The following is a 72089-nucleotide window of genomic DNA, read 5'->3' as shown; positions in this document are numbered from 1 at the left end:
CAAGTATAATTCTAATTTTCTTGAGTACCCCACGTACTTCAAGTATTAATCAAGTTTTAGTATGGTATGAATTTCATGTAATTAAAGTATTCCTGTAAATATCAGGATTGTTAATGGGTTGCAAGGCCATTAACATGTGGCACGACATAGGAAGTCACCAAACCTTAGGCATTTAATTGGTATATTCTGAGACACAAAAGCACTACTCGATACTCGCCCTCACCGAGAGTGTGGCTGCCCGGCACCCGTTAGATCTAACCTTTTGTTCTGCGGTCTAGGTATATTGTTGATTAATGGTGCTTCTGTACCCTATTCGTGACACGATTTCTCGCATCATTTTTCATAGCGCATCCTACTTGGTTCTCGTTTCTCACCAAGCGCGCTTCCCGTATTCTTATGTCACCGACACTTGGTACTCGTTTCTCACCAAGTGTGTTTCTTGTATTCTTATATCGCTACACACTTGGTACTCGTTCTCACCAAGTGTGCTTTTTATATTTTCATACCATAACTCATGTATTTTTAAACTCTTGTATTTGTATTTTCAGAAAAATACGCTTGTTTGGAAAACCGGTATAAATCATAAGCTTTTCGTAAACCATTTGTGTTCTTTGTAACATGGTTTAAAAATATATAATTCTTGTATGCTTTGCAAAAAGTGCATGTCTTTCCACCCCGAAAACATTTATAAAAGTGTAAAAATGTGGGGTTATGAACTCACCTGAATATTCCTGTGCAAAGCTAGCTATATACGACTTTGCGATGTCGTTTCCAAGTCGGGACTTGCTAGCGTGCATTCTACAATATTCCTAACATGGAATATCTAATAAGTTACTAAGAAAAAACGGTAACTACGTGTTACCGAGCTCTACCGAATCGTTAACTGAACGATTTGACGTAAATTGTCACCTTAAAATAAGCGAAGAAGTTATGCTGGTTAGCTCGTTTTAAGAAGTTGTATGTTGATATAAATTAGGATTATTCGTATGAAAGTAATATATAATAAACTCGTATTATATATTGCGTCTTGTGTATATTTGCCAAAATATACGTATATGCCGTTTCGGCGTTTGAAATAAATATAAAAGTTATATTTATAAAAATTTCATCGAGTCGTTGTATGCTTAAAATAAATATAAACTATATTTATTTATTTTTTTATGAAAGCGAATCCGTGTTGTTCGATATCCGAAATAAATATATATAACACTATATTTATTTATAAAAGGATTTGTTTTGGTTGCTGTCGAAAATAAATACATAACTATATTTATTTTTATAAAAGGATTCGTCGAATTTCCGAAGTTCAAAACAACTATGTTTGTTGTTGTAAATAGTTTCCGAATCGTTGTTTTTTTTTCGTTATATAATAAAACGCGTGTTGTTTTTACGGATTTTTTCGAAAAACGGGCAGAGTTTCCTCTGTTTTTGGACGCCCCCGACATCACCAGTTGTCGTTATTAGATCAAAATTCAACAATTTTCAACAACAATCCAATCATATACTCAATATATATATAATTTTATGAGACGACAAAGTATAAACTAAACGTTATTTTATATCGGTTCGAGCTCGTTTGTCACGTGAGTAATAATATTATAAAAATAACAAAATAAACGTGATGTTAATTTTTACCAAGTCTTCGCGTCGGGATGTTGACCGAGTCGACTCGCTGAGTTGACCGAGTCAACTGAGTTGACTCGCTGAGTTGACCGGTTGACTTTGTCGACCGGGTTTAACCCGAAACCGATATGCGACCCGAACCACACGTATCCTGCACCGACCCGAACTGTACCGCAGTTGACCGCCTTTGACCACATTTGACTGCGTGTTGACCAGGTCGACTCGGTTTGACCGAGATGACCCGAACATCGAACCGAACCTGATGTGAGCTCGAAACAGACCCGTAGCACCTGAACCCGAGCCGAGCATGAAACTGAAGCAACCAAATCACATTGAACCTGAACCACCTTCACCCTACTGTCATCATCCAAAATTAATTTTAAAAGAAAATAAAAGCAACAGGAGGGGGGGGGGGTTTACCGGAATACACGTCGGACCGAGACAAGGACCGACGGTCCGAGTCTCCGAGACGCCACTGCCGCTGTGACGGCGGTACGGCCGCCACGCCGCCGCCGTCTCTCTTTCTCTCCGGCTCTTCTCTCTCTCTAGCCACCGACCACCGCCGGATCAAAACGTGGACCGCCGGTCAGATACATAGACCGTCGGTCAGAGACATAGACCGCCGGTTTCTCTCTCTCTCTCATCGCCTCTCTCTCTCTTCTCCGCAGCTCTCTCTCTCTTCGTTCCTTCCTGTTGCAGCCGCCACACGCCACCACCATCTGGTGGTGGCTGCCGATAAGCAGAAGACAGAAGGGGGGGGGGGGTGTGTCTCGCCTGTCGGAGAGAACCAAGGAGGGGGTGTGCTTTGTCGGCCGGTCGGACTAAACTCCGGTCACCGGAGTTCATACGGAGAGGGAGAGGAGATCGAGAGGTGGGGGGTTTGGCTGTATTGGTTTTTTTTTTGTTTGTGAGGAAGGTGATTCCTCTGTGTTTGTTTTAATCATATAGAGAGAGAGATGGGGTATTTTATGTGTGCGTAGGTGAAATAGAGAGGGAAGAGAGGGGAATGACAGACTTTAAGGTCTGTGTGAGACTTATGAAAATGAATTGGGTGATATACCCCTATTTATAGAGGTTTTAGGATTAAAGTTTCTTGTGTGTATTTATATTACATTCAGGTAATATATTTTACCCATTGTACAAAATCTTTTGAAGAGATTTTATGAGATTATACGGGATTTAGTAAGATTTGACAAGATTTTTGTAGATCTTGTATATTATGTGTAGGTTTAGGCTTGTGGGTTTTGGGCTTGGGCCCAGGGCCCACAAGCCCATCTCGCGCGTGAGTGGCCCGTAATTCCTACGAGACCTGATATCGCGATCCATACTCCATAAGCATAAATATTCGTGTAACATCCATATTTGTCGGTGTCATCAGTATTTTGTACGGTATCGATCCGTTGTCGTGTAATATTCAGCACCTTTTCTGTAAATCACCACACGCGCACTGTATAGCTGAACAAACGTTCCTGGGCACTCCAAGGGCCTAATTAAGTCAATCTGCGCTGTAAACACTATTTATTGTCGCGTTAATCACTTGTTAATCACGTAATTAAGGGCGTAAATTACCGGTTGTCACATTCTCCCCCTGTTAATAAAATTTCGTCCTCGAAATTTAGATTACGTCAACTCCTTAGAGCTACGTTATATGTAAGCAATTACGAATAGTACCAGAGTGAATGATCATGAAATCGAATCAAAACTTATTCGAATGATGTGAATTCAAGGACGTATCGCAAGATGCAAATGAATCCTAGGAATGATTGCATCCAATAAATGAATTTAGATTTCAACAAGCTCAAATGTAATAGTTTGCATGAAACGCTCGATCACGATCAGCCCAAGCTGCAAATTCTACCGACGCCACAAGGTGTCGTAGTGGTCAAGAATATTTCAACAGTAGTGGTGATCAAACAAGGATCACCTGTGTTTGAAGTCAAATGAAAGCGCGAAAAAAAATCGGAGCGGATTTAATCTAAATAAATAAATAATTAAATCCGTGTATGATATTAGCGCAAGCTTCAATTTAGTGAAAATGTCACCTCAAGGTGTCGAAGTCAACAAACGACTTAATGTAGTCGTAGACCAAACAAATCTACTACGACTCAGAACAATGAAATGATTGTTAAAACGAATTCGAATATGATGTTTTCAATACATCATATGGTGTCTTGAATTGAATATGTGAAATGAACAAGTTCAAATAATTGAATTTGATTTCGGCGCAAGCCGACAGTAATTGCATGTATCGACAAGAACACTTTCGGCATGGTCACAACGAAAACCATGTATGTAACTTGAAAAGAAAGGGATTTCAAGAAAATGTGTTGACTTGATTACAAAGGAACCAACAGTTACAATAATGCGGGTCATTCGAATCACAAATCAACAATTAGATTTAGCGAGACAATATTTGAACTTCAATGAAACGCTTTATTCGAAACGAAACCACATGCGTAACAACTGATGCATGCGTAACATATGAATTTTTCAAGAATTGAAGCAAATGAACATTCGCTATAATGAAGAAGTTATTGTGATGCAATGACCATTAAGAGGAGTAGAGATGCGAAAATCTACTCAGTAGATGTGAAAGTCGAAATTTCAATAAAAGAAATTTAAGGACTTTACCTGGGGTTGCATGTGACGACCAGTTGTTAGGTGACATTACCATGGAGTCAAACATAGCGTACTTGTCATTATTCGGATGGGGGGATACGGTGACTTGCGTCTTTTCCTTAGCATGACTCGTGTCGTTTGCAGGACCGCGTGCCAAACTGCCGCTTCCTGATCGATAGTCGCATGTGACGTACTTCAACCTCCGTTGACGTATAGCTTAAGTCTCACGTATACCTGTGCGCTAGCGTTTTGTTATGCGTAGGCTGCCTGCTCGGGAAGTTAAAAACATCATAGACAATATGAATAATAGTGTGTGTCCGAGTTAATATTCGCAGTTCCTACGTGATGACCTTTAATGAACTTCATGAGTTTCTGAAGGTCTTAAATGCATGTTTCCAAAACTCTCAGAGTTTTGTGTACTGTATGCGACTGCTTTGTGTACAGTGTGTAAAACACCACAATAGCGTATGTTTGAAAACAAAATTTGACTGTTTGTTTATCGGCAACGGTTGGAGACCATATTCGAGTACTATGCGTTCTGTATGCATTCAGGTTTTAATATTCTAAGTTCCCAGGGGAATATGATGTTAGAGCCTAGGTATCTCTACAGAGAATCCTATTCGCTGTAACCTATAGCTCTGATACCAATCTGTCACACCCCTTTCTGCGGCGGAAGCACGAGGTGTGATCATGAAAGGTTCTCATTGCATACGAAAGGTAAACATACTATATGCTCGAAAATAACTTCAACCATTACATTGCCAAAACATAAGTCAAGTGTTTACAACACCAGATGGCATATTGTCTTAAAGGTTACAACTTTATTTAATAATAAACAAGCGACATCCACGAGCATAAGTAAGACCACGCGCACATCCATCCTAGTTACCTGAAATACATGTGAGTTTTGGAAAAAAAACGTCAACATAATGTTGGTGTGAATTCATGCCGTTTTGTTTTGCATTTTTGTATACTTTGTATGAAAACATAGTTTGTGAATAAATCGAGTTTTCATAAATCCAGTTTCATGAATACACCACGTACTCATGTATGATTCAAATTCTTCTTGAGTACCCCACGTACTCAAGTATAATCCATGCCTTTCTTGAGTACCCCACGTACTCGAGTATTCATCAAGTTTTAGAATGGTATGTGTTTTTATGTAAATTAAGTCTTCCTGTATGTATCAGGATTGTTAATGGGTTGCAAAGCCATTAACATGTGACACGACATAGGAAGTCACCAAACCTTAGGCATTTAATTGGTATATTCTGAGACACAAAAGCACTACTCGGTACTCGCCCTCACCGAGAGTGTGGCTGCCCGGCACCCGTTAGATCTAACCTTTTGTTCTGTGGTCTAGGTATATTGTTGATTAATGGTGCTTCTGTACCCTATTCGTGACACGATTCCTCGCATCATTTTTCATAGCGCATCCTACTTGGTACTCGTTTCTCACCAAGCGCGCTTCCCGTATTCCTATATCACATCACACTTGGTACTCGTTTCTCACCAAGTGTGTTTCTTGTATTCTTATATCGCTACACACTTGGTACTCGTTCTCACCAAGTGTGCTTTTTATTATCATACCATTGGTTAAACATAAAAATATTTGTAACATGTATTTCACCCCCGAAGTTATAAAACTGAAAACAGTTAAGAGAAAAGGGGGAGCATGAACTCACAACTTTGCGTTCCTGTGCGTCGTAAACTTCACCGGTTTGCTTATTTAACGTCGTAACCTATACGTGTTTTCTTAACGTTAGTCACTAGACTCGCGTCGTACAAGTTCAGTCACTCACTTTTGTATTCGTATTGTTGTGTTAAAAATATTTCATATTTTTAACTAAGTATTTTACTTATATTATTTTCGCAGATTAATATAAGTATCTCGTGTTTTGCACTTTGCACCCGAATTATGTGTCTTGTATATTGTATGTGTATTTTCATGTTTATACTCCTCATGAGTATTTAGTGTATTTTTACGTCTTAATACGCTAGCACGTATAGCACATACTATATACACTTAGCACAGAAGTTGGTGATAAAATAATATATATTTTTCTCTCAAAAATATACATACTTATATCCATTTTTATTCTTGAAGAAATCCTCATTTCTTATCACCAAAAATTAGGGAAACCTTGGTAACACTTTTAAATACATTTTTAGGGAATAAGTTTCTTAAAAACTTATATTTTTCTAAGTGTCAAAATTTATAAAAATTTTGGCAGAGTTTCCCCTAAAAATAGAGGTTTCCCATGTTTTCAAAACATGTGTTTATTTTCTTTTAAATCGTCAACAATCATCAACAACACTTATCAACAATAATCATCCACAAATATCACTAATTTCTCCATTTCATGTACTTGGTTATTTACTAAAATTGTGTAGTAACTTACTAGCACATTTAGTAAGTCTTGTTATCTTTAAAAATAAGTTTAGTTTCTTAAAAACCTTATTTTTAAAGAATATAAAGTTTCACAACTTCTAGTCGGTTTTTATGAAAATTATTTCTTTGTTAAAACTTTTGTTACACAAGTGTCCATACACTTGTTTGTTCACAAAAATCACTTTTGTTTGTGTAAGATCCGGTTTAGAACATGTGGTTTCTTTTGACGCTTGGTCTTTTGAAAATACCACTTGTAGATTCATAGATCGGCTAGTTTTAAACACTATTTTACAAGTAAAAATACTTTTACACAAGTTCATGTTTCTCGTGTGGTAGAGTTTCACCTTTTAATCCTTGTACCGTCCGAAACAAGCTTATGTCAAGATCTATGATCTTAACAAAGTCGGGTTAAACGGTGATCCGAGCTACCACAACGTAGATCGGGCCTAAATAGCCACACATTTCAATTACTACAACTTTTACACAACTTATATGCTTTTAACCAACATTATTCATGTTTTAGTAGACTTTTATGCTTCAAAACGCAAGTTTCCGAATTTTAACCGTTACATATCGTATTAACCACCTTAGATTAGTACAAGCATGAGTTTTAAGTGTTATACCTCTAGCTCGGGGCTAGGGAAGATTCTATGCGAAAAATGAGTGGATAAAAGCAAGATAACGAGGTTCTACGCCTTCCGTTTGTGCCAAGCTTCCTAATACGACACCCTTGATGCTTGTATATACTTGGAATGTGATGAACAAGATTGGAAATGGATGGATGTGTATAGGGATGTTTGGCCGTGAGCTTTGTAGAGGGAGAGAGAGGTGTGGTAGTGTAGATGATGAATGAATCTCATGGGATCTTATAGTACTTACAATATCTTTCTCCATATCTTGGAGATTTCATGAAATCTAATAGAATCCAAGTAAAATCTATTTAAGATCTTGAGAAGATTACATAATCTTATATTTAGGCATGTGGGCCGATTTTTAAGCTAGTGGGGAGGGGGTCTAGTTGTAACTTTCAACCATTTCACATCTTCAAAGATCTTTGCCAACTCATGTAGGATCCAAGGAAGATCATGGCATATCTTGGAAAGATTTTGAGGATTTAGTAAGATCTCACAAGATCAAGAGTGGGGCCTACTAAGGTGACCGTCCACTTGTAGAGGGGGGGGGGGGGTATTGGTTGCATTTCAATTGTTAGTTACCATATCTAGTTACTTGTTAAATGTTTGATTTAGTGTGTTAAGTATGTCATATAATGTGAAGTGTGTTAGGGTGTTCGGGGACCCTAACTAGCTTAGAAAAATAAGAACAATGCTTCTAGCATTATTTTGGTGTTCCGGGTAATATCTGGTTGTTCGGCTAGACACCGATTCGTTTAGGTGTTAAATTACACTTTCTAGTGTCTTTTAAGTACCTTTCATGTACCCTTTCGATTCCCAACACCTAGGGAAATATTCTAGGTAATAAAACGACATTTCTGTATAATATTTCAGTGCCAAAATGCTGATTTATTGCTGAATTATATAAATTCTGTACTTAAAGTGCGTTTCGGGTGCCTTTTGGTGCTTATTTTTGCTTTCACAATGTCTATAAATTAAACCCTTATATGTATCCTTGGGTTTTAATGTATTCTTGTCGTAGGACCTACACCTAGGCCTCCATTCTAATGTCTGACTGCTTTCTGCAGTTCTGTTGACACATCGTGTCTTACCGGTGAGTTTACTTAGTATTTTTGACGCAACGCTCTTGTTTATGCATAAAGCAGTATTCTGTAGTATACAACGTGCATGAATTCACTTGCTTAACATCAAATCAGTCAATGCTGATACTTAAGCACATAATTGCAGTCATTAAATAATGATTAAAGTGTACGGAAATTACCGGTTTTGTGCCAGTTGTCACAGTCTCCCCCCGTTAAAAGAATTTCGTCCCGAAATTCAGGATGAACCAACCCTCGCAGGAGTCTCTTCGAATAGGTGGGGATACTTTTCCTTGAACTGGTCTTCGCGTTCCCATGTATACTCGGGTCCGTGCTTAGAGCTCCAACGTACTTTGACAAGTTTCACACTGCTCCTCCTAGTCTTGTTGACTTTCCAGTCAGTAACCTCAACGGGTTACTCTGTAAATCGGAGGGCTTCATCAATATGCACTTCATCCACCGGGATGATCACGTTTTCTTGTGTTGGACTCTTCTTCAGGTTGGATACATGAAACGTATCATGTACTCCATTAAGTTCTTCCGGTAACTCCAACTTGTACGCCACGGTACCAATTCTTCTCAAGATTCTGAATGGTCCGATGTATCGTGGATTTAGCTTTCCACGCTTTCCAAATCTGACTACGCCCTTCCATGGTGAGACTTTTAACAACACTTTGTCTCCCACCTCGAATTCTACCGATTTTCTTTTTGGATCAGCGTAGCTCTTTTGTCGATCTCGAGCCGCCTTAATGCGCTCTCGGATCTGCGCGATCTTGTCGGTTGTCTCTTGAACAAGTTCAGGACCAACCATACGTTTATCTCCGGCATCTGCCCAACATAAGGGCGATCGGCATTTGCGGCCATACAGAGCTTCGAACGGCGCGGCCTTTATGCTTGTATGATAACTGTTATTGTAGGAAAACTCAACTAATGGAGGTGAGTATCCCAGCTGCCGCCTAGATCCATGACACATGCGCGAAACATATCTTCTAACGTTTGTATAGTCCGTTCGCTCTGGCCGTCTGTTTGCGGATGGAATGCCGTGCTTAGATCTAACTGAGATCCAAAGGCTTCCTGAAATGATTGCCAGATTCTTGAGACAAAGCGTCCATCTCTGTCTGAAATGATTGAGATAGGCACTCCATGACGTGCCACAATTTCTCTTAAGTATATTTCTGCAAGCTTTCCAGTGCTATCCTTCTCACGGATTGGTAGGAAATGCGCAGACTCCGTCAACCGATCAATTATTACCCATATCATGTCGTGCCCTCTCGGGGTCCTGGGTAATTTCGTTATGAAGTCCATCGAGATTTGTTCCCACTTCCACACGGGAATCTCTGGTTGTTGTAGTAGACCGGACGGTTTTTGATATTCGGCCTTAACCTTAGCACAGGTTAGGCATTTTCCAACATAGACAGCAACATCGCTTTTGAGTCTCGGCCACCAATAGTACTCTTTCAAGTCTTGATACATCTTGTCCGGTCCTGGATGGATCGAATATCTCGATTTGTGGGCTTCATTAAGGATGACTTCTCGTATGCCACCATAGAGTGGAACCCAAATACGCTTCTTGAAGTATAAGGCTCCTTCTTCATTTGGCGCCATGTACTTCAATGCACCTCGAAGGTATTCAGCTTTACGGTTTTCTCCTTTAAGAGCTTCTCGTTGTGCATCACGAATGCGTGCAGTGAGGTTCGTTCGAATGGTCATTTCTAACGCTCGAACTCTTAGGGTCTTAACCCTTTCTTTTCGACTTAATGCGTCTGCTACAACGTTTGCCTTTCCTGGGTGGTACTTAATCTCACAGTCGTAATCATTTAGCAGCTCGACCCATCGCCGCTGGCGCATATTCAATTCCTTCTGATCAAATATGTGTTGCAGGCTTTTGTGATCTGTGAAGATTGTGCATCGAGTACCATATAGATAGTGTCGCCAGATTTTCAAAGCGAATACCACTGCGCCCAGCTCCAGGTCATGAGTGGTATAGTTTCTTTCGTGCACCTTCAGTTGCCTTGAAGCGTAAGCGATGACCTTTTGGCGTTGCATGAGCACGCATCCCAGTCCTTGTCGCGAGGCATCGCAGTATACCACGAAGTCTTCCGTGCCTTCGGGTAGTGACAATATTGGTGCATCGCATAGTTTGCTTTTGAGTAGCTGAAAAGCTTCCTCTTGTTTAACACCCCAGTCATACTTCTTGTCTTTCTGCGTAAGAGCAGTTAGCGGCTGAGCTATTTTCGAGAAATTCTCGATGAATCGCCTATAGTAGCCCGCTAAGCCCAAAAATTGCCGAACTTCAGTCGGGGTTTTGGGAGCTTCCCAATTCTTTATTGCTTCAATCTTGGAAGGGTCTACATGAATGCCCTTCTCATTCACAACGTGACCAAGAAATTGTACTTCGTGAATCCAGAATTCGCATTTTGAGAACTTTGCGTAAAGTTTCTCCTTTTTCAGTAGCTCCAAGATGGTTCTAAGGTGTTGCTCGTGCTCTTCTTTCGTCCGAGAGTAAATCAGGATATCATCGATAAATACAATCACGAATTTATCGAGATATGGTTTACATACGCGGTTCATCAGATCCATAAAGACCGCTGGTGCATTCGTCAGCCCGAATGGCATCACAAGAAACTCGTAATGCCCATAGCGCGTTCTGAATGCAGTCTTTGGTACGCTCTCCTCTTGGATTCTCAGCTGGTGGTATCCAGACCGAAGGTCGATCTTGGAATAATAGCTTGACCCTTGTAACTGGTCAAACAAGTCGTCAATCCTCGGTAGTGGGTACCGATTCTTGATCGTTAGCTTGTTCAGTTCCCTGTAATCGATACACATCCGCATGGTTCCATCCTTTTTCTTCACGAACAGAACTGGAGCTCCCCATGGCGAGAAGCTTGGCGTTATGAATCCTTTATCCAACAACTCCTGGAGTTGTGTAGATAGTTCTTGCATTTCGGATGGCGCAAGTCTATACGGTGCCTTGGCTACAGGAGCAGCTCCCGGAACCAAGTATATACGGAATTCGACTTGTCGTTGCGGAGGTAGTCCGGGTAGATCCTCAGGGAACACATCAGGAAATTCCTTCGCCACAGGAATATCTTCGAGTTTCGGTTCCTCAGCCTTCTTATCTATAACGTGTGCTAGGAAGGCAACACATCCTTTCCTTAAGCACTTCTGTGCCTGTCTTGCAACTGATGATCCGAAGAGGTGCGTCTCGCTTTTCTCCATGTACGATGAGAGTTTCATCATTCACCAAAGGGATGCGAATGATCTTCTCATGACAAATAACTTCAGCTTTGTTCTTGGACAGCCAGTCCATTCCGACTACCACATCGAAGCTACCCAATTGAATAGGTAAGAGGTCGATGCTAAAGCTTCGTTCACCAAGTTCTAGCGTGCACCCTCTAACTACTTCGCCCGATTCAACAAGTTTTCCATTGGCTAATTCTATGGAATATGGGACTTCTAATCTACTAGATTCTATTCCGAGCGTACGTTTAAATTCCACAGACATGAAACTATAGTCGGCACCAGTGTCAAATAATATGGATGCATAGTGATTGTTAACTAGAAACGTACCGGTGACCACGTTAGGGTCCTCGCGTGCGTCCCTTGCTCCAATCACAAATGCTCGAGCCTGAGCATTGTCTTTCTTTGGGCAGTCTCTCATGAAATGATCGTTGCTTCCACACTTGAAGCATCCTTGGTTTCGCCCTTTCCCGTTATCATTCCTGTTACCAGCACCGTTTCCATTTTGATTCTTTCCCTTACTCCAACAGTCTTCTGTTCGATGACCCAATCTACCGCACTTGTCGCACCTTGGAATGCGACAAGCTCCATCATGATGATACTTGTTGAATCTGAGAAATTATCAGAGCATTGGCGTGACTGGACTGGTATCTTCATTGCACAGCGGAAGCAAATAAAGCTAAGACTTCTAGAAATTGAACGCCACTAAGTACTCGACTCTTCATGGTCCTCCTATTCCAACCGTTCCATTGTTTGAAAAGTAACCTGACAAAGAAACATGCGAAAAATCAACATAAAGTTGAGCGAGTTCATAGTTTGGTTGTAAAAGATTTGAAGTAAATCTTTTTGAATAACCGGTTTTTGAAGTATTGTTGAGAAAACGAATTTTAAAAAAAAAATCATTTTCTTGTACAGATCACATATTCTTACTTATGTATAATTCACATTCCTCCTGAGTACCCCACGTACTCAAGTTAGTTCCCGTTTTCTTGAGTACCCCACGTACTCAAGTATAATTCTAATTTTCTTGAGTACCCCACGTACTTCAAGTATTAATCAAGTTTTAGTATGGTATGAATTTCATGTAATTAAAGTATTCCTGTAAATATCAGGATTGTTAATGGGTTGCAAGGCCATTAACATGTGGCACGACATAGGAAGTCACCAAACCTTAGGCATTTAATTGGTATATTCTGAGACTCGCCCGGCACCCGTTAGATCTAACCTTTTGTTCTGCGGTCTAGGTATATTGTTGATTAATGGTGCTTCTGTACCCTATTCGTGACACGATTTCTCGCATCATTTTTCATAGCGCATCCTACTTGGTTCTCGTTTCTCACCAAGCGCGCTTCCCGTATTCTTATGTCACCTACACTTGGTACTCGTTTCTCACCAAGTGTGTTTCTTGTATTCTTATATCGCTACACACTCGGTACTCGTTCTCACCAAGTGTGCTTTTTATATTTTCATACCATAACTCATGTATTTTTAAACTCTTGTATTTGTATTTTCAGAAAAATACGCTTGTTTGGAAAACCGGTATAAATCATAAGCTTTTCGTAAACCATTTGTGTTCTTTGTAACATGGTTTAAAAATATATAATTCTTGTATGCTTTGCAAAAAGTGCATGTCTTTCCACCCCGAAAACATTTATAAAAGTGTAAAAATGTGGGGTTATGAACTCACCTGAATATTCCTGTGCAAAGCTAGCTATATACGACTTTGCGATGTCGTTTCCAAGTCGGGACTTGCTAGCGTGCATTCTACAATATTCCTAACATGGAATATCTAATAAGTTACTAAGCAAAAACGGTAACTACGTGTTACCGAGCTCTACCGAATCGTTAACTGAACGATTTGACGTAAATTGTCAACTTAAAATAAGCGAAGAAGTTATACTGGTTAGCTCGTTTTAAGAAGTTGTATGTTGATATAAATTAGGATTATTCGTATGAAAGTAATATATAATAAACTCGTATTATATATTGCGTCTTGTGTATATTTGCCAAAATATACGTATATGCCGTTTCGGCGTTTGAAATAAATATAAAAGTTATATTTATAAAAATTTCATCGAGTCGTTGTATGCTTAAAATAAATATAAACTATATTTATTTATTTTTTATGAAAGCGAATCCGTGTTGTTCGATATCCGAAATAAATATATATAACACTATATTTATTTATAAAAGGGTTTGTTTTGGTTGCTGTCGAAAATAAATACATAACTATAATTATTTTTATAAAAGGATTCGTCGAATTTCCGAAGTTCAAAACAACTATGTTTGTTGTTGTAAATAGTTTCCGAATCGTTGTTTTTTTTTCGTTATATAATAAAACGCGTGTTGTTTTTACGGATTTTTTCGAAAAACGGGCAGAGTTTCCTCTGTTTTTGGACGCCCCCGACATCACCAGTTGTCGTTATTAGATCAAAATTCAACAATTTTCAACAACAATCCAATCATATACTCAATATATATATAATTTTATGAGACGACAAAGTATAAACTAAACGTTATTTTATATCGGTTCGAGCTCGTTTGTCACGTGAGTAATAATATTATAAAAATAACAAAATAAACGTGACGTTAATTTTTACCAAGTCTTCGCGTCGGGATGTTGACCGAGTCGACTCGCTGAGTTGACCGAGTCAACTGAGTTGACTCGCTGAGTTGACCGGTTGACTTTGTCGACCGGGTTTAACCCGAAACCGATATGCGACCCGAACCACACGTATCCTGAACCGACCCGAACCGTACCGCAGTTGACCGCCTTTGACCACATTTGACTGCGTGTTGACCAGGTCGACTCGGTTTGACCGAGATGACCCGAACATCGAACCGAACCTGATGTGAGCTCGAAACAGACCCGTAGCACCTGAACCCGAGCCGAGCATGAAACTGAAGCAACCAAATCACATTGAACCTGAACCACCTTCACCCTACTGTCATCATCCAAAATTAATTTTAAAAGAAAATAAAAGCAACAGGAGGGGGGGGGGGTTTTACCGGAATACATGTCGGACCGAGACAAGGACCGACGGTCCGAGTCTCCGAGACGCCACTGCCGCTGTGACGGCGGTACGGACGCCACGCCGCCGCCGTCTCTCTTTCTCTCCGGCTCTTCTCTCTCTCTAGCCACCGACCACCGCCGGATCAAAACGTGGACCGCCGGTCAGATACATAGACCGTCGGTCAGAGACATAGACCGCCGGTTTCTCTCTCTCTCTCATCGCCTCTCTCTCTCTTCTCCGCAGCTCTCTCTCTCTTCGTTCCTTCCTGTTGCAGCCGCCACACGCCACCACCATCTGGTGGTGGCTGCCGATAAGCAGAAGACAGAAGGGGGGGGGGGTGTGTCTCGCCCGTCGGAGAGAACCAAGGAGGGGGTGTGCTTTGTCGGCCGGTCGGACTAAACTCCGGTCACCGGAGTTCATACGGAGAGGGAGAGGAGATCGAGAGGTGGGGGGTTTGGCTGTATTGGTTTTTTTTTGTTTGTGAGGAAGGTGATTCCTCTGTGTTTGTTTTAATCATATAGAGAGAGAGATGGGGTATTTTATGTGTGCGTAGGTGAAATAGAGAGGGAAGAGAGGGGAATGACAGACTTTAAGGTCTGTGTGAGACTTATGAAAATGAATTGGGTGATATACCCCTATTTATAGAGGTTTTAGGATTAAAGTTTCTTGTGTGTATTTATATTACATTCAGGTAATATATTTTACCCTTTGTACAAAATCTTTTGAAGAGATTTTATGAGATTATACGGGATTTAGTAAGATTTGACAAGATTTTTGTAGATCTTGTATATTATGTGTAGGTTTAGGCTTGTGGGTTTTGGGCTTGGGCCCAGGGCCCACAAGCCCATCTCGCGCGTGAGTGGCCCGTAATTCCTACGAGACCTGATATCGCGATCCATACTCCATAAGCATAAATATTCGTGTAACATCCATATTTGTCGGTGTCATCAGTATTTTGTACGGTATCGATCCGTTGTCGTGTAATATTCAGCACCTTTTCTGTAAATCACCACACGCGCACTGTATAGCTGAACAAACGTTCCTGGGCACTCCAAGGGCCTAATTAAGTCAATCTGCGCTGTAAACACTATTTATTGTCGCGTTAATCACTTGTTAATCACGTAATTAAGGGCGTAAATTACCGGTTGTCACAGTATCGAGGATATGGCAATCCTTCCAGGAAGCTTTTGGCTCAAAGCTGAATATGAGCACAGCTTTTCACCCGCAGACCGACGGTCAAAGCGAGTGGACGATTCAGACGTTGGAGGACATGCTGAGAGCATGTGTGATGGATTTAGGCCGTAGCTGGGATAAGCATTTACCCCTGGTTGAGTTTTCATACAACAACAGCTACCACACCAGTATTGGTGCCGCGCCATTCGAAGCTTTATATGGGCGCAAGTGCAGGTCGCCGCTCTGTTGGTCTGACGCGGGTGATAGACAATTGGTAGGTCCCGATGTAGTTCAGGAAACTACAGATAAGATTGCGCAGATTCGAGATCGCCTTAGCGCGGCTCGTTACCGTCAGAAGACCTACGCAGATCTGAAAAGGAAACCTCAGGAGTTTGAGGTTGGGGATATGGTTTTGTTGAAGGTATCACCCTGGAAGGGTGTGGCACGCTTTGGGAAGCGTGGGAAGTTGAATCCGCGCTACATTGGTCCTTTCAAGGTTTTGGAAAGAATTGGGACTGTAGCATACAAGTTGGATCTACCTGCCGAACTGAATAATGTTCACGATACATTTCATGTATCTAATCTGAAGAGAAGTCCAACTCAAGTTAATGTTGCCATTCCTACCGACGAAATTCATATTGATGACACACTCCACTTCGTTGAAGAACCTGTCGAGGTCACAGATAGGAAAGTGAACAAGACCCGCCGGAGCAGTGTCAAGCTCGTCAAGGTTCGCTGGAATGCTAGACATGGTCCTGAGTTCACCTGGGAGCGTGAAGACCGAATGAAAGAGAAATACCCCCACTTATTTCCTGAGAACCCTGCTTCTACAAACAGAATTTAAAATTTCGGGACGAAATTTATTTAACAGGGGGAGAATGTGACAACCCTCACAAAACCAGGTATCCGTATGACTTAATTAACTATTAATTGTTGCCTAATTACTGTGCTTAACTGAGATTTCTGATAACTGCTACTTGATTGTTGATACTTGTACATATCTGCATCATACTTTGATTTTTCCGTCACTACATTATTTACTTACTGAACTCTAGTGACAAACATGATGCACAAAAGCACAGTAGCATTTGGACGGATAACCTATTTGAACATGCTGATATAGCCAGCATCAGGCAGACACTGCCTCTAAAGGCCTGAATGAGCCAGAAATATTTTACTACACCCATAGTGTGTGTAGGGATACAAGGGCTGTATAACTGCGTCTCTAGGAATAAGATACAGAGATTGGATGTGCCTAAAACGTACTCTAAGCACGAAACACAGCACTTTTATCAACATACTAGCTTCTAGCTAATTAATAAAGTGCCAAAATACGAGGAAATATTCCTGACACTTTACAGAATAAATTGTGTCGCTAAAAATATTAATTACGACGCTTAAAGGATTACTTAAGCACTTTAACGGATTACTATCCAACCGAACAACCGGACTATACCCGGAACATAAAAATATTGCCAGAAATATTGTTAGCCTTTTTCTGAGCCAGTTAGGGTCCCTGATTACCCTAACACCCGCTTTATAACGCGTCACGCAACTAACGGGGTTAATCTCTAAAAGTAACCAACTTAACATAACTGAACATTAACTGAACAATCGAGATCCAACCGGATACCCCCCCCCCCTTTGGGCCGGTTCCATCCTCATGGAACTAGGAGTACACTTTTTGATTATTATATTAGATTTCGTGGATATCTAGAGGACTTGTAAACCATTGGACGATAATCAAAATTTTGTCTATAAAATCAACACATAACACATTAGAGTCTTCACCACAAATCACCAACTTCACTCTCTCTCTTGCTCTCCTCTCTCTCGGCCGAAACTACCCACACACACACCTCCATTGTCGGTTCTTGATTCATCCATTCCAAGCTTATACAAGGTGTTCGGGTCACGTATAAGGAAGCTTGAAGCAAGCGGAAGTTGAAGGACCTCGTTCATTTGCTTTTATCCACGCCATTTTCGACTAGATTCTTCCCTAGCCCCGAGCTAGAGGTATAATGTTTAAAACTCACTCTCGAGCGTATCTAAAGTGGTTAATATGATTTTTAACGGTTAAAAGTTGGAATCATGCGTTTTGAATCTTTAAAGGCTACTAAAACTTGAATATTGTTGGTTAAAAGCTTATAACGCGTGTAAAAGTCGTAGTATTCGAATATGTTGATTATTGAGGCCCGATCTACGTTGTGGTGGCTCTTATCATTGTTTAACCCGACTTTGTTAAGATCACGAATCTTGACATACGCTTGTTTCTATTGGTACAAGGGTTAAAAGGTGAAACTCCACCACACGAGAAACATGAACTTGTGTAAAAGTATTTTGACTTGTAAAATAGTATTTAAAACGAGCCGATCTACGTATGTACAAGTGGTATATTCGTAGAACCAAGTGTCGAGAAAATCATGTTTTATAAAAGTTGGATGACATGTTAACAAATATGATTTTTACAAACTACAAGTGTATAAACACTTGTGAAACGAAAGATCCGACAAAATAACGATTTTTATAAAAATTGTCGGGAAGTTGTAAAGGATGATTTGTTCTAAAAACGGGGTTTTTACAAGACTAAACTATTTTATACATAGATCCACTAAATATAAGGTGATCTACATTACGACTTTCGGAAAAATTACAAGTTCATGTAACAATGCGATTTTACATACTAGTCTACAAATTTGATGTATTGAAACTAGTTTGAAGTATCGGAACTTGATTGGTTGATTAAAGAAATTTTTGAAGTGATTTTGTAAAAGAAAATGATACGCTTGAAAGCGTGGCCACCTCCAGTTACAAGGGAAACTCTGGCGAAATTTTTCTAAAATGTAACACTTAGAATTTTTTTGCAAGTGTTAAACTATTTTGAAATGTTTTCAAAATATATTTCGCCATGACTTTATTTATTAAATAATCGGAGGTGGGATTTTCACAAAAAAAAACTAAACGTGATAAATATTTATTCGATAAACATATTTTTCACCACACTGTTTATGATTATTTTGTGAAAATATATAAATATTATTTTTAGAGTAAAAATAATATTTACAAACTTTGTCGAACCCAAAATAATACCAACGCCTACACGACAAACATATAAGTTACAACGGTAATTATTATTACCACTAAATCGCCAAAACGTAACTTACGCTTTATCCGGAAATATTCATAAATGCGGATATTGTCAACGTATTATTTTGGAAAGTATTATACGAAGAGAAAATATATTATTTTTGAGAAAAATAATTATATTTTGGAATGAGAAATAAAATATATTAAGTGAGACTTAATATCATAAACGCACATGTATTAATTCCCCCATCCTTGGGAAGGAGATTTACTACCAAATATATACAAGGAACAGTTGTCTAACTGTTTCCCGAAAATTAAACTATAAAGCTAAAGCACGGCCATCCGTCTAATAGAATTAGCACATGTAGGTCGTTGCACAGCTTTCGGACATTTGGAGTGCTTGATTTAGCTACGCACTGACTGTGAGTTCATGTCCCCCTTTTCTCTTAACTGTTTTCAGTTTTCTAAACTGCGGGGGTGAAATACATGTTACTATGATTATGAATATGTTTATACATGGTATGGTTAGCGTAAGGAGGTTTGTTACTTAGATCATGTGAGTGGGTAGGCGGAAACTTGAGGCCATTAATCCTCATAGTAGGACCGAGGGACAGGAGCGGTAGATCTATCTGGGTGTAGCGAGCCCAGCCCCAGGTCCAGCTGAACGGACCTCGGGGTGACTTAGTGCCCGACGCATAAATCCGCTAGGTTTGAGTCATCCCTACTTGCACTTCACACATATCAATGGCCTTGCAAACCATTGGTGATCTCTTTTTCCTTATTTGCTACATACCAGGTTTTTGATAAAGATAAAGGTTTATTTACTCACTATCGCATGAACTCGCTCAACATTATTGTTGATTTTTCAACTTACATGTATTTCAGGAAACTAACGATCTGGCGCGGTATGGCTTGTTTTCCGCTGCATTAGGCCCGAGGTCATCCAGGGTTCGAGACTTGTGACTCTTTCCTGGACAAGTCACAGTCCCTGAACCATGTTTACTTTAAGTTTGCATTTGTAATGTTTAGACAAAGTTTATGGTTGTTGGGTGTTAACCCATTAAGACAATGTTTAATATTTTTATTATCAATGGATGATCTTGCATATTTTTAATTCATATAGCTTGTTATGATTAAGCTATGGTATTAAGAAGTCACGCCAAATTAACCACGCTTCCGCAAAGCCAGGGTGTGACAATGTGCTAGCATGCTTGACATACATAGCAAAACACAATGGAAAGCATGTACTATATATGTACTAGGTGAAAGTAGCATGTTTATGTCATAAAAGCATGAATGCACGAAAGTAACATGTATGTACATGTGTATCACCCCAAAATATTTGAAATCGGTAAAAGAGGGGAACTATGTACTCACTTGGGATTGCTAATTAGTCTTGAGAATAAGACCAATTTAAGCTCCAAGGGTCACGGAATCAACCGGCACCTAGTATAGGTAACTATGTTAATAAACAGCCCTAAATCGGGAGATAGGATAGAATGAGGTTCTATAAATCAAATGAGTAGTTGAACTCATATGGTATGATTTAATAGTCCCAACATTCTGATTGGAAAGCCTACCTAAGTGCTTTTGACCCGTTTCGACACATTATGGTAACATAAGCTACTATAAGGCGTCGTTAGCGAAAAACTATGTCCGGATGGTTAACTATGTGCTATGCCAAGTCTTACATGCCCAATAATCCCTAAATATGTTACTAAATCAGATTACATGTCAAAAATATGTTCACATAATCAAAATACGGATTTTAGCTTCAAAAGGGCATTTTGGTCATTTCCTATGGGCATACAAGCTAACTAGCAAATGACTAACCAATCCTATGTGATCATAAGGTATAACCTCAGAGGTTATTCCCTATGTAACTATGATCATTAACTAAGCTTTGTCGGATCCTAAAGATCGACCAAACGGGTCGGGTTCGGAAGTATAAGCGGTTGTTTAGACCGCTTAACTTACGACCCTAAACAAGCACAAACTAATAGTGTCGAGTTAGACATGTCAAAACATGTCTAACCTACTGATTTGGTATCAAAACAAAGTGTTTGATACCCTAAAGTAGTTCCGTTGCAAAATGCGTGCTAAAACGCATTTTGACCGAAACTTTGACTCGACACTACAACTAGCTAACGTGGTAATCAGCGGTTATAATCACGAAGGATTATAACTATCGTGATTACAATCACGTTTCAAAGTTCAATTGAACTTTGACTTGACCAATTAATGGTCAAAACCGAAAGTCAAACTGTTGGCCAAACGTTTGACTTTCTACACTACATAAGGAAAAAGCCAATAAAAGAATGAAAGAATGCTCACTAAGGGTCCTTGCTATCTTTTCTACAAGAAAACAAAGTCCCAATTGCTTGAGAGAGAGCTCCAAAGCAGATTGAAGAGAAGAGAAATGAGAATGAGCAATGAAATGAGAAGGAAGCATGGCTATTTATAGTTGTTGTGAAGTAACAAGATCATCACAAGTGTTTTGATTAGCCATTAAGCAATGAATCACAACCATACACTTGTTACAAGCAGGTTAAAAGCCTTGGTGACCACTTAACTTGCTCAACACACCATAAATTTACCATAACAGCCCCTAAAGATCAAACAGAATGCTAAAAACCAACTTCTGGTCGCTGGGCATCCCTTACGGTCCGTAAGGGACTCCTTACGGTCCGTACGGCCCCTGCAGATCAGCAATTTTTGCTTTTTGACAGCTTTGGCCCCTGCACTTGTTTGAGTTCATTTCAGGCACTTTTGACACCCGTTAAGCCATTTTCAAGGCTGCACAAGGTCAATAAAGTTTAGGGGACTCAAAATATGCTTTGAAAACTCACGGATGTCGGCTCGCTTGGTCGTACGGTTGCGTTGTTCGGCTAATTACGACGGAAATCGTAACGAGCGCGAAAACGATCCAAATTGCGAAACGAATGGAATTTTTGCATGACGATCACTAAAATAAAAATATTTTAGTGTCTACAAAAATTTTGGATGTCCAGATGTGGTCAGAACGTAAGATACGCGCGAAAATGCAAACTTACGCCGTTTTTGACACTTTTAGTCCCTGTAAGATCATATAATCATGTTTTCTCACACCGAACCTATCAAAGCTTATTTCTAAGCCATATTTAGGTTATATATGGTATGTTTAACTTATGATCAAGTTCCGGACTGGACGTTGCCCTATGAAAAGGCATACTTTTGCAAGTTGACGCAAATAGTCCCTGAGAGCGAATAAACTTGTTTTTGCCATACCAAAGTCTTTAAAACTTATTTCTAAGTTATGTAAAGGTTATTTAAGGTATGTTAAGTTTATGATGATGTTCTGGAGTGTTTGTCGCGTTAAACTGATCGTGTTAACGCATCAGTTCGCGTATAACTTTCCAGAAAGCGATATAGAGTTCAAAATCGATCAAAAATCAACACGGGCACAAAACCAAACATAAATGACAAACATTGGGATCAAAACACACTGTTTTATTAATATTGTATTGTTCAGAGTTTGTAAAATGATATCAGAAGCACAGATGTCACAAATATCGTCAAATACTGACTTTTATGTGATTTAGGCTCATAGTATGGTTTTAAACCATATTTAGCACCTAATACTTGTTACCTACTGATGTTGTAAATAAATTTTTCTACTTTAACAATAAGTACAAGTCTGGAACTCAGATTTCCAAATTTGACCCTTAAAGCATATGTGAAATGACCAAAATGCCCCTACGGTGCATAGTTTGGCCATAAAAGATAAAATTCACATATGTGTGGTATCTTATTGATATAACTTGTTAAAATAAACATTTTTACTATTTTGTTTCAGACCAGAACCTCAGATTACTATTTAATCTCTTTTATAAACTTTAAAATGACTAAAATACCCCTACGGGGCTTAAATTGATTTTAAATTCATTTTAAGCATAATGGAAGATATCCTACTGATATCACAACATATTTTAAGCATAATAATTATGGAACTTGTACATTACTCATCCAGTCACCCGTTATGCATATACGCGTTCGGTACGGTTTATGTAACTAGTTTGCATAAATTAACCGAAACGGGTCAAATCTTATCATTTTTACTTCAAAATCCAGAATGTATTCAGTTTACCCATTTTATACAAGTCCTCATACTTGTTGGGTCTAAATCACATTCGCATCCGGTCTTTGCTTAATCTTGCGTTTTGAACCGTATACCATTCTTTAAAACTAACCGGTCTAAGTTATAACTTAAATAAGACCCGTTAGGAATCTAACAGGTTATTAAAACCTTCGTTCTAGATTAGGAGCCCAGTAAAAGCTACTTGTACTTGCTGATTTGATATACAGCTGGGAATAAAATTATATTTTAGCTCAGGTAAATACTTTTAACTTATTTTCCGTTATACGGACTTGGGATACGGTATTATAATAATACCGCTTGGTCGGGTATTGAATGTTTAATCGATTAGTGATTAAACCATTGAGATAACCCATTTTAATCTGTCTTGTTTGATGCAATGTCTTTGCGGGGTTAATGACCATGTCCTGGATATCCTCGGCTCATTCATTAGAAATAGCCACGGCTTAAGCACGGGGTGTAGGCATAAACCTGACAGTTGCGTATGTAAAAATGGTATCTCACTCTCTTGTGGGCCTATACTTGTGGCGTGTCTATTAATCTAATCCGGCTCTTCTAACCGGGTCCTGAACGGACCACAAACATATAAATCTGTATACAAGATTATTTTAAATAATTGTCCCAAGTTATAAAAGAATATTTATGCCTTGTGCATTTAAATCAATTTTATAAACATTTTTCAAAAGAGTCAGTTAATTGTATTTACCAGTGTAAACTGACGTGTTTTTCAAAAAGGTTAAGTGCAGGTACTACGCGTAATGGGCTGGAAACTCCGAGTATTAAATAAAGAGCCTTGCAAGCTATTAATACTTTAAGTTTGTTGAACAATATTTTCTTTTGTTTTAGATCCGCCTGTGGATCCATCTTACAACCGTTGTGTAATATTTTATTATACTTTCATTTCGGTTTGTAATTACTTTAGACTTCCGCTGTGCATTAAACTGTGGTTATTGACTATGATGATATCAACTACGTCACGATACTCCCCACCGGGCCCACCGGTAATACGTGGAAATATCGGGGTGTGACATCCTGTTGGGCTTGTTTGTGGAACATGCCTTTCGGTTGCTGGATCATGTCATAAGCATCTTTATCTTCCATGTTCTTCTGAAGTTCAGGAGACATGTTGGCTTGCATAAGGCAGGCTACCTCAACGACATCCTCGTTATGCTTTTCCAGTGCCCTGCGAGTAGCAGCAGTGTTACTTTCAGGCTCGGTTGAGACTAGGCCATCTAAGATACATAGCTTTTTTGCCATCTTGAGAGCTATTCTCAGATTGCGGTGCCATTCGAGAAAGTTGGTATTATTTAATTTTTCCCTTTCAAGTATAGACTTGATAATTAAAGAGTTGTTTTCATTAGACATCTGTTATATAAGCAAAAAGATTTTAATTAGTATTTTTGATGTATATTTTGTGACAACTGCCAAATTTGCATGCACCCGTACGATTAATTAGACAATATTAATGATTAATGACTGTGCTGATTTACAATTTATGACTTGAATTGCTCTCTGATTACTGCCATATACATACATGTGCATCATATATTGCAAATGACATAAAATTACTGCATGCAAACTATACTGAGTCAATTGGTGCACGAAACAAAGATAGCACAGTTATCAGACAAATCAGAAAAATGCAGACAGAGTTCGGTAGATAGACAAACATTGTATTGAGACACAGAATGAGCTAGAAATCATGTATCACACTAGTATAGTGTGTAGGAAAGTAAGGATCACAAAACTGCCTCCCTAGTGATAGTTTAAGTGCCGGAAAGTGCCTAAAAACTCCCATACACTGCAGAATTCAGCAAATTCAGCAATTTAACAACTTAATAGCATGCAGAATTATGGTTAAATGGTCCAAAATACTTTCCTAAGGGTCGGGAATCAACAATGTCATAAAAGGGTACATAAAGCACACTAAACTACATAGTTTAGCACCTTAACGAACCGGTAACCAACCGAACAACCGGACAATACTCGAAACACCAAATATTTACTAGAAGCACTGTTTTAACATTACCAAGCCAGTTATGGTCCCCGAACACCATAACACACTATATAAATATCAACTAACTAGACACCTAACTATATACTTAGATTTTAACCATAACAACTAACATTTAGTTGAAACCTAGCCTACATACCCCCCCACACCTAGTTCACGATTACAAACGGGCTCACATGAAGATTTTAATTGAATATTCTATTGGATCATGTTTCCTCATGCTAGACACAACCATTGGAGAATTGAGTAAGATGAATTATAAGTAAGACCATTAAGCATAAGCCTCATATCTTACACACACTAAAACACATACATCTTCTCCTCGCCTTTTTCTTCTTCTTCTTCCTCTCGGCCGAACCCAACACCCTCATCATCATCATTTTTCAACTAAGTCTCATACATTCCAAGCTTATAATATGGTGCTAGAAGGTGCACAACGGAGCTAGGAGCTTTCGGAAGATCAAGAACCTTCACCGTTTGCTTTTATCCACTTCATTTATCCTCTTGATCATCCCTAGCCTTGAGATAGTGGTAAGAACCATGATCTTCGTAGTTTACTTCTATTTTTAGTGGATAAAAGATGTTACATGAAGTTAATCTTGAAGAACACTAAGAAACAAGAAGATGAAACATGAACATAAGCATAAAACTACAAGAAATCTTAAAGAAATCATGTTGTTTAGTGTTGTTATGATACTTGATGATTGGTGGTTTGTGTAAATGATGTAGAGCATCATATGATCTTGCTAGATCATGATTAAAAACATAATCTAGCAAGATGAGAGGATGAAAATGTTAGAGATTTATAAATCATCTTCATGCAAGACATGAACTTGAAAGAATATATTGTTTCCTTGAAAAATAATGATTAATGTGAGTAGTAATACTTGTAAATCTAAAGATTTATGGATGATTTCTAAAGAAACCAAGTTAAAAATATATGTTTTACAAAATCTTGGTTCTTAGACAAACAAACCTTATTTTTAGTGATTAACCAAGTGTAGAAACACTTGTGTAACAAGAAAATTTAACAAAGAAACATTTCTATAAAACATGGTTACAAGTTGTAAACATCTAAATCATTCAAGAATGAAGTTTCTAAATAAACAACCACACTTTAAAGGGTAACTAAACTTACTAAACACACTACCAAGTTACTACAAATTTTCATAAACTTTCAAGTTCATGAAGTGGTAGATTTAGCATGATTTTGGCAAAATTGGTAAAAGTAAGTTGTTTATTAATATTGGCGAATTGATTGTGATGATTTTTTTACAAAAGAAAATGATATGCTTGAAAGCATGGAAACCTCTATTTTTAGGGGAAACTATTGCAAAATTTTCTAAAAATATAAACACTTAGAAAAATATTTTTAAACAAATGTTTACAAGTGTATTTGAACCAAGAGTTTTCCATATAAACTTTGCCATAATTTTGTTACAAAAATACAAATGTTGGAGGTTGGTTTTTATAAATAAAAGTGGCTAAATATATATTTAGAATATATATATATACACACTAAGGACATACATGTGTGATTATTTGTATACTTTGTGTATTAGTTATATTATTTTAGGACTCGAAATAATATAACTCACAAAATACCAAGGAATACAATCCAAAATATTACCAAAATCTCAAGGAACAAATATGCAAGTTACACACAAAATATTGGCGGAAACCGAACAAGAAATGTAACTGACAAAATAATCCGAAAATATTATCCATGTGTATATTTTGATAAACAATATTTTGGACACAAGGAAATGAAAATACGATCTTACAAATTGTTACAAAGTTATATCATATTTTGACAAGGAGAAAATATATTATTTTTGGGAAGTAAAAAAATATATTTCCTTGGAATTTTTAGAAGATACATAATTTTTGGGAAAGATATATATTTTCTTGAGTACACTCGAAAGACATTATTTTTGGATAAAAATAAGTTTATATATATTCTCTTAGTGAGACTTGAAAATATATTATTTTTGGAACTTATGTGAAAATACGAATATTTTTGCCAAAGGAAAAATTATAAATAATTTTTCTAAGTAATATTCCTTAAGATAAATATTTTGGAAATATATATGAATTTTTATTAGAGATAATGTTCCGGAATAATTAATATGAAATTAAGTATAAAGAATACTTAATGAATACAATAAAAATACGTATCCTCGTACGTATAAACACACACCGGAATACGACCCTAATAGATGGCAAGACTATACAAGTGAAAGATATCCCATCCTTGGGAAGAATATACAAGTATATATACTTGGGAAGTACTAAGTCGATATATAATGTTTTAACAATTATTACAAAATCTAATAAATATAATTTGAGTTAAAGTATTAATTATTTTAACAAATAATTATACACTAGGAATGATGATGAAGACACTTGGAAACGTAACTCAAAGGCACTAATTAATACTAAATCAAGGCACGACCCGCTCGTCTAATAAGACCATAGTACATTGTAGGTAGTTGTGTACACCAGAGGACACTTTGAGTTACAGGCGGATTCGAAGAACACAAAACTGTGAGTTCATGTCCCCCCCCCTTTTCTTTTAACTGTTTTCAGTTTTACAACTTCGGGGGTGAAATATATGTTACAAATGTTTCGATGATTATAAATGGTATGGTTAGCTAAGGAATGAACTGCTAGATCATATGAATGGGTAGACGATTAACTTAAGACCATTAATCCTTGTATAAGGACCGAGGGGCATGAGTGGTAGATCTATTAGGTGTTGCGAGACCTACCCATGGGCCTGCGAGTTGGCTGCATGTGGTGACTGTGTCGTTTCACCGGAGGGCCCGGTACGAAATACGCATACAGGGTTGAGTGCTTCCTATACCATATCACTTATATTAATGTATTAGCTACACATTAATTGATCTCTTTTCCTTGTTGCTTCATACTAGTTTACAAATACATACATACATACATACATACATACATACATACATACATACATACATACATACATACTTACAAATGTTTTCAAGGATACTCGTGCACACATACAAAACACATGAACTCGCTCAACTTTTGTTGATGTTTTCAAACTACATGTATTTCAGGAAATTAAGTATGGATCTGGCGGAGGTTGGAGTTTACAAGTCATGTCTCTGATAAAAGATGTCATCCGGTGTCGAATGGTTTAGAGTGTGTTGGACCCAGTATGGCCTTAACAACTTCTTTTTACGTAATATGGCAAGTGATTTCAGTATATGTGAAAAACATGTACGGAAATGAAAATCAGACTTTCAAGATACAAGACCTACAGAATTATCAAGTTTATATCACTTTGAAAAAAATTAGTTTAACAAGGTGATTGTAAGATTATTATCTAATACAAATGAATCTCGATTTCTGTGGGTGAGAAGAGCAGTGGAGTTTGGGTGTTTGTATATGAATGATAAGCTTCAAACTCAAGTATCTTCTGCCTCTCGAGCCTTCTATTTATAGACGGCTGTGGACATGAATAAACAATTGTTTATTCATGCAATAAGTTCTGCGTAAAGTAGCAATTTGACATATTCATTGAATCTATCATTCAAGTTGCATTTGTAATCATGAGAATAATTTCATGCTTCGGTCATTGGTGGCAGGATAGAGTTGTGATTTTTAGACAAGTACGTCTTTCATCAGAATTTCTGATAAACCACTTCATCAGAAATTCTGGTGAACAAATCATCAGAAAAGTCTGATGATCAGAATCGTTAGAAACTGATGATATTTCATCAAAAATATCATCAGATCCATCAAAAATGATCTTCTCTGATAATCCAAATCAATGCTTGATCAACTTATGATTCTTTGAAGTAGATACTTTGCATTTCAGTTGTCCTATCTGATTTTCTTCTTTTTGCTGTGATCTTTAGGACTGTTACCTTCAGAGATCTAGTTGATTGAGATTTTCTTCGATACTTACAAATAAAGTTTCCTAACAAGAGTGTGTATCCTACTCTGGATATGATACATGTTTCGAAGCCTAGTTATCCCCAGTGTCTTTTGAGAAGTCTTTATGGAACTTAAAACCTGTTGGTGTTGTATTCTGTATACGAAGTCTGTGTTTTGGGGATTAAATCAATGATGTAATGTTTTAAAACTTAATCAATGGATGAACATCTTGGATTTATCATATAGTTGTTTGTTATGGTTGAATGCAATGATATTAAGCAACTCACACCAAATCACGCTTCCGCAAAAGTCAGGGTGTGACAGTTTGGTATCAGAGCCTCGATTGTAGCGAACTAGGATTCCTTCTCGAGTCTAGACTACAATCATTAGGGCTCTCACAAAAACATTTTTACAAACATGTTTTCATTGCATACACGAAACGCCCAGATCCAGGAAACAAACAATTTTACAAACAAAAGACACGAAACACATTTCAAAGTTTATGTTTATGATTCAATCTGGGAGACTGGGAAGTTTAGTCTGAGAGACTAGGGAGTTCCGTCTGGGAGACTGGGAAGTTTAGTCTGGGAGGCTAGGTAGTTCAGTCTGGGGGACTGGTTGGATTAGTCTGAGAGACTAGGTGGTTTAGTCTGGGAAACTAGGAAGGATAGAAAGTTTCATGAAAAATAATGTGAATACATGATTACATGATAAATTATCTTTGCTTGCAATACACTAAGTGCTAGTGATTACTATGGATATACATTGTCACACCCCCAAAATACCACATGCGGGAACCCCCGCGAGGTGTGTGATGTACCAGGATCCAAGCCACCAATCACATTGAACTTATACATGTAATTAAATAAAAACTTTCATTCATTAGCATAAAGTGTTACAAATGTTATATGACATTCATTGTATACAGCGGAAGCATAACTCATTTGTTAAGTGTTTCGTAAATCATGTGTATATAAACCATTAAGCTTGTATTGCGATTCCATGTATCTCGTCCCATGACCACTCCAGCCTCTCAGACAGCAAGTTCCCCAAGATATAACTCTATAGACCTGCAAGCATGCAGACAAGTGTGTCAGACGATGCTGGTGAGTTCAAAGTTTTGTTAACGCGTTTAATTACCAGATGTGTGTTTACAACAGTTCAACGTTTTGCTTTGATGTTGTTATTACTCGATTACCGCATATGACGACTAGATGTGAATGCCCAACCCCAATGCCTCCATTTAGGCATTGGTCATGAGGTCAAGGTATCAAACAACCTTGAATAGATGTAAGGGGTCTTATATATACACGATGAGAATGCCCAACCCTAATGCCTCTAACCAGGCATTGGTCATGAAGTTCAGGTAATTAGTTCACGCCCGTCCTTTCGGCCCGGTGTGAGGGTGCCAAACCTAATAGCGCTATCAACTAAATACCTCGTTGCTTCTTCAGCAACACGATAGATGTACGGGGTCTTACATGATTTATACTGTGTTCAATAACCAACATCCCAATTAAACAGTTTACCCAGTATTCCCTTCAGAAACGTTTACCAGATGTCCCAAACCACCGGGACGCATGCTTAGAAAAGTGCAGTGAACTCACCTTAGTTTTGCTCGGTAAGATTAATTTACTTGTTGACCAGTTGATCAGACACGTCCTAGCATAGGTTCCAACACCAATCAGTTTTGTGTTTACTTATATGGCATACATTGCTCAGGTTTACACAAGTAATAAACACTCATCACTAGGCATGGTATATCAGTCAATCAAGCACACAACTCCATCATTAAAGTGTGTTTACACATTAGGTGCTACGCATATAAAGTTAAACGACAAATACCACGTTTCAATTATTCATATAACAACTCCTTTCAAACATACAAACAATGTGTGGCTTCATGTACCATTCGTGGCCCTTAAACCCGACATACGAGGCCCAGGCCCAATCCTGTCCCGGCCTGTAACCCTTAAGTGGTTTCTGTTTCAGCTCATAGCCCACCTAGACCGGCCCAACTCACAGCATGGCACATCATTTTGTTGCGCGGCCCATTACATAGTTATATATCTAGTCCAGTTTGGTTATGGTTGTTGTGCCATGAGGTTATATGGTATGATCAGTGAAATAATATCAACAATACCCCAAAGTGTCAAGTGACAAATATCAAATTCACACTCATTAAGATAACACCATCATTCTGTCACAAATTCCGAATATCATGATATTCCTCTCAAGTATCAAATCAAATACTACAAAACTTACATGTGTACACCAAACTTACATGTGTACACCTACACTGTTACTTGATCGGACCCACACCCCTATCAGTTTCTCGATCATTAATTAGCACATATCCATGAAATATCATAATCATCATATAACATTAAGCAAACTAATCGATTTCGACAATTCATCAATTATTATGCACAACATCCAAGAATAGCTAAACAATATCAGATTCATTATCATTACCATTTAAACGACACATACGCATGATCAATACAATCAACAAGTAACCAACACCATCGAGTCATCTTTATTACGAATTTCATATGATGTGTATAAACATAACCCTAGTCAACAAGAATTACAGTCGCATAAACAACAAGGATTGAGATTAACAATACTAACCGAATAATCTATACTTCGAGGGGGGGGGGTGTCTGCTACTACCGATAACCGAAGACAGGTAGGGGATGTGTTAGGGTTTGTGACTAAACTATACTCACAATTATTATGTCAAATCTTTTAAATATTGATTGGATTAAAATATGGTCCAAGAGGAGTTTAATATAAATAGTTTATGAAAAGCCCACTAACAATATGAGGTCCAATTAAAATCACCACATGTGAGAATTGTTGTCGTTTAACAGTTCATGTATCAATTCAAATTGATCGGCCCAAGAATTGCATGCGATTTCAATGATGTTGTCGGCCAACATATTCATTACATTCAACAAACATTATATGAACTTTCATGAAACAATTAAAGTTGTCGGATTTTATGTTAATGGATTGAAATTTTGGGTTGTCACATCATCCCCAACTTGAAAGAAATTTCGTCCCGAAATTTGATAAGTAATCCAAGAGTGGCGAAGTGTCAGATCAGGTTGACCGTGGATTTTTCCTCGGGTACCACATCATCCCCAACTTGAAAAGAAATTTCGTCCCAAAATTTGTCAATGATATCAGTAGTTGATACAACCGTCTGTACAACTGAGGATACTACAGCTTACTCCGCTCATCGCGTTCCCACGTGAACTCCGGTCCACATCTTGAGTTCCAGCGACCTCTCACGATTGAAGTTCAGTGATGTTAACGAATCTTGACTTAGTCCATGATTTCAGTAGATTCCTCAACAACTGCAACCTGTTATTAACCTCCGACTCTAACAAGGGTATCACAAGCGTTTCATCGGACGAACACTTCCTTAGATTCGAGACATAAATGATATCATGCACGTTACTCAACCGGATAGGTAATTCAAGCTTGTACGCCACTTGCCAACACGTTTCCAGAATTCTGAATGGCCCAACACAACGTAAGTTAAGCTTACCACGCTTCCCAAGGCGTACCGCACCCTCCTAGGGTGAGACTTCCAATATGACACATTCGTCTACAGCGAACTCCCAGTGTTTTCTAAATTATCACGTTTCCTGGCGATCACACGTTGTCGCCACACAATTTCCATTTTAAATAGTCCTTCCAAGAGTTTCGAGTGCAAGACTTGGACCCGTGGTCAGGTTGTCATCCATCGCAGTCCACGAGGAGATTGGCATTATCATCCATGCAATGCCTGAAACAAGCTGTCTGAATACAAGAATGGTAACAGTTATGGTAGAACTCAACCATAGGTATGCGTCCTTCCAACTTACACTAAGTCAATCCCACACATGCTTGCAGCATGTCTTCGAGTGTCGGGGGGGGGGTTGTTTACTCTGACCAATTGCTCTAAGGTGATAAGGATTGCTCATGACTAGATGTGTGCCAAGAGTCTTGTGTGCTTGTCATAAATCAGGTATAGATCAAAATCATAAATACAGGAGCTGGCACCTCGTGCCTAAATAGCCGCCTCTCTCAGAGGAATATCCACAACCTGTGAAGACTCGCCAGTTTCCTTGATTGCAAGAGGATGTACCGGTTACATGAGGAAATCAACAATCACCCATGTGGTATTGTTTTCCGTTTCAAGTTGTAAGTAACTAGTGACAGAACCCATGGTATTTTGTTCTCATTTCCCTATATGTGTTTCGGGTTGCTAAAACCCACCTTGACTTTCTCACAAGTCAAACATTGTTCTCATGCGTTGCTATGTGGGCCTTCAGGCCCAGACACCCATACATGGTCTTCAGGTTTTAATACATCCTATCAAAACTCGGTTGAATAGGATGTCGAGACCTATGTGCTTCGCCTGCACCAGTTCCCCTAATGTTGTTGTATAGTGAGATCCATATTCGTTCCAGGAAGCAGGTAATATCGTCCGATCTGCCAAAGGTTGCTTCCCCATGCCCCGCATGGGTTAATATTGAGAACTCTCATCCTTCAGTTCTTCAGTTTGAGCAAGGCGAGTCTGATCAGGTATGTTAGAGTCGATAGCAAGCTGCAAAGCTCGTGCCCGTCCAGATTTCATGGTTGTATTCATTCAAAAGTTCCATCCAGCGATGCCATCACATGTTCAGCTCTCTTGAAACAAGGGTACACGGGAGGCCCTTGTGATCGGTCTAAGTGGTGCATTCGGTGCCGTCCAAGTAATGCCTCCCATTTAAATCCAAAGACTACGGCTTCCACCGCAGGTCGTGACTCGTGCAGTCCTTCCTGTATGTCCACCACGTGGGCCATCTCCTTCTTATGTTGCATCGATGTGTAACTGGGGCTCTGATTCGAACCATCATGGTATACGCCAGATCATCGGTACCCTCGGATAGTAGTGATGCTCAGTGCATTGCAGGGTTGGGTTTCAAAAGCTGAAAAGAAGTCCTCCTGTTTTGTCTTCCCCGAACACAGCACCCTGCTGTGCTAAAGAGGTTACAGCGGCTCAATTTTCAAAAATCCCTCGATGAATCTGTGATAACATCTAGCAAAACCAATAAATTCCTGTATCCCCTAAGGAATCTTTGGTGTCGATCGGTTTTAACCAAAATGGATCTTAGCGGGATTCACGTGTATTCCCACTTTGTTGATTATATGACCCAAAGGTGTTCTTCCCGAATCCTGAAGTCACACTTAGGTAGACTTCACACGTAGATGCTCCTCCCCTAGAAGTTCTACGATGAAATACAAGTGCCATTCATGGTGCTCCTTTCTCCTGGAAGTGATTCAAAACGTCATAGATAATCACGGTTGGCGAATCTGGCAAGATGGGGTTGGCACATACTACTCGTGTGATCCCTAAGGCTGCTGGTGTGTTGGGTAACTTTAAACAACGAGAACAGAAAATCGTAGTGGTCGTACTGTGCCTATAACACCGTGGTAGAAATCATCCTCCCCTGGGTCTTCCATCAAGTGACAGTCTGATCTTATGTCGGTTTCCTAATAGAAGCTTGATCATTGCAGCGGGTCGAGCAGGTTTTCGATGCAAAATAGAGGGTGATGGTCTATGATTGCCACATTGGGGTAGTCTGTACGCGTACGAAAGGACTTGTCCTTCATTTTCCACAATAGAGCTCGGGCTCCCCAGAACAAGGAGCTAGATCGCTAAAACTCCCACCCGGTAGTTTCTGAAGTTGACTAGACAGTTCTTGCAACCCTTCTGGTGCAAGACGGTATGAAGTACGAGTGATCAAGGCTGCTTCTGGCGTGAGATTAAACTGAGATTCTGCCTAACAGTTGTGGAAGTAAGCCCGAAAGTCCGCGGATAACAAACCGAGAGGGATCACAAACAATAGGTGGATCCTCGATCCTCTTTTCCCTCAGCCCTATCATCAGTAACGGTTGCTAACATAGTGGAACAATCCCTCCGTAGACACTTCTGGCCTTCACAGCTGATATGGCGCTATCTTTTGCACTACTTTAATGCTTTAGAACAAATAACGATTCTCCACACAAAGTTTCCTCCTTACTGGGTATATCTGCGCGATATCTGGATAACCAATCCATACGGACTACTGCATCAAAACTTTCAAGGGTAGTAGAAGGATGGTCGACGTTCCACAAGGTCGAGTTTGCATTTCAGCAATCATATGAGGTTTCAGTTGGCTTGCCATCTGCCGATTCCACAGCAGGTTTGGTTTCAAGAAGTATCAGGGTTGAGCAAAACAGTGACGAAGCGATTTGTTACTAAGAACGTGTAGGCCACCATGTTGTTATAATCCTGGCGTCGCCCACGCTAATCCTAAATGCCCTTCACAAGTACCACATCCAGTGTTGTTGCTACTGCTACTAGAACTCCCAAAACTGTCATTGTTCCCTAGGTTGTTGTCGTCCTGACTTAACAGCAGTCATTCCTTACCAATGCCACCTTCGTTTCCATGCTACGATTACGAGTACCTTGTTGTTGCCATGATTGTTGCCTCTAATGTCGTTGCTCGAAACGGAGCCCTGCGACCTTTCACCAACAAGGTCTATCCTGTCACATTTCCGTGCCACGTCCTAGAGCATTACTCATTGTGCTAACAGTCACACATTCCATACTACAGTCGATTATCATCGCCGATGTCCCGATTGATTCGTAAGAGTTGACTCTCATCAGTCGCTTAGGATTCGATTGAAGACAAATTGCTGATGTTCGCTGCCAGTAATCAAGGTCTTCTAATACTGAGGTTGGTGAGGCTCTACGCTCATCCTCTTGTCCATCTTTCCTGCAAGTTAACTGGGTAATGCACGGTATATTTCCAGAGTGTTGCAGATGTGATCACACTTGGGGGTCTAAGGCGTCAGTACATTGATTTCCAACAACAAAGAGGAGTGGGGGGGGGGGGAGGGGGAAGGGATGTTCGTACAAGCACCTAGCATTCTACACAGTTAGCTAGGCATTCAGATGGGTGTTCAGGTAATACTCAATAGCATCGAGATTCGAAAGGTTTCAGAGGGAGGTGAAAAGATCACATTCAAGTAGGAGACAACCACTCCTATGACTCCTATAGACTGTTGTGTTTCAAATCAACCGAAAAACGGAACGAAACCCCTTTTCCACTCATTAAGCCTCACTGGGACTCACATGCACCCCACATTATTATTATGTGTGCACCCACAATAATATTGTGATTTGCATGCTCATCTCAGCTCCTCCTAACTCATGTCAAATGGTCCTTCAAACTTAGATATCAAACAGGGGCTGTAAAAACATCAAGGTTACAAGAATCCCAGGGCTACGACACACTAACAACACATCATAATGTAAACAAGCAGTTCATGTAATTATGCTATAGTGACGAGTGTGTGTCCGTATGCTACATCATAAACAGGTGTACACTAGTCATGTAATGTATGCATCAAGTGAGAAAGACGAACCTTGCAATCTGGAGCTGAGTGTCATGGTCGTATTCCCGTTTTCAGAACTGTTCGGTTATAGTCTGGTTTTATAAAAACGTTTTTAAAACCAAGTTCACTATAACCAGTGGCTCTGATACCAAACTGTCACACCCCCAAAATACCACATGCGGGAACCCCCGCGAGGTGTGTGATGTACCAGGATCCAAGCCACCAATCACATTGAACTTATACATGTAATTAAATAAAAACTTTCATTCATTAGCATAAAGTGTTACAAATGTTATATGACATTCATTGTATACAGCGGAAGCATAACTCATTTGTTAAGTGTTTCGTAAATCATGTGTATATAAACCATTAAGCTTGTATTGCGATTCCATGTATCTCGTCCCATGACCACTCCAGCCTCTCAGACAGCAAGTTCCCCAAGATATAACTCTATAGACCTGCAAGCATGCAGACAAGTGTGTCAGACGACGCTGGTGAGTTCAAAGTTTTGTTAACGCGTTTAATTACCAGATGTGTGTTTACAACAGTTCAACGTTTTGCTTTGATGTTGTTATTACTCGATTACCGTATATGGCGACTAGATGTGAATGCCCAACCCCAATGCCTTCATTTAGGCATTGGTCATGAGGTTAAGGTATCAAACAACCTTGAATAGATGTAAGGGGTCTTATATATACACGATGAGAATGCCCAACCCCAATGCCTCTAACCAGGAATTGGTCATGAAGTCCAGGTAATTAGTTCACGCCCGTCCTTTCGGCCCGGTGTGAGGGTGCCAAACCTAATAGCGCTATCAACTAAATACCTCGTTGCTTCTTCAGCAACACGGTAGATGTACGGGTCTTACATGATTTATACCGTGTTCAATAACCAACATCCCAATTAAACAGTTTACCCAGTATTCCCTTCAGAAACGTTTACCAGATGTCCCAAACCACTGGGACGCATGCTTAGAAAAGTGCAGTGAACTCACCTTAGTTTTGCTCGGTAAGATTAATTTACTTGTTGACCAGTTGATCAGACACGTCCTAGCATAGGTTCCAACACCAATCAGTTTTGTGTTTACTTATATGGCATACATTGTTCAGGTTTACACAAGTAATAAACACTCATCACTAGGCATGGTATATCAGTCAATCAAGCACACAACTCCATCATTAAAGTGTGTTTACACATTAGGTGCTACGTATATAAAGTTATACGACAAATACCACGTTTCAATTATTCATATAACAACTCATTTCAAACATACAAACAATGTGTGGCTTCATGTACCATTCGTGGCCCTTAAACCCAACATACGAGGCCCAGGCCCAATCCTGTCCCGGCCTGTAACCCTTAAGTGGTTTCTGTTTCAGCTCATAGCCCACCTAGACCGGCCCAACTCACAGCATGGCACATCATTTTGTTGCGCGGCCCATTACATAGTTATATATCTAGTCCAGTTTGGTTATGGCTGTTGTGCCATGAGGTTATATGGTATGTGTCACACCCCGACCACGTTAAAACAACAAACCGTGGCGGAAACGTCGGGGAGTGTTGCAACAGAATTATTGTTTCACAACCATGGTAACCAAATGTTTTGTTTTATTGAAATATTTCGTAATGTACATTGTCTTTAAATCAAAACAAACTAACTACATATTGTTATGACTGTTTTTAAGTCACTAAGGCCTCGTCCAGGTCCTATGTGGCACAAACTTCCTAGCAAGAAACATCAAGCAATATCACCTGAAACATATGTAAAAAGTAAAGTCAGCAAAGAAATTGCTGAGCGAGTACATAGGTTTTGTGGGAGTATCGGGTTCATGGCTTGTTTATATGTTGCAATACCTCGTTAGACTACAAGAGTCAAAATACAAACCTCGTTTTGAAAAGTGTATTGCAACATAGTTTAACCAACTCAAATCAAGATGGTTATAATTTATAAAATCTCGTAGCCATGACTCCTAACCCAAAAACATTTGTTTTAGTAAAATAATTTGGAAACATCCCGTAAAAGCTCGTTTAATAAAACTCGTATGGTTTATATCGTTTTGAAAACCTCGTTGTGTGATATCGTTTCAAATCGTTTTCCCAAGTGAACTAAATAATGACACGCAATGTAATATGATAGAATCACTTATATATAAGAAGTACCAGCGGCGTATCTACCATGATTCTATCATACTACACCCGTCCCATTATTTAATCACTACCCAAAACCAATCGTTTAATTCGTTATCTCGTTTCAAATCGTGTATCTCGTTTCGAATCGTGTATCTCGTTTCAAATCGTTATCTCGTTTCAAATCGTATATCTCGTTTCAAATCGTTTAACTCGTCCCAAAATCGTATTCGTTTTAATAGTGAAAAAGTTACTTTTGGTTGTCTCGTTAACAACATTCAAACCTTTGTGACTCGTTTAACTCGTTCCTCGTTTCGCATTAACAAACCACCAAAGGGTAAGTTAACAATCATCAGGTTCGGTCGTTACCTACATAACCCCCCATACATAACCATGGGTGTCGTCTGATAACGGGATTTGTCAGATCCTATGGTACCATAACCTAATACTGGTCGGCTTGATCAGAGCTAATGAATGTCATTTGTTATGTAATAACAACCAACAAGTCTTGTTCACCTTATTGAAATCGTTATTAGTTTTGTATAAACCATCTTAATCGTTTTTGAAATCATCGTTTAAACCTTGAAAATCGTTTTGCACATATGTTTCACCCCAAAACAATTGAAAACAATAAAATAGGGGAACTATGTACTCACTTGAGATTGTAGGGTATCCTTGATTTTGTGAACTATCGATGCACGGGCAATCAAGGAATCAAGTGGTACCTAGTATCGGATCGCTAGATAAATAAAATCGACACCTAAACCGGGAGATAGGATAGAATGAGGTTCTATAAATCAAATGCGTAATTAAACTCATATGGTATGATTTAATAGTCCCAACATTCCGATTGAAAAGCCAACCTAAGTGCTTTTGACCCGTTTCGACCCATTATGGTAACATAAGCCACTATAATGCGTCGTTAGCGTAAAACTATGTTCGGACGGTAATCTATGTGCTATGCCAAGTCTTACATGCCCAATTATCCCTAAACATGTTACTAAATCAGATTACAAGTCAAAAATATGTTCACATAGTCAAATTACGGATTTTAGCTTCAAAAGGGCATTTTGGTCATTTCCTATGGGCATACAAGCTAACTAGCAAATGACTAACCGATCCTACGTGATCATAAGGTATAACCTCAGTGGTTATTCCCTAAGCAATTATGATCACTAACTAAGCTTGGTCGGATCCAAAGATCGACCAAACGGGTCGGGTTCGGAAGTATAAGCGGTTGTTTAGACCGCTTATCTTACGACCCTAAACAAGCACAAACTAATAGTGTCGAGTTAGACATGTCAAAACATGTCTAACCTACTGATTTGGTATCAAAACAAAATGTTTTGATACCCTAAAGTAGTTCCGTTGCAAAATGCGTGCTAAAACGCATTTTGACCGAAACTTTGACTCGACACTACAACTAGATAACGTGGTAATCAGCGGTTATAATCACGAAGGATTATAACTATCGTGATTACAATCACGTGTCAAAGTTCAATTGAACTTTGACTTGACCAATTGATGGTCAAAACCGAAAGTCAAACACTGTTTGACTTTCTACACTACATAAGGAAAAAGCAACTAAAAGAATGAAAGAAGCTCACTTAGGGTCCTTGCTATCTTTTCAACAAAGAAGACAAAGTCCCAATAAGCTTAGGAGAGCTCCATAGCAGATGTGAAGAGAAGAATGAGAAGAATGAGCAAGGAATTGATGAAATGGATGGGCTATTTATACTTGTTGTGAAGTTCTAGGATCATTCCATGTGTTTGTGTGGCCTCCAAGGATCAAATCATGGCCACACACTTGTTGTAAGCAGGTACAAAGCCTTGGTGATCACACAAACTTGCTCAACACTCAAAGAAATTGCACAAACAGCCCCTGAATTTGCAAACTGTTGCTGAAAATGATGTTTCTGCCCAGATGAGGCACTCGCGTAGCGCTAGGGCATAGGCCTTAGGGCTCGCGCTACGCTAGCGTGTATCAGGTTCAGCAAAGTTTCAAAATTGACAGAAATGGTCCCTGCACGTGTTTAAAGCCTTTTTCGATGCGTTTAAACCCCGTTAACCACATTTCAAGGCTCTAAAATGAAGTTAAAGCATAGGGGACCTGAAATATGCTCGAAAACATCTCGGATGTCGGTTCGTTTGGTCGTACGATCGCGTTGTTTGGTTAATTACGACGGAAGTCGTAACGAACGCACAATCGATCCAAATTAAGCGACGGATGGAATTTTTGCATGGCGATCACTAAAATAAAAATATTTTAGTGTGTACAAAAATTTTGGATGTCCAGAAGTGTCCAGAACGTAAGATATGCGCGAAAAATGCAAACTTACGCCGTTTTTGACACTTTTAGTCCCTGTAAGATCATATAAGCATGTTTTCGCACACCGAACCTATCAAAGCTTATTTCTAAGCCATGTTTAGGTTATATATGGTATGTTTAACTTATGATCAAGTTCTGGACTGTTCGACACCATACGAATCGGTATAGTTTCGCAGTTTGACGCAAATAGTCCCTGCGATCGAATAAACTTGTTTTCGGCATACCAAACCATCCAAAACTTATTTCTAAGTTATGTAAAGGTTATTTAAGGTATGTTAAGTTTATTTCACTATTCCGGAGTGTTTGTCGCATAAAACTGACTGCGTTTACACACCAGTTTGCGTATAACTTCCCAGAAAGCGATTTACAGCTTGGAATCGAACGAAAATTGATATGTGCAAACGATACACATATTTATACAATTTCCAAGTATGAAATACAATATTTCATTGTTTTGGTATTTGTTCGATGGTCTTGGAGGCACAGATGTCACAGTATGATCAGCGAAATAATATCAACAATACCCCAAAGTGTCAAGTGACAAATATCAAATTCACACTCATTAATATAACACCATCATTCTGTCACAAAGTCCGAATATCATGATATTCCTCTCAAGTATCAAATCAAATACTACAAAACTTACATGTGTACACCAAACTTACATGTGTACACCTACACTATTACTTGATCGGACCCACACCCCTATCAGTTTCTCGATCATTAATTAGCACATATCCATGAAATATCATAATCATCATATAACATTAAGCAAACTAATCGATTTCGACAATTCATCAATTATTATGCACAACATCCAAGAATAGCTAAACAATATCAGATTCATTATCATTACCATTTAAACGACACATACGCATGATCAATACAATCAACAAGTAACCAACACCATCTAGTCATCTTTATTACGAATTTCATATGATGTGTATAAACATAACCCTAGTCAACAAGAATTACAGTCGCATAAACAACAAGGATTGAGATTAACAATACTAACCGAATAATCTATACTTCGAGGGGGGGGTCTGCTACTGTCGATAACCGAAGACAGGTAGGGGATGTGTTAGGGTTTGTGACTAAACTCTACTCACAATTATTATGTCAAATCTTTTAAATATTGATTGGATTAAAATATGGTCCAATAGGAGTTTAATATAAATAGTTTATGAAAAGCCCACTAACAATATGAGGTCCAATTAAAATCACCACATGTGAGAATTGTTGTCGTTTAACAGTTCATGTATCAATTCAAATTGATCGGCCCAAGAATTGCATGCGATTTCAATGATGTTTTCGGCCAACATATTCATTACATTCAACAAACATTATATGAACTTTCATGAAACAATTAAAGTTGTCGGATTTTATGTTAATGGATTGAAATTTTGGGTTGTCACATCATCCCCAACTTGAAAGAAATTTCGTCCCCAAATTTGATAAGTAATCCAAGAGTGGCGAAGTGTCAGATCAGGTTGACCGTGGATTTTTCCTTGGGTACCACATACATGCTATGATTATTATGTACGGGCACACATGTCACCTTCTTCAGAGAGCGAGTTGTCAGATGTTGACGACCCTATGGCCACCGCCACAGATAATGAGACTGCACCTGCGCTAGAGATATTTATGTCAGACACTGAGAGTGACCCAGACATGCTGACCAAAGACGAGAACGACTTCCAACCATTCGCGCTACCAGATCTTGGTGATGATTTACCCTTGCTGATGGCTCCCCTGACGAGAATCCTATTGTCATTCTTGTTTCAGTCCATGACCACCTCATCACTGGTCATTCTGATGATGAGCACATCATGACTCCGATCCTCAAACGTCGTACCTCTCGTGGTCATTCCTCCCGAGGATTTGCCTTTTTGACGATTTGTTGGACGATGACGTTGAACTGTTTGTTGATAACCTTCCTGACGATGCCCAGGGTGATGGAGAGATAGCTGAGGAAGTCATTGCTATTCTACCTCTTGGGATTCCTGCCATTGAAGTATCCTTTGCTTCCATTTTACACTCGATTTCAAACTCCATTGGGTCTGTGACATCTGCAGCCTTACAGACGGCCAGACTGCAACTTTTTGCTATTGAGTTAGGTAACGACACCGCTATGTCAGCCGCACTATCACCTGCTCGAGATCCCACACCTCCACACGACCCAGGGCCTGCTTCTGCGTTAGCTTCTATTCCTTTTGGGTCAGCTTGATGATTGCGCCTATTGATCTTGAGCTGATTCCTGATCCTAACCATGTTTCTTTTAGTTTGCCAGACATTGCACCCCTTATACCTGACCCAGTACCTACACCTGATGATCTTCTCTTTTGTTGAGACATTTGTTCCTGTACCCGCACCCGCCGATGTACTCCTTTTCCCCCTACGGAGACCGACGTTCATCGCACCAGTTTGCCTGTTGTTTTCTTTCAAGACAAACCTGTACCCCGTCCAGGGGAAGGTACCTTTAGTCAGCACCCGCGTGATGGTCCTTTTGTATCATCAGCTTTTCCACAGATCCTTCAGGCTGCACTATTCATTTCTTCACCGCTAGACGAGCCATTCTAATGGTCCCTACCATACACTATGCTGATTTCAAACCCCTACCATCCTTCACATTATGGAGGCTACACACGGATGAGTTGCTCTTGATACTTCAGTTACAGCTTGAGGTTTTGAGTCATAGAGTTTTGGAGCTTGAGCTAACACCACGTCCTCCACCCTGTCTATACCAGTATACTATGATCCTCCACATTCTTCACTGTCTCCTTTTGCACCCTCACCTGCTACTATTACACCTTTCTCAGGTTTTGATACTCGTTTCTTTACTATCGAGAAGCAGATTAGTTAATTACTTTAACGTATATACAAGCTCGAGGAGGAGCTCGCACATGTTAGCAGTTTGCTTTTCTTCCCTCCTCCACCTCAGTCACCAGTGTAGTTGGTTTCTGGTTTTATGCGGATTGCATTACTTTTGGGTAAAGACACTATTAATGAGCCGAGATTGTGGAGACTTTTGAAGACCACTTTTGACCACGTGATTTTGGTACACTGATAGACTTATTAGACGAGGGTAGGGTGACCTGTGTCCCTTTTGATGTAATGCACTTTGTAGACAATGTGATTGTGGTTGGTAAATAATGAAAGCTCCGTCGCCATGTCCTCACTAAGAATGTTGTTGATTTGCATGATTGTACTATAATTGTGATGCTATATGCTTGCTTGTTATGTTCTCATTAAATATGTTCCTACCTACAAGTTTGTGTTATAATTGTGATGTTATATGATTGCTTGTTATAGCGACTGCGTATATACACATGTAAATGCACCTCCTAGGTCTTACTCGTTAAGTAGGTGCTTATGTGCCTGTGTCTTTAATAAGACCTGACCTAACGAATCTTCTTCAGAAGATGTCGATTCAAAGGAACACCGATACCAACAACCCTCTGCCGACAACAGAAGCGGAATCGCAAGAGCGCATCTCACAGGCCATCGCACAACACGAGGCCCTTCGCTCCTGTAGGATCGTGTGTTGACCCGAATGAGTCGTTTAGAGGAACTCTGTGACAACTCAAATTTCCAAGATTATATTTCATATTTATTGCACGTTCATGTAATTGCACAATTGATTTCCATGAAATTATATATGTTTTGATTGTTTGATTGTGTATAGTTATTGGTTAATTGTGAAACTTGTCAAATGTGTAAACTTGGTGGTGGAACTATGAAACAGTAAACTTGTCAAATATGAGATGGTGTGCATTTGTAAATTATCATACTTAGGGATGTAGATGGTAATTAGGGAAATTCTAGATACTTAACCCTAATCTCATTTCTCTAATCATTTGCACACAAAACAAAAACACGTACTTTCACCTCTCTAATCCTCTAGCAAGCATCATCACCAAATCATTTGGCACAAGATAATCATCACTTGATTTCTCTTTCTCTAGAATCATTCAAGGTAATTGTTTAATCATTGTTGTGATTAATGGATTGATTGTTTGATTGTTTCCAATTCTTGATTCTTGTGAGTTCTTGTAAACCCTAGCCTTGATTTGATGGTCTTGTACACTAAATTGAGTATGATTATTCTGATTTTGATGATGTGTTAATTGTATAATCGATTCTCTTGATGATTTAAGATGCTAGATATGATGAATGGATGATTGTTGATTGATCAGTTCGTTGTGAAAATGCATGAGTTAGGGTTTGCATCGTATAAGAACGTAACTGTTATGATTGCCTCCTGTATTGAAATCCATGTTATTGATTGTCTGAGTTTAATTATCATGTATGGTCCGAAGTTATTTACTCATGAATAGTCCGAATATAATAGTTAACAACATGTCCGAGTTTATTGAACTTGCCTTGGCCTGAGTTTAATTCAAGGGACATTAGGTCCGAGTTTAATTCAAGGGACATTAGGTCCGAGTTTAATTCAAGGGACATGTAGTCCGAGTTTAATTCAAGGGACATGTAGTCCGAGTTTAATTCAAGGGACATGTAGTCCGAGTTTAATTTCAAGGCATGTGGTCCGAACATAAAGAGTTCATATGGTCCGAACTTAATTTCTTATGTGTGGTCCGAATATAATTGATCATCCTTGGACCGAGTTTAGTGGAAGTTGTATTGTCCGAGTTTGTTATTACATTGGGCCCGAATTTAAAGAATGTATCAAGAGTCCAAGCTTATGTGTGTATCATGACAGTCTGAGTTTATTGTATGATTACATGTACTATCTGAGTTTTGAACAGGGGAGACCCCCCCCATACTTGTCTGAGTTGTTGTGAGATACATGATCCTGTATATGTTCATATGAATTACGTGAATTGCATGAATGGGTTAACTGTTACGTGTTACATGATTGATACATGATAGTGCGTATCATTGCGAACATGAACTGATTTGTTATACGTGCAAACAATAGGACTTGATTAATTACTTGTGAGTGCATAACATAGCATACCGAGCAAACCAAGGTGAGTTCACACTCTTACCAAGGCATGGGATTCCCGGGGTGTTGGGAATGGGATTGAAAGGTTGATTAGATACTCTATTGACACTATGACTAGACTACCACTTTACTATCCTCGGTTGTGAAGGATACCTATAGTTACGAGTAGTCTAGTGGTTATACAACGTGGAACACCACCACCAGTAACGTGGAACACCACCACCAGTAACGTGGAACACCACCACCAGTAACGTGGAACACCACCACCAGTAACGTGGAACACCACCACCAGTAACGTGGAACACCACCACCAGTAACGTGGAACACCACCACCAATAGAACATACAATCGGCCAGTAGAGCCACCTGTTACAAACGAACTTACTATTACGCATTTACTTTCTGTGAACTCGCTCAACTAGTTTGTTGATCATTCTGTTACATGCCTTGCAGATCGTTAGGTACTTGGAGCTTGCACTGGAGAAGCGGGTCGTTGTGGACAAGGATCGTGGCTTTTCTGTTGAGCTATTATGACACTTAAAACTGTTAACTACTACTGGTTTATTTACTATGCTTCCGCTACATTTTGAAACGATGATTTGTTTGATCACCTTTCGTATTGATGGATGGTTTTCAGTTATTTTACTTAATATTAAATGCATGTTCAATATGATTGGTGGCTTGATCCTGGTCAGTCACGCTCCCAAGCGGTGATACTCCGCGTGTGGATTTTGGGGGTGTGACAGATTGGTATCAGAGCCATTGGTTATAGAGAACTTGGTTTTAATATGGAAAAAACGTTTTTATTAAAACCAGACTATAACCAGAACAGTGCTCTCAACGATCCACAACGACGCTTCGCTCCACGTGCAAGGCTCAACTTCCTAGGTAATAAGGTTTATGTTTATTGCCTACATGCTAGAATTTGCATAGAACTTTGCTCGTAGTATGCTTACATTACCTTGCTCACAACTTGACATTGCATGAGAATACTTATGTGCTTACACTCTTCTGTCATCGCACTATTCGCGAACCTTTCTCACTTATGTTGCCTTTGATGTGAAGATCAATGGCCGCACGAATTACCATGACTCAAGCCCAGCTAGAGGCTCTCGTTGCTGCGGCAGTTGCAGCCGCCCAAGCAGGTAGTATACCCTGCAGTATAGATACTAGGATCTTTAGATCCTACATTAATTCTCGTACTTAACTTTGCCCTATTCGTACACAATAGGTCAACCCGCTCAGCAACAACCTGGGTGCACCTTCAAGAATTTCATGGAATGTCGTCCTAGTTCGTTCAGTGGCACGGAGGGAGCAGTTGGACTCCTCCACTGGTTTGAAAAGCTCGAGTCGGTTTTCGAAATGTGTGAATGCCCTGAGGCTCGCAGAGTGAAGTTCGCCACTGGCACACTTGAAGGGATTGCGCTCACTTGGTGGAACGCACAAGTGCAGATCTTAGGGTTGGCAGCTGCTAACGCCACACCCTGGAATGAATTCAAAGAACTGATCAAGAGGGAATACTGCACTAGAGAAGACATTCACAAGTTGGAGGACGAGTTGTATAACTTGAAAATGGTTGGTTCGGAAATCGAAGCTTACACCAAGAGATCAAATGAGTTGGCTGTGTTATGTCCAACTATGGTGGAACCTCCATACAAGCGTATTGAGTTGTATCTCAAAGGTTTGGCACCAGAAATACAGAGCCACGTTACCTCGGCTAACCTCAACAACATCCAGGAAATCCAGCGTCTCGCTCATCGCATCACCGATCAGGCAGTGGATCAGAATAAACTGCCCAAGCGTGTCAGTGCTACTGCTACCGCTACTGCTTCTACTACACTTGCTACTCCCAGTGAAAGTAAGAGAAAATGGGATGGGGATTCTAGCAAGGGGTCAGCATCAGTACAGTCACAAGCCCAGCAGCGAAAGACAGACAGTTATCAGAGTCCCAGTCAGCACTCCTCTAGCAGCCACAGACAGGGAGGGTATCGAGGAAACCTTCCGAAGTGTAACACCTGCAACAAACATCACAGTGGCCAGTGTAATAAGGTTCGTTGTCAAAGATGCCTCAAGATGGGTCATGAGGCCAAAGACTGTAGGAGTCCACGGCCTGCAAATCAGAACCAGCAACTCCCACCGCCAGCTCCACAGAACCAGCAGCAGCAACCACAGCGTGGAAACCGGGGATGTTTCCAGTGTGGGGCAGAAGGACACTACAAACGCGATTGCCCTCAGTTGAACCAAAATCAGAACCACAACAATAACCAGGGCAACGGGAACAACGACAACAACGGGGGAAACAACAATAACAATGGCAACGAGGCAAGAGGTCGAGTTTTCATGTTAGGAGGAGGAGACGCAATGAACGCTAATTGAACTTATAACTTCTTTTTGGGTTTTTCATTATTATGTTTCCGCTATTCGAACAAAGTTTGGTTTGAACATCAAATGTCTTGGGTTTTATGAATTATTTTAACTACTATATTTTATGTTTGATGTGATGGATGGTTTGATATTATTGAACACACCTGCCGTATTTACGGACTTTACGAACAAGGTGCGCAAACCTTATCTTGACAAGTTCGTTATTGTCTTTATCGACGACATTCTGATCTACTCCAAGAGTCAGGAGGAGCACGAGCAGCACTTACGTCTTATCTTGAAACTCCTCCGAAAGGAACAATTGTACGCCAAGTTTTCTAAATGCGACTTCTGGATACGTGAAGTCCACTTCTTAGGCCATGTGGTGAACAAGGATGGGATTCATGTCGATCCATCCAAGGTAGATTCGATCAGGAATTGGCCAGCACCGCGTACACCAACAGAAATACGCCAATTCTTGGGTTTGGCGGGTTACTACAGACGGTTTATCAAAGACTTCTCCAAGATCGCGCAGCCGCTCACTATGCTAACGCAGAAAGGTGTCGTTTACAGATGGGGTAATACGCAAGAGACCGCTTTTCAGTACTTAAAGGATAGGCTTTGCAGTGCACCTATTCTCTCATTGCCGGAGGGCACAGATGACTTCGTGGTTTATTGTGACGCGTCGATACAGGGGCTTGGTTGTGTATTGATGCAGCGGGATAAAGTTATTGCCTACGCCTCTCGTCAACTCAAGGTTCATGAACGGAACTACACGACGCACGATTTAGAGCTGGGAGCTGTTGTTTTCGCGCTTAAGATATGGCGACACTACCTGTACGGTACCAAGTGCACGATTTACACCGATCACAGGAGTCTCGAGCATATCCTTAAGCAGAAGGATTTGAATATGCGTCAACGACGATGGGTCGAACTGCTTAATGATTACGAATGCGCTATCAAGTACCATCCAGGCAAGGCCAATGTTGTGGCTGACGCCCTCAGTCGGAAAGACACCCTACCGAAGCGCGTGCGAGCGCTACAGCTTACTATTCAGTCTAGCCTTCCTTCTCAGATACGAGCTGCTCAGATGGAAGCTCTGAAACCCGAAAACGTCACAGCTGAAGCCTTACGTGGTTCAAGGCAACAAATGGAACAAAAGGAAGACGGCGCCTACTATGTAACGGGCCGTATTTGGGTCCCACTGTATGGCGGTCTACGAGAACTTGTGATGGACGAAGCGCACAAGTCTCGCTACTCGGTACATCCTGGTGCGGATAAAATGTACCACGATATCAAAACCACATACTGGTGGCCAAGTATGAAAGCCCACATCGCCACCTATGTTGGCAAGTGCTTGACCTGTGCGAGAGTCAAGGTCGAATATCAGAAACTAGCAGGTCTACTGCAGCAACCCAAGATACCACAGTGGAAATGGGAAGAAATTTCCATGGATTTCGTTACGGGCTTACCTAGATCCCAGCGTGGGAATGACACTATCTGGGTGATCATTGATCGACTCACCAAGTCTGCTCACTTCTTGGCTATCAAAGAAACGGATAAGTTTTCTACCTTAGCAGACATTTACTTGAAAGAAGTTGTTTCAAGGCACGGGGTGCCCATTTCTATCATTTCAGATCGCGATGCACGGTTTACGTCAGAGCTATGGCAAGCGATGCACAAATCCTTCGGCTCACGATTAGACATGAGCACAGCATATCATCCTCAGACGGATGGGCAGTCTGAGCGAACGATTCAAACTCTAGAAGACATGCTTCGAGCGTGTGTTATCGATTTCGGCAACGGCTGGGAAAAACACCTCCCTTTAGTGGAGTTTTCATACAATAACAGCTATCATACCAGCATTCAAGCCGCTCCATTCGAGGCATTGTACGGACGTAAATGTCGGTCACCTCTCTGTTGGGCAGAGGTGGGGGATAGTCAAATTACGGGTCCAGAGATTGTAGTGGACGCCACAGAAAAGATTGCACAGATACGACAACGCATGGCGGCAGCTCGCGACCGTCAGAAAGCCTACGCGGATAAGCGTAAGAGACCATTGGAATTTCAGGTCGGGGACCGGGTTTTGCTAAAAGTCTCACCCTGGAAGGGTGTGGTTCGTTTTGGCAAACGGGGCAAATTAAATCCGCGGTATGTTGGACCGTTCGAGATCATTGAGAAAATTGGCAAGGTAGCCTACAGATTAAACCTACCTCCTGAACTCGGTGCAGTTCACAATGTATTTCATGTGTCGAATCTGAAGAAGTGCCTGTCAGATGAGACCCTCATAGTTCCTTTTAAGGAACTCACTATCGATGAACGGTTGCAGTTCGTCGAGGAACCAGTTGAAATCATGGACCGGGATGTTAAGGTCCTCAAACACAAGAGAATCCCTCTTGTTCGAGTTCGTTGGAACTCCCAACGTGGCCCAGAGTATACCTGGGAACGCGAAGATCAAATGAAAGAAAAGTACCCCCAATTATTCGAAACCAATGCATCCACTACTGAGGCTGAAGCTACTACTACTGAATTTCGGGACGAAATTCCAAATCAACGGGGGGATGATGTGACACCCCAGGAAAACCAGTGAACGATGTAACTTATCTAGCTTCCTCAGTGAGTGCGTACCAAATTTCGGGACGAAATTTCTTTCAAGTTGGGGATAATGTGACAACTCAAATTTCCAAGATTATATTTCATATTTATTGCACGTTCATGTAATTGCACAATTGATTTCCATGAAATTATATATGTTTTGATTGTTTGATTGTGTATAGTTATTGGTTAATTGTGAAACTTGTCAAATGTGTAAACTTGGTGGTGGAACTATGAAACAGTAAACTTGTCAAATATGAGATGGTGTGCATTTGTAAATTATCATACTTAGGGATGTAGATGGTAATTAGGGAAATTCTAGATACTTAACCCTAATCTCATTTCTCTAATCATTTGCACACAAAACAAAAACACGTACTTTCACCTCTCTAATCCTCTAGCAAGCATCATCACCAAATCATTTGGCACAAGATAATCATCACTTGATTTCTCTTTCTCTAGAATCATTCAAGGTAATTGTTTAATCATTGTTGTGATTAATGGATTGATTGTTTGATTGTTTCCAATTCTTGATTCTTGTGAGTTCTTGTAAACCCTAGCCTTGATTTGATGGTCTTGTACACTAAATTGAGTATGATTATTCTGATTTTGATGATGTGTTAATTGTATAATCGATTCTCTTGATGATTTAAGATGCTAGATATGATGAATGGATGATTGTTGATTGATCAGTTCGTTGTGAAAATGCATGAGTTAGGGTTTGCATCGTATAAGAACGTAACTGTTATGATTGCCTCCTGTATTGAAATCCATGTTATTGATTGTCTGAGTTTAATTATCATGTATGGTCCGAAGTTATTTACTCATGAATAGTCCGAATATAATAGTTAACAACATGTCCGAGTTTATTGAACTTGCCTTGGCCTGAGTTTAATTCAAGGGACATTAGGTCCGAGTTTAATTCAAGGGACATTAGGTCCGAGTTTAATTCAAGGGACATGTAGTCCGAGTTTAATTCAAGGGACATGTAGTCCGAGTTTAATTCAAGGGACATGTAGTCCGAGTTTAATTTCAAGGCATGTGGTCCGAACATAAAGAGTTCATATGGTCCGAACTTAATTTCTTATGTGTGGTCCGAATATAATTGATCATCCTTGGACCGAGTTTAGTGGAAGTTGTATTGTCCGAGTTTGTTATTACATTGGGCCCGAATTTAAAGAATGTATCAAGAGTCCAAGCTTATGTGTGTATCATGACAGTCTGAGTTTATTGTATGATTACATGTACTATCTGAGTTTTGAACAGGGGAGACCCCCCCCATACTTGTCTGAGTTGTTGTGAGATACATGATCCTGTATATGTTCATATGAATTACGTGAATTGCATGAATGGGTTAACTGTTACGTGTTACATGATTGATACATGATAGTGCGTATCATTGCGAACATGAACTGATTTGTTATACGTGCAAACAATAGGACTTGATTAATTACTTGTGAGTGCATAACATAGCATACCGAGCAAACCAAGGTGAGTTCACACTCTTACCAAGGCATGGGATTCCCGGGGTGTTGGGAATGGGATTGAAAGGTTGATTAGATACTCTATTGACACTATGACTAGACTACCACTTTACTATCCTCGGTTGTGAAGGATACCTATAGTTACGAGTAGTCTAGTGGTTATACAACGTGGAACACCACCACCAGTAACGTGGAACACCACCACCAGTAACGTGGAACACCACCACCAGTAACGTGGAACACCACCACCAGTAACGTGGAACACCACCACCAGTAACGTGGAACACCACCACCAGTAACGTGGAACACCACCACCAATAGAACATACAATCGGCCAGTAGAGCCACCTGTTACAAACGAACTTACTATTACGCATTTACTTTCTGTGAACTCGCTCAACTAGTTTGTTGATCATTCTGTTACATGCCTTGCAGATCGTTAGGTACTTGGAGCTTGCACTGGAGAAGCGGGTCGTTGTGGACAAGGATCGTGGCTTTTCTGTTGAGCTATTATGACACTTAAAACTGTTAACTACTACTGGTTTATTTACTATGCTTCCGCTACATTTTGAAACGATGATTTGTTTGATCACCTTTCGTATTGATGGATGGTTTTCAGTTATTTTACTTAATATTAAATGCATGTTCAATATGATTGGTGGCTTGATCCTGGTCAGTCACGCTCCCAAGCGGTGATACTCCGCGTGTGGATTTTGGGGGTGTGACAAACTCTTGATATGTTTCAGAGGTGGAAACTAAGAAACAAACTTCGAAATAGCTTGCAAATCACTTTAAACTTGTTTCTGATTGATATAACACTGATTACATGCAGAAATCAAACCGGCAGCACCTCGGTATGAAAATCCAGAACTGTTTCTGAGATTTCGCTTGAACATGCTATTTATAGGCTAGAGGTTCCGCTTGAACATGACATATGCATTTCAAGCGGAATCATAACTTGTTGATTTCGCTTGAAAGTGACACAAGTCATTTCAAGCGGAATCTGCTCTTTCAAGCGGAATCACACTAAATAACACATACAACTCCTATTTTCTCGTACAACGTGCCCTGATCTAACATATCGAGTGACAAGACTCGATACAAGACGAAGACGACAGATGTATGCACCAACAGACTCCCCCTCAGATGTTGACGAGTCTTAAGTGTCGAGTCTTCTCATCTTCAATCTTTATCAGTCTTTGGGCTTTTCTCTTTCTACCAGCACCAATAGATTCTTCTCTCTCGGATGTCTTCAGACTCCCCCTTTCGATGTGCTAGGATTCCTTAAGTTCATCAGCTTCAGAATCATAATCATAATCTGGCTCATCAATGTTCAAACTCCCTTTGTTGTTGTTCCAAGATCGTAACCTGGCTCTCATCCTGCTTAGGTATCGAAACCTGGCTCTCTTCAGTCACAAACTTTTCAGGATCGATTAACCCAGCTCTTACTCAAACCTGCACAGTCTCTTCCACACAACATAAGTTCCAAAAATTTTAACACTTAGAAATTAAGATGTATGCACCAACTCAGATTCTCTTTTTCTAAACAATCAAAATATCTGTGACCACTTGTAGAAAAATATTCAAACAGACTCTCCCTCATCACTTGCTCATCATGTTTAGCACACGGAATTTTGAAAATCAGCTCTTCAACACCAGTTTTCGAAAATCTTTTTGAATTTTTCAAAATTTATGCTAAAACACAATGAAAATCTTTTTGGATTTTTGAGTTGAAAAAAAACAGTAAAGAAATATTTACAGACAATATTTTTGTGAGTTTGTGTAAGAGGATCATGTCCGTTTATGAGATATATCACCAACACCGTTAAGCTTCATTTCATTTTAAGTTCTAAACAATTCACTTAGATTGTCAGTATATAGGTCCTCTTAAATTTTCACACAAAGTTCAATTGTTTTGAGATACGATATTAATGTCTTAAGTGCTTAAACTTATCCGCGTGTCCCACTACTTGAATATACTCCCATATCCAGATCCCAATATTCAGTCTTACAGGTGAGTATACCTAGATGATATCTGTTAAAGGGTTAAATGCGAAACCGTGAGAGCTCAGGTCAGAACTTCCGTTCAGCAGAGAGATGATGGTTCGACTTTTGGTGTGTCCCCTTTAGAGGATCTTTTCTTTAACAGCACATGATTAGCATTTTTCAATGTTTCATCATTTTTTATGCTGAGGGAGAGCTATATTTCAAGCAATTGCAGAAAGTATTATACGGGGACTAGGTCAGAATTTCCATTTAGCAGAAGTCCTGGGATAATACCCCAGATATCATTGAGTATAAAGACCTAGTATCTCAGAAAGAGGGATCTTTCAAACAAGATTTCGGGGGTTACCCATATATCCAAGAAATGTTACCCATGATATAAGCAAGTTTGAAACTTTTAGATTTATATCTCGTCAAAACCTACTAAATGTGCAAAAAACTACTGGCATATCTGCAGTGAGATCGTTTATCACATTTTTAACTTTCCAATTCTTTAGCATGTTGTGATAGCCCACTGATGTACTATCATTTCCTCTTTTCACAACAAAACTCATTTTTGATTTTATCATGTTTTTGGCTTTTCAAATTTTATAATGTTTTTTATATTTTCTGAAATTTTTACTCCCCCTAAAATGCAAACACATTTAAATAAATTTGAAAACAAACTGTACAAATAAAGTGACAACTGATATCAAATTACCTCAATTCGCCATCCACTTGGCATAAACAATCAGAACTCCCCCTTACAACAAACTATTTTCTCATTAAGATTTCAAAACACTTAAGTTTGTCTTAATCAAAATGATTTTTCCGGAAAATAAGTTTTGTTTAAACCACTTGTAGGGTCGGGGTAAACTTCCTCACTTTGTTCATTTTTACAATGATGAACCCCAATTTTTAACCACTGGTAGGAAATCAAGTACAACTTAATGTCCCTGATTTACCACTTTCAAGAATACACAGTCAAAACTCTGCACCACTTGTAAAAACATCATCACCTGTTACCAAGTGTAGGAATAACACATCTACACAAATTCATTTTACCAACAAAGATGCCGATTCCTGCTTCACACTTACCAACCTGGAAGCTCCGGCAAGTCACACTTAACCTGTAAAAATTTATCAACTTTAAAATTCATTCACAAATTCAATTATCAAGAAAGATGCCGATTCCTGATCCGCGATTACAAACTTGGGATCTCTGGCAAGTCCAGATTTTAAGGGAAAAGAATTTCCACCCAAGTCTTACCAATCTTGGGTGTTTTTAACTCTTGTTCAGTAGGGTTATAAGTTGCTTTCTTTGTTGCATAAAAATCTTTAACCCCTTTGGCCTTTCCCTCGACCATTTTCCCAAAAATCTTCTTAACATTCCCATTGAATGTTTTCTCAATATCAAATTCATTCTTCTCAGAATAAAATTGATTCGAGATCTCAACCTTACCAACCTTTTGTTTAAAATTCTCATCCTTCAATGGTGGAATTTTAACATCATCCACTGAAGACACTGAATTCTCTTCTTTGATCTCAACTTTTGGCTCTTCTAGCTTTGTGGAACCAGAATCATTGCCAGTTTTATCATCAAACTTCTTAACAACCCACATTTGGTTGTCTTTGGCTCTCTTTTTGTAAAGAATTTTTTTTTGAACATTCACCGACTTCATAAGTTGAATTTTCAAAAAGTTTGAACTTTTCAGTTGGTTGTTCATCTTTCTCAACAATTTTTTCTTTAAGTTTTTCAGAAACTCCCTGTTTTGTCTTAGTATTCGTCGGACAATTCCATGCGATGTGACCAGATTCATTGCACTTAAAACATGTTCGAGAATCCTTTCTGTGAAAAACTCCAGTTCCTTTTCTTTTCTTCTCAGCAAGAAACTCCTGGTTTGATTGTCTCCAGAAAGGTTTCTTCTGTTCTTCCTCAGCACTTCCTCCTGAAACAAATTTTGTTTTTGTTTTAGAATTTTTCTCATTTTTATAATTTTCAGGTGGAATAAAACCTAAACCTTTCTTTAGGTTTTTTTCTTGAAGTGTATTTTTTAGGTTTTTTAGTAAGATTTAAATCTTTTATTTCAGAAATATTAATTTCTGTCATTTTGAAAACCTTTTTGATCATTTCAAGTCTACTTCTTATTAGAAACTCTTTGTCAGAATATAATTTGTCAGAATCATTTAAAGTATAAGCAACTTCGAATGTTTCACCATTCAAATTTGATTTTGATAACAAAAACTCTTTACTGTAAGTCCGTTTAACTGATGATTTATGACTGTTGACTGACGAACTTGAACCTCCAGACTCAGACTTTGACTCAGATCCTCATCAGTATCCAACACCTGATCGACCACCTTTTTGATTAACTCAGACTCATGATCAGTGTCAGACGATGTGAAAGTGACATCAATGTTTTCTGGTAAACCATCAGTTGTGTCGGATTTTAGTTTTATATTGACTGCCTTTTTAACTTGCTCCTCATTTGGTTTTCTGGGAGAATAACCTTCCCAGATCGGAGGCGGACACTTGTTATAGCTAACACACGGTTTCTTACCAGTATCCTTCTTCTTTGGCTTCACATCTTGAAATGCTTCGAAACCTGCAACAGTTGGATAAATTCGATCAATAAGATAATCAGAACGAGAATAACTCTGTAATAAGCGTCTAATTCTCTCATTCTCAATTTTCTCAGTCTCCAACTCTTGTTTCAGCTTGGCACATTCTTCAATATAATGATTTATAGCTTTTTGTTTTGTCATCATCACAGCATTCATCATGGTTAATGCCTTTTCTCTTTCAGAATTTGTCTTTTGAAGACCAGTTACTGTTCTGTTCAATACATCGTAAGATTCCTTCACGTAATTGAGATTGAACAGTAATTGCTCTTTCATCTTCTCAAAGTCAACCAACTTTTCATCTTTAGCTGCACATTCTTTGCAAGATTCAAGACACTTTAAGCAAGGCCTGATAACTTCCACATTCTTTGCACATTCTTCTTAACTTCAATAACTTTTTCACTTTCAATCACCTTTTCAGTTTCAACACTCTCCTCAGCAACAATTTTAACTTCTTCAATTTGAACACTCTCTTCTTTTTGAACAACACTTTCAGACTTCATTTGCTTTTGTTCTTTTGTTGCTTGTTTCTCCTTCAGCTTCTCCAAGCGATCTGCAAAATAAAAATGAAAATTTTCAGGAGATAGATGAGATTTTGCTACATTAATATGTCTTTCTTCTTCATCATCCTCACTATCATCAGTTGGTGATTGATCAAACTCAATTGACTTGTCAGAATTATCATCTGAAAAACTAGAATCAGATGGTGTTTGATGAAAAACAGTTGCTCTTTCTGAGCTTTCATCTGAACTTTGAGAACTTTCATTTGATGAAACAAACTTTTCTTCTTCATTCTTCATACTAACACCAATAGTTTTCATCCATTCTGTAAACATATCTGGTTCTTTCACGATCTTAGCAATGAAAGCTTTGACATCTCCTTTCTCATCCACAAACATACCCCAGCTAAAACCTTCAGGTAATCCTTCATCATCTTGATTGATTAAGCATGTTTTGCTGTCGGATGAAATGTATTTGTTCCAGCTAAAATTTTCTTGATTCACTAAACATGCTCTCTTCGAGTCCTCTATCACTTTTCTACCATGAGCCACTTGTGGTTCTTGTTGTTGTTGTTGACCAATTTGTTGATATATGGCTTTCCGATAGTAATCATCTTTTCCGAATGGATACTTTGCTTCACTTGCTTCCCTATTCTTGCATTCCCTCTTGAAATGACTTTTCTCCCTGCATCAAAACAAGTAACTTTGGATTTTGTCAAAACCTAAAGTAGAAACATGTGCATCAAGAAAATCATTTATTCCAGTAATCAATTTGAACTTTTCAGCTCTTCTCAGGACACTAGCTAGACACCATTTGATGTCCATTAGTTCCATTTCTTCAGCGTCTATCTGATCGTAATCCTCTTTTGTCAGCATAGGATTTCCGATCCTCCCTGCAACTAGACCTTCAAAGGATTGTAGCACAGTTGCAAGTAATGCCATGTGATCTTTTGCAATTTCTTCAGAAAAGCTTTGACCTTCTGGAAGATTCAATGCAATGTTGCATTGTATCACACAACCATTTCCAGTTTTTGAGCTTTGAGAGTGAAAACTTGATGTTGAACTCTTTGGATTCATACTTGGATATGAAGAGAAACTACTGCTGCTATTAGGACTTTGTTCAACATTTTCAGATGAATTTCTAGCACTAAATGCAGTTTGTATCTTTGGGCTTCTTTCAACCTCTTGAACACTACCTTTGTAATACATCTTCACGTCTTGTTGACCACTTGGATTATTCATCCTAGCAATCTTTTGCTGTTCAAGATCTTGACTCTCAATCTTCTCGATGAACTGAGAAATCGTCAAACCATCATATTCTCCAGTATTCTTTAAAATCATCAAATATGTACCCCACTCTTTCTGAGGTAAAGCGTCAGCTAATTTGTCAAACCATTCCTCTCGATCTTTGGTTATACTTAACATAGACATAGATCGCACTAAGTGGCAATATCTTTCAATCAGTTTCTTTGTATCTTCCCCGGGCAGACTAGTGAATAGATCAAATTCTTTCTTAAGTGGTGCCTTTTTACTCTTAATCATCTTCTCACTTCCCTCGAATTTGATTCTAAGAGCATCCCAAATTGATTTTGAAGTTCTGTCATGTTGAAGCAACATAAAGATGTCTTCTTTAATGGCTTGCTGAAGTAGACTAATCATCATCTTTTCAGCTTTGTACATATCTCGTTCTTGGTCACTGAATTTAGAGATTGTTTTTTCAACTTGCAGATCAGTACGTGGTCGGACATACTTTTTCAGAATACACTCCCATGATCTCAGATGGTTAGCTTGAACCCAGTTTTCAAATCTATCTTTCCATCCGTAATACTCCTCAATGCTCATCAGCTTCGGGGGTTTTTGCAATGTTCCAGTTTCGTTTTCCAAATTCATATTCTGAGCAATGGAAGGCGGAGTTGTCGGGGATGTGGCAAATGCGTTGTAAAATTCTTCACTCATGATTCGATAACACGTTTTTCAACAACAACACTTTTCAAGTGGAATCAAGTTCAAGCGAAATATCCTGCAGTAACTACTTCAAGCGAAATTACAACAAACAGTTTCAAGCGAAAGAACAGTTTCAAGCGGAATCACTGAAATCGTTTGAAACTTTTCAAGCGAAATATCAACTGAAGCGAAATCACTGATTTCGCTTGAAAATTTTCAAGCGGAATAACGACAATCTCAAGCGGAATAACGACAATCTCAAGCGGAATAACAGATTTCGCTTGAAAACTCAAGTGGAATATCAATCTCGAGCGAAATCACTGATGTTCGTTCGAGCGAAATCACAACTTTGGTAAATTTTAGTCATTTTTAGGCCGAATTTTATGCTGAAACTCTCAAGGGTTTGTTAAAATGCAGTTTTACACTATCTGTGAGAAAATGAGCCAATTTTAACCGTAAAAACTTGTTAATTTTGAAAAGAAGGTGTAGAAAACAAAAATTTTGAGCTGAATCGGTAAGAACTCCTCTTCCTGTGCTCTGATACCAGTTGTAGGATCGAGTGTTGACCCGAATGAGTCGTTCAGATGTGACACCTGTGTCACCGCGACCATCAAACAAATACCAAGCCGATGAAATATTGTATTTCATACTTGGGATCTTGTATAAATATGTGTATGTTTTGCACATATCAATTATTGTTCAATTTCAAACTCTACATTGCTTTCTAGAGCATTATACGCAAACTGGTGCGTAAACGTACTCAGTTTAATGCGACAAATACTCCGGAACATCAACATATACTCAACATACCTTAAATAACCTTTACATAACTTAGAAATAAGTTTTGAAGGCTTTGGTATAGCAAAAACAAGTTAATTCGCTTACAGGGACTAAACTTGACAAACTGCGAAAGTATGCCAATTTGAACTGTAACGAACATTCCGGAATATGTCCATAAGTTAAACATACCCTAAATATCCTTTACATAGCTTAGAAATAGGCTTTGAGGTGTTTGGTATGCTAAAACATACTTTTGGATCATTCAGGGACTAAAAGTGTCAAAAAGTGCACAAGTTTGCACTTTCGCGCATAACTTACGTTCTGAATACATCCGGACATCCAAAAATTTATGTAAGCATCCTTATATTATGCCTTAGTGTTTGGCATGAGAAAAATCCGTTCGTCGCGTCATTTGGATCGTTTTTCGCGCTTATGCGCATTCCGTCGTAATTAAGCGAACATCGCGTTCGTACGACCAAACGAACCAACATCCGGAACATTTTTGAGCATGTTTCATGTCCACAATGCTTAGGCAACATTTTAGGGCCTTAAAGTTGGCTTTACGGGCCTTAGAAGTGTTGGAAATAGCTTAAATACGCAACAGGGACCAAAACTGCCATTTTTGAAAGTATGTGCAGATCAGAAGCTTCAGGCGGCCCGCGTGAGTTTTGCCTAAATGTTGAGGCGGGCCGCGTGAGACTGTCAGACCAGATTCAATGTTTCTAATCAATGCAGTTGGCCTTTCGTTCGATCAAGGGGCAATGCCCTTTCACCCAATCAAAGGCCAAAGGCCATTTTCAGTAACCACCACATTTTTTACAAGTGTACGCACCCGATCGTGGCACGATATTCGATAAACGATCCTAACGGTTCCACTTTTCCTATAAATACCCCCCCCCCCCTTGTTCCAAAACCCACACAATCTGATCTAAAGGCTCTAAGTTGGAACCATTGTTTCATACCTGAGCCATTTTGGTCTAGATTAGCATTCAGGGACCCTCCGTAAGTCTTCTTTCGTTCTTTTATTCGCTTTTCGAGTCCGAAAGTCAACGTTTTGTTGACTTTCTGCATTGACCAGCTTATGGTCGATGCGAAGTTCATGGAACTTCATAACGTGAGCGTGATCACGATGGTTATAGTCCGTAGTGACTATACCTACTGATCACCACGTTATCTAGGCTCAGTGACGAGTCGTAGTTTCGGCCAAAATGCGCATTCTCGCGTACTTTGTAACCAAACTACTTGTGAGCATCAAAGCCGTTTGTTTTGATGCCAAAGCTGTTTTCTAAACTTAGTTAAGCATGTTCTAACATGCTTAGCTCGTCACTTTTAGTATAGTGCTTATATAGGGTCGTAAGGTAAGCGATCTAAACAATCGCTTATACTTTCGAACCCAACCCATTTGGTCGATCATTAGGATCCGACCAAACACATTAGGTGACCATAGCTATAACCTTCCGAGGTTATACCTTGTGGTCACGATGTTAGGCGTTCCAGACGCGTTCTACGCGAATGACGCGTAAGGTAGCATAAGCTACCTAAACAGGTCGTGATGGACCGTAAGCACTTAGGTTAAGTTTCATTTTAGTATGTAGGCTTTGTTAAACCATATTACACGAGTCTCCATACTCGTTTGGTTTACGAACCCGCGTACTATCCGATCCTTCCGATTTGGTCCGGTATATTAACATAGCTACCTATTAGGTGCCGTTTGATATCCCGTGATCTTTAGCATTATCTGGTTATTATACAAGAACTCCAAAGCAATCTCAGGTGAGTACATTGAACCCCTCTTTTACTGTTTTCCAAACTGTTTTGGGGTGAAACACATGTGCCTACTTGTTACTTTTATGCTTTCCGGTTTTCACATCATATACTACTATGTTCAATAGTACATATATAGTACATGATTTCATTGTGTTCATGCTATGTATGCCCATTGTGTGCGTACTTAGTACATTGTTTTACATTTCATGCTACGTACGCCCATTGTGTGCATACGTAGTACATTGTTTCACACTGCATTACTGTTGCATATGCTCATCCAACATATGAACACATTACACTACATTTTGAACCGTTGTACTCTACAATACATTTCATGCTACGTACGCCCATTGTGTGCATACGTAGTACATTGTTTCACATTGCATTACTGTTGCATATGCTCATCCAGCATATGAACACATTACACTACATTTTGAACCGTTGTACTCTACAATACATTTCATGCTACGTACGCCCATTGTGTGCATACGTAGTACATTGTTTCACATTGCATTACTGTTGCATATGCTCATCCAGCATATGAACACATTACACTACATTTTGAACCGTTGTACTCTACAATACATTTCATGCTACGTACGCCCATTGTGTGCATACGTAGTACATTGTTTCACATTGCATTTCTGTTGCATATGCTCATCCAGCATATGAACACATTATACTACATTTTGAACCGTTGTAACCATTTGACTATACATAAACATTTCTACCGTTGTTAAACATTTCATCTTGATGGTTTGGTTTGAGTAAGTGATTTAAGTAACGAGGCATGTGTAATATGATACAAGCATGGTGGATACGCCACTGGTACTTCCTATATATAAGTGTTTGTATGGTATTACATATCGTAGCGTTATTTGAATCATTTCAATTTGAGACATAGAACATTTTATACAAATAACACGCTTTTCACAAGACATGGATTTACAAACAACCAATCTTATACAAACTCTTTTTACATGGTTATTCAGCTAACCAGGCATTGTTCTCTTATTTATACATATCATTTGATCTTACCGTTTTTCAAATGATTTACAAGACAAAGCAAAATACGAGGTTCATGACTAAACATTTTCTCAAACTCAAGTCATGAATTCCGTTTTCACAAAACCAATGTATCTCACAGGCATTTTTATGCTGACGTACCTATTTTCACATGTGTTTTCAGGAGATGATGCATAGGACTTATCAAGACATACTTAGGCGGACCTGTGCCTTAGTGACTTAAAACGAGACAAGAACTAGTTAATTTATGTTATGTACACTTTGATTCTTGTTCAGACAATTTAAACTTTCATGTTTGATTTATAAAACGAAACTCCATTTGCCATGGATTTGAAACAATTGATTCTGTTACAACACTCCCCGACGTTTCCGCCACGTTTTGTATGTTCTACGTGGTCGGGGTGTGACAGAAAAGATGGTATCAGAGCCAATGGTTATAGGGAATTAGGTTATTAGTAATGCTTTGACCTAGTCTATAACCTTCCTAGGACCCTAACGCGAGTTTACTTGCGTTTAGTCACAAAACAATACAGTCACCTATCCTTAGGCGACGACCACAACAAGAACATAAATTTCAAAACCGCTTTGAAAACCAATCATCTGTTCTAGGATGATTGATTACTAAGTTTTGAACCCTCTGTTATAAGGTTTTGAACCCCTTTGAATTTTCAAAACTCCCGTCAAAGTTTTGGGTCCTAACTAGTGTGAACACGTGCGAACTGGAAGAGTGAATGCCTGTACCCTGGGTTTTCTGTCTAAGGTTAGAGTGTTCGTACAAATCCACATAATCGGACCAGTCACTCTTACCTGGGAACTCTTGGGGTTAGTGTCCACTTATAGGCGAGCATGTCTTCGCGATACACTATGAGGATCTATTTGCTTTGATTCAGCCTTGGTGTTGTTTGCTTCATGATTCAAACAAGTGACCATCAACCGTGATTATGGTCAGTGATTGTAACATCCTATTCTTACCCAATACCATTTTATTTGTTTCCTTTCATGTTTTCCTCTTTTAGAATGCCTCCTTGACGCGAACACCAGATAGCAACTGCCGAGCTGGCAGAAATTATTGCGCAGCAGATGGCTGCTCAATTCCCAAATCTCTTTGCTCAATGGAACCAAGCCAACCACAACAACAATGGTACATGCAATTTCAAGAGCTTTAACTCGGCTAAACCACTCAAGTTTAGTGGTTCTGAGGGAGCAACTGGGCTTCTCCAATGGTTCGAGAGCATCGAGAATACCTTTCGCCACGTGCAGTGTCCGGAAAATCGCAAGGTCGAGTTTTCTTCGAGTGTGTTTCAGAAGAGGGCTCTTACATGGTGGAATGGGGTAATGAGAGACCGTGGTGCAGATGTTGCTCTAGCACAAACATGGGCTGAACTGAGAGCTCTTATGATGAGAGAGTTTTGTCCTCGTCATGAACAACGAGCGTTGGAGAAGGAGTTTGATGATTTAAAACAAGATAGTGGCGAACACAGGGCATATACTGATAGGTTTGAGGAGTTGAGTCTACTTTGCCCGACTATGGTCGCCCCACTCGACAAGGCTATCGAAAGGTACATCGACGGCCTGCCTGACTCGGTACAAGACATTGTCACTGGTAGCAACCCTACCACACTCCGTCAGGCCATTGAGCTATCTGCAACCTTGACTGAATCGCAGATCAGAAAGCATAAACTTTTTCGAAGGGTGACAAGAAGCCAATCGAGGAATCAAAGACCATGGATGAACAGACTGAATCTCCTAAGAAGTCAAAGAAGCGAAAGGCTTCTCAGAACTTCGCCATGGTCGATCACAATGGTCAAGCCGTCCCCAACCAACCAGCTCAACCCCCTGCTAGAAAACCATACAATGGAACTGCACCTTTGTGCAACCAATGTGGCCTCCATCATCACGCCAATGTACAATGCCGCAAATGCCAAACTTGTGGACTTATAGGCCACACAGCAAGAGTCTGCCCAGCTGCAGCTGCGCCAAACCAAGCTGGCAACAATCCTGCTCAAGGTCGTTTTCTACCAGGCTCTTTTTTCAACTGTGGCAAGGTGGGTCATTTCCGAAGAAATTGCCCAAAGCTTGCTAATGCAAATCCAGCACAGGGATAAGCATCTGACTGACAAGAAGACAACATCGTTTAGAAATAATCACGTCTTATGTATTATCTTCTTTTGTTGTCAAGGTCCAAGAAACCGTTGTTATCATTGTTTATAAATAAATCTTTTATTTACATTTCAATGTATTTCTGTGGTTGCATGTATAAACGACATATCCCTTACAATACCGACAGTCAAGGGACCGTATTCCTTAAAGAACAAACTACCCCCAAAATTCTCCCATTCTATAATCGCTTGCGTCTTCTACAAAATTCCTAAGTACCCGTTTATTCTAAGGAAACGAAGTACAAAGCGCAGGTTACAACACAAGACGAATACCCAAAGTACCACTATAAAACCTTAATAGGGTACCTAAGGACTTCCCATAAGTCTTTAATTGTTGTATACCTTAATTCGAATGTGGTCATTCCTTGTAATCAAAAATCAAATTTTGGGAGATCTTCCTATCTTCTCAGATAGATTCCAGTGAACATTTGAGACCCGTCGATTGGTTTCCATATCCGTATTCAATCAATAACAAGTTAAAAACAAATTATGATCAAGTTAAACAAGTATGTGACTTTGTGCTTATGTGTTCCCTTATGTGTTGTTGTGTGATCCAAATTATGCTATCCAAATCCTCGTAGAATCTTACATATCCTTGTACAAGAGATTCATCGTAGGATACCCAGGGGTATTACTTAAAATCCTCAATGGACTTCTATGTTATAGTTAAGTCCCTCGGATTTTAAAGTACTACTTCATAATTAGACCCTTGAGTGGTCTAGTTAAACAGATTCATCCAAAAATCTGGTTAGGGATATCATGTGATGATATAGCTGAAAGGACTCCTTGGTGGCCTAACTAAGAAGATCCCCTGTCGATCTAATTAAAAGGAACCGATGGAAGTCTAGTCACCCTCATCACAAGTTTAATATCCTTCCCCAAAACATTACAAAACAAACTGTGCGGACTGTGCAAGGGATTACGTAATTATGGATGCATACATAATTATGGAATCTAGTGCACAGAAATCACAGCAAGTTCTGTCATGTGTCTAGAGTTAACCCTATTCATTTCCAACTCTGAGGAAGCAACCGTTGAAGATGACTCTGTTAGTTCATTTTTGTTTCTGAAGATTTATCCGTTGAGGAAATGAATATCCGTTGTGTAATCCTTCATTTCCAATTCTGATGAAGCAACCGTTGAAAATGACTCCGTTAGTTCATTTTCGTTTCTGACGATTTATCCGTTGGGGAAATGAATATCCGTTGTGTAATCCTTCATTTCCAACTCTGAGGAAGCAACCGTTGAAAATGACTCCGTCTGTTCATTTTCGTTTCTGAAGATTTATCCGTTGAGGAAATGAATATCCGTTGTGAAATCCTTCATTTCCAACTCCGAGGAAGCAACCGTTGAAGATGACTCCGTTAGTTCATTTTCGTTTCTGACGATTTATCCGTTGGGGAAATGAATATCCGTTGTGTAATCCTTCATTTCCAATTCTGATGAAGCAACCGGTGAAAATGACTCCGTTAGTTCATTTTCGTTTCTGACGATTTATCCGCTGGGGAAATGAATATCCGTTGTGTAATCCTTCATTTCCAACTCTGAGGAAGCAACCGTTAAAAATGACTCCGTCTGTTCATTTTCGTTTCTGAAGATTTATCCGTTGAGGAAATGAATATCCGTTGTGAAATCCTTCATTTCCAACTCCGAGGAAGCAACCGTTGAAGATGACTCCGTTAGTTCATTTTCGTTTCTGACGATTTATCCGTTGGGGAAATGAATATCCGTTGTGTAATCCTTCATTTCCAATTCTGATGAAGCAACCGTTGAAAATGACTCCGTTAGTTCATTTTCGTTTCTGACGATTTATCCGTTGGGGAAATGAATATCCGTTGTGTAATCCTTCATTTCCAACTCTGAGGAAGCAACCGTTGAAAATAACTCCGTCTGTTCATTTTCGTTTCTGAAGATTTATCCGTTGAGGAAATGAATATCCGTTGTGAAATCCTTCATTTCCAACTCCGAGGAAGCAACCGTTGAAGATGACTCCGTTAGTTCATTTTCGTTTCTGACGATTTGTCCATTGAGAAAATGAACATCCGTTTGCTTATTCCGTCATTTCCATTTCCGAAGAATACTCGTTGAGGAAAATGACTCCGTCTGTTCATATTCGTTTCTGAGGAATGACCGTTAAGGAAATGACAGGATATTGCCTTACATATCGCTGGTGGTTATTTGGCAAAGTTACAAATAGACTCCTACGAATAAATTTCGGGACGAAATTTCCTAAAGTAGGGGAGACTGTGACACTTGTGTCACCGCGACCATCAAACAAATACCAAGCCGATGAAATATTGTATTTCATACTTGGGATCTTGTATAAATATGTGTATGTTTTGCACATATCAATTATTGTTCAATTTCAAACTCTACATTGCTTTCTAGAGCATTATACGCAAACTGGTGCGTAAACGTACTCAGTTTAATGCGAAAAATACTCCGGAACATCAACATATACTCAACATACCTTAAATAACCTTTACATAACTTAGAAATAAGTTTTGAAGGCTTTGGTAAAGCAAAAACAAGTTAATTCGCTTACATGGACTAAACTTGACAAACTGCGAAAGTATGCCAATTTGAACTGTAACGAACATTCCGGAATATGTCCATAAGTTAAACATACCCTAAATATCCTTTACATAGCTTAGAAATAGGCTTTGAGGTGTTTGGTATGCTAAAACATACTTTTGGATCATTCAGGGACTAAAAGTGTCAAAAAGTGCACAAGTTTGCACTTTCGCGCATAACTTACGTTCTGAATACATCCGGACATCCAAAAATTTATGTAAGCATCCTTATATTATGCCTTAGTGTTTGGCATGAGAAAAATCCGTTCGTCGCGTCATTTGGATCGTTTTTCGCGCTTATGCGCATTCCGTCGTAATTAAGCGAACATCGCGTTCGTACGACCAAACGAACCAACATCCGGAACATTTTTGAGCATGTTTCATGTCCACAATGCTTAGGCAACATTTTAGGGCCTTAAAGTTGGCTTTACGGGCCTTAGAAGTGTTGGAAATAGCTTAAATACGCAACAGGGACCAAAACTGCCATTTTTGAAAGTATGTGCAGATCAGAAGCTTCAGGCGGCCCGCGTGAGTTTTGCCTAAATGTTGAGGCGGGCCGCGTGAGACTGTCAGACCAGATTCAATGTTTCTAATCAATGCAGTTGGCCTTTCGTTCGATCAAGGGGCAATGCCCTTTCACCCAATCAAAGGCCAAAGGCCATTTTCAGTAACCACCACATTTTTTACAAGTGTACGCACCCGATCGTGGCACGATATTCGATAAACGATCCTAACGGTTCCACTTTTCCTATAAATACCCCCCCCCTTTGTTCCAAAACCCACACAATCTGATCTAAAGGCTCTAAGTTGGAACCATTGTTTCATACCTGAGCCATTTTGGTCTAGATTAGCATTCGGGGACCCTCCGTAAGTCTTCTTTCGTTCTTTTATTCGCTTTTCGAGTGCGAAAGTCAACGTTTTGTTGACTTTCTGCATTGACCAGCTTATGGTCGATGCGAAGTTCATGGAACTTCATAACGTGAGCATGATCACGATGGTTATAGTCCGTAGTGACTATACCTACTGATCACCACGTTATCTAGGCTCAGTGACGAGTCGTAGTTTCGGCCAAAATGCGCATTCTCGCGTACTTTGTAACCAAACTACTCGTGAGCATCAAAGCCGTTTGTTTTGATGCCAAAGCTGTTTTCTAAACTTAGTTAAGCATGTTCTAACATGCTTAGCTCGTCACTTTTAGTATAGTGCTTATATAGGGTCGTAAGGTAAGCGATCTAAACAATCGCTTATACTTTCGAACCCAACCCATTTGGTCGATCATTAGGATCCGACCAAACACATTAGGTGACCATAGCTATAACCTTCCGAGGTTATACCTTGTGGTCACGATGTTAGGCGTTCCAGACGCGTTCTACGCGAATGACGCGTAAGGTAGCATAAGCTACCTAAACAGGTCGTGATGGACCGTAAGCACTTAGGTTAAGTTTCATTTTAGTATGTAGGCTTTGTTAAACCATATTACACGAGTCTCCATACTCGTTTGGTTTACGAACCCGCGTACTATCCGATCCTTCCGATTTGGTCCGGTATATTAACATAGCTACCTATTAGGTGCCGTTTGATATCCCGTGATCTTTAGCATTATCTGGTTATTATACAAGAACTCCAAAGCAATCTCAGGTGAGTACATTGAACCCCTCTTTTACTGTTTTCCAAACTGTTTTGGGGTGAAACACATGTGCCTACTTGTTACTTTTATGCTTTCCGGTTTTCACATCATATACTACTATGTTCAATAGTACATATATAGTACATGATTTCATTGTGTTCATGCTATGTATGCCCATTGTGTGCGTACTTAGTACATTGTTTTACATTTCATGCTACGTACGCCCATTGTGTGCATACGTAGTACATTGTTTCACACTGCATTACTGTTGCATATGCTCATCCAACATATGAACACATTACACTACATTTTGAACCGTTGTACTCTACAATACATTTCATGCTACGTACGCCCATTGTGTGCATACGTAGTACATTGTTTCACATTGCATTACTGTTGCATATGCTCATCCAGCATATGAACACATTACACTACATTTTGAACCGTTGTACTCTACAATACATTTCATGCTACGTACGCCCATTGTGTGCATACGTAGTACATTGTTTCACATTGCATTACTGTTGCATATGCTCATCCAGCATATGAACACATTACACTACATTTTGAACCGTTGTACTCTACAATACATTTCATGCTACGTACGCCCATTGTGTGCATACGTAGTACATTGTTTCACATTGCATTTCTGTTGCATATGCTCATCCAGCATATGAACACATTATACTACATTTTGAACCGTTGTAACCATTTGACTATACATAAACATTTCTACCGTTGTTAAACATTTCATCTTGATGGTTTGGTTTGAGTAAGTGATTTAAGTAACGAGGCATGTGTAATATGATACAAGCATGGTGGATACGCCGCTGGTACTTCCTATATATAAGTGTTTGTATGGTATTACATATCGTAGCGTTATTTGAATCATTTCAATTTGAGACATAGAACATTTTATACAAATAACACGCTTTTCACAAGACATTGATTTACAAACAACCAATCTTATACAAACTCTTTTTACATGGTTATTCAGCTAACCAGGCATTGTTCTCTTATTTATACATATCATTTGATCTTACCGTTTTTCAAATGATTTACAAGACAAAGCAAAATACGAGGTTCATGACTAAACATTTTCTCAAACTCAAGTCATGAATTCCGTTTTCACAAAACCAATGTATCTCACAGGCATTTTTATGCTGACGTACCTATTTTCACATGTGTTTTCAGGAGATGATGCATAGGACTTATCAAGACATACTTAGGCGGACCTGTGCCTTAGTGACTTAAAACGAGACAAGAACTAGTTAATTTATGTTATGTACACTTTGATTCTTGTTCAGACAATTTAAACTTTCATGTTTGATTTATAAAACGAAACTTCATTTGCCATGGATTTGAAACAATTGATTCTGTTACAACACTCCCCGACGTTTCCGCCACGTTTTGTATGTTCTACGTGGTCGGGGTGTAACAGTTCAGAGGAACTCTTGATCTGTTTCAGAGGTGGAAACTAAGAAACAAACTTCGAAACAGCTTGCAAATCACTTTAAACTTGTTTCTGATTGATATAACACTGATTACATGCAGAAATCAAACCGGCAGCACCTCGGTATGAAAATCCAGAACTGTTTCTGAGATTTCGCTTGAACATGCTATTTATAGGCTAGAGGTTCCGCTTGAACATGACATATGCATTTCAAGCGGAATCATAACTTGTTGATTTCGCTTGAAAGTGACACAAGTCATTTCAAGCGGAATCTACTCTTTCAAGCGAAATCACACTAAATAAAACATAAAACTCCTATTTTCTCGTACAACGTGCCCTGATCTAACATATCTAGTGACAAGACTCGATACAAGACGAAGATGACAGATGTATGCACCAACAGCTCTGAACGCAGCGGAGGTACCTCAGGAAATAACCCACCCAATGGTAATGTTTAGTCACTTAAGACACATTACAAAACGTTTGAACATTTCCAAGAGTGCTTTGCTAATGCCTTACATGAATGATGTTGCTTATGTCGCAGGCTGCACCTACAAGCAGTTCTTGGGCTGCAAGCCCCTGGATTTCGACGGCACTGGGGGTGCCGTAGCCTTCGTGCGCTGGGTTGAGAAAACGGATTCTGTTTTGCGGTTGAGCAAATGCGCCCCAGAGCATCAGGTCACGTACATTTCCGGACTGCTTCAAGATGGGGCTCTATCATGGTGGAACCCCCAGGTTCAGACGTTGGGCGAGGCTGCTGCGTATGCTTTGACATGGGATGAACCGAAAGAACGAATGCATAAGAAGTACTGTTCAAGAGCAGAAATCCAGAAGTTGGAAGCTGAGTTCTGGAACTTGAAGATGGAAGGTCCAAAGATAGTTGAGTACGTGCAAAGATTCCATGATCTGTCTCGTGTTATCCCCTACATGGTAGAACCAGAATTTAAGAGGATTGAACGTTTCATCGGGGGATTGGCACCTCAGATTCTAAGCCTGGTGACAACATCTAAACCTCCAACAATCACCGATGCTATCGACTTAAGTGTGACGCTCACTGAAGAAGCGGTTAGACTAGGAGAATTTTCAATATCTGAAGAGAAAAAGGAGACTCCTGTGGAGCCATCTGGAGATAACAAGAGAAAGTTCGCAAACCTCAAGTAGGGTACTCAGGCGAATAACAACGACAAGGCCGAAAAGGGAAAAGAGTACATGGGTAAACTACCTAAATGTGACAAGTTTCGACGTCATCGTACCGGGCGATGTAAAGATGGAAAGTGTGATAACTGTGGCAAGGTGGGGCACTACAGGGAAACGTGTTGGCATCAGACGGGACGTGGAAAGAGAGGTCGAGGGTGTTTTAACTGCGGCGACGCGAGGCACTTTAGGAAGGATTGCCCAAGGGAGATTAACCAAGACCGTGGAAAAGCGTCCAAACACCGGAACTAGG

Source organism: Helianthus annuus, chromosome 16, assembly GCF_002127325.2.
Source record: "Helianthus annuus cultivar XRQ/B chromosome 16, HanXRQr2.0-SUNRISE, whole genome shotgun sequence".
Lineage (NCBI taxonomy): Eukaryota > Viridiplantae > Streptophyta > Magnoliopsida > Asterales > Asteraceae > Helianthus > Helianthus annuus.
The sequence above is the reverse complement of the archived record's forward strand: the minus strand, read 5'-3'. Positions refer to the sequence as shown.